Source organism: Emys orbicularis, chromosome 3, assembly GCF_028017835.1.
Source record: "Emys orbicularis isolate rEmyOrb1 chromosome 3, rEmyOrb1.hap1, whole genome shotgun sequence".
In the NCBI taxonomy this organism is placed as follows: domain Eukaryota; kingdom Metazoa; phylum Chordata; order Testudines; family Emydidae; genus Emys; species Emys orbicularis.
The window spans coordinates 156,563,900-156,626,950 of NC_088685.1; the positions used below are offsets into that span (position 1 = coordinate 156,563,900).

At 43.5% G+C, this 63,051-nt stretch overlaps 2 protein-coding genes across 2 annotated transcripts; one reads left to right on the forward strand and one right to left on the reverse strand.

The window, feature by feature from the left end:
* Positions 1–7,524: 7,524 nt before the first annotated feature.
* Positions 7,525–26,376, reverse strand: SUPT7L (SPT7 like, STAGA complex subunit gamma). The gene is made up of 6 exons (XM_065400710.1): positions 26,301–26,376; positions 25,573–25,612; positions 24,981–25,417; positions 16,405–16,729; positions 13,654–13,891; positions 7,525–8,738 (listed from the first exon to the last, which is right to left on the reverse strand). Exons 3-6 carry the CDS (start codon positions 25,391–25,393, stop codon positions 8,476–8,478), a joined length of 1,239 nt encoding a protein of 412 aa, XP_065256782.1. The 5' UTR covers positions 25,394–25,417; positions 25,573–25,612; positions 26,301–26,376; the 3' UTR covers positions 7,525–8,475.
* A 245-nt stretch (positions 26,377–26,621) lies between these two features.
* Positions 26,622–59,980, forward strand: SLC4A1AP (solute carrier family 4 member 1 adaptor protein). The gene is made up of 14 exons (XM_065400980.1): positions 26,622–27,182; positions 31,964–32,156; positions 32,943–33,065; positions 34,440–34,500; positions 35,410–35,549; positions 35,833–35,993; positions 37,193–37,262; positions 50,886–51,075; positions 51,511–51,622; positions 52,043–52,265; positions 53,149–53,238; positions 54,507–54,577; positions 57,683–57,755; positions 58,938–59,980. Exons 1-14 carry the CDS (start codon positions 26,622–26,624, stop codon positions 58,985–58,987), a joined length of 2,118 nt encoding a protein of 705 aa, XP_065257052.1. The 3' UTR covers positions 58,988–59,980.
* Positions 59,981–63,051: the final 3,071 nt, after the last annotated feature.

The following is a 63,051-nucleotide window of genomic DNA, read 5'->3' on the forward strand; positions in this document are numbered from 1 at the left end:
GAACACCCCTAAGGCATTTGAGGGGATACTAATGGAGCTGTTTGCAAATTAAGATACTTCCTTGAATGGCATTTGGAAAGAAAATGGGGTGGAAACAGGACTCTCAGACCTTGTCTTCACTGCTAAAATTGTATGGTTTTTTTACCTCAGGCAAACACACACGAGCTATCCTGAGGTAAAAGCAAGACACTTCCATTTGATCATGAGGCAAACTCACTGAGGTCAGCCCTATACACCTGCCTGGGGCTGACTTCATGGTAAAACTCAAGTGTCTTGTCTTCATGGCATTTTACCTCAGGAGAGCTCATGCACATTAGTTTCCAGGAGGTAAAACACGCAACTTTTTTAGAAGTGAAAACAAGGACTCGCTCATTAAGTCCACAGTAACATAGCCAAGTTGTTTGGCAAACTTTAACCCTTCCTTCCCAAACCCTCAGGACCAGACAACAGAGGGCGGGCCAGTGGTGCCGTAAGATCACTGGCTCCTTGCACTCCTTCTCTTTGATGGCAGTCTGAATGCCAGCTCAAGGCTGAATGGTGCTTGTATGCAGGGCTTGCAAAAGGAAGAATTTTCCCATGCCTGCTCCTGATTAAAACAGCAGTAGGCAGAGGAGACCAGGAAGGATTTGTTTTGCTGCATTTCCTCCACAAGAGGATGTGCCTTCACTCAGAGTAGTAAAGTTGACTATCCCCAGACCCTGCTCCCTCTGGGATTCCAGCAGTCGTCCAGTTTCACACTGCATGGTATCCTGCGCATCTAACTAAGAGGAGAATTGTTTATTTTCATTCATTACAGCAAAACCACAGTCCTTAGGCCCAGCCCAAGGGCTACAGTGGTGACCGCCATCTTCCTCACAAGTCTAGCAACAGGCTCCATGCTCTACTCGCACAAAGGCACAGAATCCTGCCTGGTGTTCAATCTCTGATGAGCGAGATCTGCACCAGGCCCTTTTTCAGCTCTGTCCTCCTCTGGGGGCTGCACTACAGATGAATAAGCCTCATGTATAAGCCAGGATTTCATGGTCTATTTCTCCTGGGACATGAGCCTGCCCAGCTGTATGCCTGATGGGATGCAATCTGCAGAACAGATCAGGAGGGAAGTTGGCAGATGAATGGTAGAAGTTCAAAACTCACCTGAGATGCAATCTCCACACGCCCCTCAGCTGAACATAAGTCATCAGCATTTGATCTACACAGACCAGTGAATTATAGGGAACAGCTAGAGCATCCCCTGGGTGGAAAAACCCCACACTGGGAACTGAAAACTCCATGAGTTCCCCCCACCAGCCAGTGTGCCACCCAAAGCCCTCTTATACCGTGTAAAGAAGGGACAAATTGACCCAATGGCACTGATCAAATTCCCCTAAATGAAGTGGGGCAGCACTACCATCATCATAAACCTCAGCCCTTCTATATGGCATCTTTCATTCAAGGGTTTCACAGCACCTCCAAGTTTCAGTTTGATATTTAAGAAAAGTTTTTTAAAAATGACATTTTAAAAAAAATTGTCAGAAAAAAAATTGCTTCCCAGCCAGGTCTATTTTATTTATCTGAGAGAGAAAAAAGGCAGCAGGGTTTAGTGAGAAGCTGGATATGGCGGAAAGAGAAGAGTCAAATAGGACCCCAAAGCTGAGGTGAGGAGAGAATGGACTTCTCAACCGTGACGAAAAGAAGAAGAAGCAGAGGAGGACTACAGGAAAGGATGGGTAGTTCAGGGTTGGAGATGTTGAGCTCAAGGGGGTCAGACATTCAGAAGGAGCGGTCAGAAAGAGCTGGGGATATAAGAGAGGTCAAGGGTGGAAAGATAGATTGGAGAATCATTGGCATGGAGGTCGTAGCAAAGGAAGAAAAAGTTGAGGGAGAAATGGACAGGCTGGAAACCTAAAGGACATCAACAAAAGGGGAAGACCCTTGAGAACATCGAATCCTCCTCCTCGCTTCCCCTCCCCCCCCACTGGGCAGGTTCTAGCCCCAGATACCAGGCATCTTGCTTATTTCACCAACACTGCAACTCTGCAAAAACAATCAATCATCAGCCTTGGCATAGAAGTGACTCAAAGCCAGGCTGCTTCCGCAGATGATCTTGCATCAGAAGGGTGGCTCTGTGAACAGAGGCTGTCTGCGGTCCAGTGAATCTGTGTCCTCCAAAAAGGAGAGGACTGAGACAAACGAGAACAAAGCGCTTGCACCAAGGGATCCTATTGCACTTCATACCGCACACATCGCTGGGCCCAGAGACGATCAACACTCAAAGGGGTGACTTTCCAGCAGAGAGTCATCCCCTCCACCCCTGCCCCACCAACAGCAGCAACAGGAACACAGCACCGAGCAGACCCCAGAGGAGATTTCATCAGTGTGAATAATAATAAGGTAGTTTTCTTTCTTTCGGGTGTTTCCATAGCAACAAATGGAGGCGATTCTAATCTCCAGTTTAAAACCCCCACTGAAAATGACAGAGTTTTGGTTTTTTTAAACAAATTCCTGCACTGAAATTTGCCTCCTGTCTATAGGCTTGTCCTAATTCACACATGTGCAGCCAGTGCCACCGTGTGACCAAAGGGGAAAATTTCACCCAGCCCCAAAAATGTAAAACTCAAGTGCCTCTAACATCAGGTTTTAGGATCATGTAAAGAGATGGAGAAGACTTAGGGGAGCATTGAGTCCACACTCCTGCATGGCAGAGCATAGCCCCACCACAGAGTTCTCATCAGATATTAAATGCTCTCATTTCTAGCAGGTTGAATAGTTGAGGCCATCACATATTCTAAAAGGCAGCAGAATCCTGTATTGCAAGGATCCCAGCCACAGATCCGATGCCAGTATTAGGATTAAAGCACTTGCCTCTAGGATTCTGACTTAGAGTTGCATGTAAAGGCCACTATCTTGATGTTAGCCGGGAACTTCATTTACCTTTGGCTCCCTATTACAACCCAAGGCCGGCCCCAGTTCAGCCACTGGTATCCCCGAGGGCAGCGTGGGGGAAACGTTCAGGAAGGGGAAACGGAGATCTCAGCATGTACATAATGGGAATGTCTCTTTGCTCCCACTCCACCATTCCCAGTCAAGCATCCCACAGACATGATGCTCAAAGTCAAAAGCAAAACTCCTATTGACTTCAAAGGGAGCACAACTGGGCTCATTGTTTTCATCCATTTTTCCCCATTAAGTGAGAGGGTATTAGGTTTAACCTGAGGGTAAATTGCTAGAAATAGCCCAGCTACTGGAGTAGAAGGGCGTTAAATCAGGACATGAGTTAGCTCCTGCTTCGGTGCCACTGCTCAAGCTGGGGCCTTGATCTGGTCTGGTGATTATTTTCTTCTTCCTAGGACAGAGTGAGGAGATTGCGAGGCTGGCCCATGAGTTGCTGAGTCACTACAGTGCTACAGTCCCAAGTTTAGGCTTGTGCTGACTGCAGGTTTAGCATGATTGACTTGTTTTGTGTCTGAGCAATGTTGCCCCCCTTGTGGTTGGTCCAAAGAGCAGATATGGGACTTATTACTACTGTTGGCTAAAGGAGATCTTCTTTAGGCCAAGTGACAGAGCCCTTCACTTTTGTAACCTCCCTGCTTTACTCCACATTCTATTTTTAACTGTCTGATGAGGTCACCTAGTCTGAGCAATAACTCTTCCATTCCTCAATTACTGGGGGATCATCCTCCCCATCAGTCACTGCAATCCAAGCACTACTTACTCCACGATGGGACAGGAACGTGCTCTCTTCTCTCTCTCAACCGGCAGCACTAGCAGGCTAGCATGTGAGACAGGTGGCAGCCATGCCTGACTAAGGCTCCTTAGTGCTAATACAATAAAGAATAATAATGCTTCTGAGGCACTGAATTGCTTATGCTGCAGAAGCAACAGAGACCCAGTACATCATCTTAGGCTCACAGGGGCTAATTCTTCTGGCACTAATGTAAATTGGGTGGTACCCCATGGAAATGGCACTGGAGTCATATTCCCAGCCCTCACTCCCTTTTTCTATGGTGTTTCTAATGCCCACATGCCTTCTCAGCTCTCAAACAGACAAGTGCTACAAACCACTGGGGCGCTCTCTGTGCTACAGCAATATTATTACAGCTTACCCAAGTTCAAAAGCCAGAGGGATGTTTACAGGGAAGCTTTCATTTTAACCCAATCCCCATTTCACGCCTCCTCCCCCCCCCTCCCCCCCCCCCACACACACCAGACTGAAAATTCCAGAGATGGAATTTTTATTTTCTTGGGAACTCCCTTCAATAAAGTAAAAAGAAAAGGATTTGCATTTCAAGCCACCTTTTGCTCCCCTGTAACACAGCCCAAATTGCATATTTCACTTTTATACATTTTAAAAAAATAACATTTTAACTAAAATACCCTTCATCACCCACTAGACACATGCCTTAGCCTCAGCAGTGAGCCTCTAATCAGATTTGTCCCTCCTCCCTCTCAGTTTTATTACCCATTCTCTTTGCAACTTTTAAGTTCTTCCAGGTGGGGAAATCTCGATCTTTCTGTAAAGCATCAGGCACATCTAAGGCAGCAAGGCTGGTCTTGAAGTTACGGTTCAAGCTACAGCGGGATTCTGAGCTACATACAAAGGCTCCTGTGTAGGTGTTTGCAGGGAACCTTATATTGCCTCAGGCAAACCCCCTTCTGACATTGGTATCCAGATGGGAGGATAGGGAGAGCTTTCAAGAGAGAAAAGATTTGAGACCTCAGCATGCATATATATATATATATATATATATATATATAAAGGGACCTTATCTGAACTGCCCTTCCTCCATCCCTAATCAAAACACCCTACAAATATAGTATGGAGCAGGCTCGCCCAGTCAATAGCAATATTCACTATTGACTTGGACAGCAGGGCAGATCCCTGCCGAGACCAGAGCTTTGTCAATATTCTGCACTTTGACTGGCCATCCACACTATCACTCGCAGCCAAAAACAGAGGCGAGGAAGAACAGGCAGCCAGTGAAACTGGAGGATTCTGAAAAGGTTAATTCAGCACAGCCCCTTCCCAAGAATCAACAAAAATAAACAGTGGGAGAGCTCCTTTTCATGATCAAGTTATTAATGCACCAATTCTAACTCCTACCATAATCTCGCTATACCCATGGGTCTATGGTCTCCTCAGACACAGCACTAGCTGCTATGAGCCCCAGCATGCATTAATGCATAGTGAAATCTTGTTTGATTCCTCAAAAGAGCACATTGTCCATATTATGATTTGCCAAGTGAGGCTTGAAATGTCACTATTTTGTGCATGATAAATGTCTTTGTAAATCTATGGACTGTTCTAGGGGAATTACTTGCCCAGAATTTAAAGCTTCCATCTGTAAAAGAGAAAGAAGCACCAAGCAGACAAATGTCAGAAGCGACACTTAGTATAAGGGGGGGGGGGGGGGGAGACGGGGACGGGGAGAGGGAGAAGATAAAGATTTTAATAGCTCAGTGGTTTGAGCACTGGCCTGCTAAACCCAGGGTTGAGAGTTTAATCCTTGAGAGGGCCATTTAGGGATCTGGGGCAAAAATCTGGGGATTGGTCCTGCTTTGAGCAGGGGGTTAGACTAGATGACCTCCTGAGGTCCCTTCCAACCCTGATATTCTATGAATATACTTTGCCATCATTTTAAAATATACAAACTACGCTGGTGCATTTCTAATCTCTGCCTAAACAACCCTCAAAAAAGAGAATCAATAGCACATCTCTGCCACTGCAGAATCAATACAGGGTGAATTTCCACTGTATTTAAATATACATTTGAAGCATGCAGGCCTGACTTGTTACAAAGTGTGTATTATGGGGGAAATGGGTGTGGAAGGGAAGCAAAATACAAAAACATGATTAAAAATGAGAGAAGTACGTGTACTTGGGCAATCTAAAAAAAGCACTTATGACTGAGGTTTAAGAGATTCTTCTAAAGCTCCAGAGAGTGGCAGATACACTATTCTTTCATCCTTAGCCAGTTAAAAGTCCTGAAAACATTCAGTGGCTGGGGCTCTCCTTCCCCATTCCATCCAGCAACAATCGCACCCAGTTATAACAGTTCCCATAATACGTTTCACCAGAGTATCTCGATGTGCTCTATGGATATTAATTAAGCCTCACACCACCACTGGAAGGCAGGTATTACTTGTGATTACTTGTGCACTCCATATTGTTTATGGAAATATGCTTATGAATGATGTAACTGGGATATGCTTTATGCAAAAGGTCTCTTGTAAGGTATCATAACAAAGGTTATAACCTACTGAATACATTCCTCCTATTTGTATGCATGTATCATTCTTGTATCTGAAGCTAGAAAGATGAAGTATAACTCTGAGGTCCTATTGTAATTATGCAAAGTGTGGGCCATTAATGGTGGTTTAGAATCTTGATGGCTCCCACTGACTAGGACAATTGGTTGTAAATGGTTTATTTACCTGCAAGCCTTCCTGTGTACCTGTGGGCCAACCCAAGAAAAATTGAGACTAGGGGTCTTACAGTGACATGTGACCATGTCACCTATTCTGGAATCCATCTTAAAACTGGTACTTTTCCATTTAGAAGGAGGGGTGGGGACCCAGAGAGACAAAAGATTCCTGCCTTGTACCAAAGCTATAAAAGGGGGTGGAACAGGACTAAGAGGGCTGCCAGTCATGAGAAAGACCCTGCTTACCAACTGAGATGTCTGCTCGAACTAACAAGAACTGTACCAGGGGAAAGGATTGGGCCCAGAATAGGAAGGAGTCTAGTCTGTGAAAGAAGCTTATTGGAACATCTCTGAGGGTGAGATGTTACCTGTAATCAGTTTCTTAATGTATTAGGCTTAGACTTGCACGTTTTGTTTTATTTTGCTTTATGACTTACTTTGTTCTGTTATTACTTGAAACCACTTAAATCCTACTTTTTATACTTAATAAAATCACTTTTGTTTATTAATAAACACAGAGTAAGTGATTAATACCTGGGGGAGCAAACAGCTGTGCATCTCTCTCTATCAGTGTTATAAAAGGCAGACAATTCATGAGTTTACTCTGCATAAGCTTTATACAGAGTAAAGCGTATTTATTTGGGGTTTGGATCCCATTGGGAGCTGGGTGCTGGAGACAGGTAACTTGCTGAGATGTTTTCAGTTAAGTCTGCAGCTTTGGGAGCATGGACCAGACCCTGGGTCTGTGTTGCAGCAGGTTAGTGTGTCTGGCTCAACAAGGCAGGGTTCTGGAAGTCCCAAGCTGGCAGGGGAAACGAGCTCAGAGGTAATTTCAGCACATCAGGTGACAGTCCCAAGGGGGTCTCTGTGACCAAACCCATCACATTACTTTTCCCTTTTTACAAGTGGGGAAACAAAATCAGGGGGGTTGCATCTTCCCTAGGTTACAGGAGTCACTGACAGAGCTGGGAACAGAACAAAGATTTCCCAAATCCTCTGTTTAACCAACCATGCTTTAAATATCTGGATAGTTCTTTAACCACTAGACAGTACCTTTAACATTGAGACAACAGTTTTTAACACTGATGTCCATGAAACCCTATGGCCACTGAGTCTTATTAGACACACAGGAGAGTTTTATTTGTTTGGCTTCTATTTCTGTACAATGAACATGAAATACAATCAAGAAAGAGAATTAGGGCCATGAATGTTATATGAACAAACAAAAACACTCTGCCTAGAGCTTGTTCTTTCAGAAGATTAATGTGCAATTGTAAGGACAAATATGAGGCTCAGTAAACCTCCCTTTAACCTTCCAATGGGTTATAGGTATAGAGCCGGTTTAAGCCAGTGTTCCTACTTGACTCATGATCATTCCAGCTTTTGTTAAGAGAGACACTCAATGAATCAAATTAAAAGCTCTGAGCTGAACATTAGCTGTGGATCCACAGAACAAAAATAATTATTGCTATCAATCAGCTGCACCATTAAAAGAAAACAGGAACCAAAACAGAAGCTATTTCAAATGTCAAGATAGCAGCTTCAAACAGGGCAACTCAGTTGGGTTGAAATTGCCACATACAATCCAACAAAATAAAGGAAACCATTTATTACCAGGGCCAGCGCTAGGTAAGGCTAATTGCTTCTGGTTCCACTTTGAGAAGCTCACTGTCAAGATGCAGCCTTGACTCCCCTGGCTCAGTGAGTATAAACAGCCACTGTCAACAAGACTACTAGCCTGCTTTCTCTCCCGCACTCCAACCCCACCAGAGATCTGGTGACACTGCCATGTTTGTAGGATGGGGACGGGTCCCATTTTGAATTCTCCTGCAATCTCGTGGATGGGGATGCAAAGCAGAGCCCAATGGGAAGAGGAGTCATGGGCAGAATGAAGATGGGTGGGTTGATGTGCACTGCAGATCGAACCTCACATGATAATTTCACAGACTGTTCCCCAAAACCCAGGGCCAGCACTGGTTATTATAGTCCCCGAGGTACCAAGGGCCCTATTGGCTCATTTCAAGTCACTGTCACACATTAGCAGGATTCGAAAGAAAAAAAGCCCTCTTCCCTTTCACATCTTCTTCAGCTTCTTCTTGCAGCGTTGGTTGAAGACAGGCGAGGAGCCCATCAGGCTGTCAGGAGAATGAGAACCATAACTGCTCTCAGAGCCATTGGGGCTCTGCGGCATCCCAGCTTCGCTCATGCCCGACATGGGCTCTTCGAAGACATCGCTGCCTAGGACCCCGTGCCCATGAACATTGCCCTCCTCACTTTCCTGAGGCTCCATTTTCACCTGAGCCAAGTTCCAGAGAGGGGAAGCATTGACCTCGGCACCTGGAGAGAGACAGAGTACTCATTAAGCACCAAGTAAAGAGTGCTTGGGAACAGATGTACAGGTGCAAAGAACAGCAGGATCAGTGGAGAAAGAGCAAGAGCAGGCTACCCCCTAAGGCTGGGCTCACGAGGTTGGAGACAGAACAGCTGTGAAACAAAAAGACAAAGCATATAAAAGCAGTATTTCCTTTGATCACCTCCCTCCTAGGGCAGGGGCTGACTAAGCCCGCACTGCCCCTCGCCTCTTTTCACTGCAGCCCTCTGCGGAATTTCCCAAGAGAATGAGTCAGTTTTAGAAGGGCCAGGCATCCTCCAAGAACTCAATAGCATCAGCTAGTGCCAAGAGCACAGGGGTCAGGCCAAGATGCCCAGGCCCTGCATGGAGTCAGGACTTGGAGGACACTGCAGTATCACCATGGGGTGATGCCTTTATGGCCTCTGTAGGCCCTATAGTGTTCTGGTCCAAGCTGTTCTGTGAAGAGATGGGAAATGGGGGAATCCTCTCCTCAGTGACTCCCTGAGGCCGTAAAGGCAGCACCCTATGGAGATACTGCTGTGCCCCCCAAGTCCTAGCTCCATGCAGGACCAGGACATCTTGGCTAAACCCGTGCTGCTCTTGGCACTAGCTGGTGCTGCTGAGTTCTTACTTCCCAGTGAAGATGCTTTTTTCCCAGATAGTACCTTCACAGTCTCAGAACGCAGGGACATCAGAGCTCCACAAGTGATCACTGGACTTCCTGCCCTCCAGTACTTGACACCTGCAGGGACCCATCCCTTCTCTCCACAGGGCGCAGAGAAATCCTCATCACCACAGTGGCTTCCCAGCAGATGCTCTATGGTGGGAGGCACTGTTTGAGGGAGCTGTGGGTATAGTTTGTATTTATTTTAAAGGAACTGATAATTCTAGGTAGGTGCCAACTGGGGATAGTCTGTATAGAAAGAAAAAACAAACAAACTAGGCAGCAATACCTAGGTCATGTTTTCAGGGAGGAGGAAGGGCAGTTGTTAAGGAGCCCAGAAGTTCATAAGGAATTTTAAAAGTGATTGGATAAAAAAAGTTATAAACCTTCTTCATTATTATTGGTTATGCACATTGTTCACCCATGCCACTGTGTGATGTTCTTAAAGTCACCTTCATCTTCTCTCCCACCCTTCCCTCTTATTGTTTGTTACACTCATTTCTTGCATCTTCTCTTCAGTTACACTGAGTGCTTCAGGTTAGGGACTGTAATGTCCTAAGTGTTTGTATAGCACCTAGCACAATGGGGTCCAGAGTCTATTTGGGATTCTTGGGTGCTATCACAGTGCTAAAAAAAAAAAAAAAAAAAAAAAAAAAGGTAATTTCTTCCCAAAACTTAAACCAAGAACTCCTTTAGGAGGTCAATGAAAGCTGGGTTAGTGGACCACCAAACCTTTGCCCATTTTTCATTTTTATGCCAACTCTCCTGGTCCTGTCTGAAATCAAGTAGAAGAGGACCATTCACACCACATCCCTGGCTTGACCAGAAGCAAAAAAGCATCAGATTACAAGCAAGTCTCTTCTCAGAGGCTCAGAAGATTGGCCATGAGATATGGCACCTTTCACTTCTTGGTCACTTGGTTCAAACCCTATTCAGGTAAATAGTGATTAAGCCATCAGTCATCTGATATCTGTTCAGTGGCCCATATGAAAGGAACTGGGTGGTTCTTAGTTCAGTTCATAGTGGCTAAATGTCCACATCACAAAGCCCAACACTATCAAGAAGTTAGTTATTTTATTTCTATCCTTGGATCGATGTGCCTTTTGTGTAAGATTATATCCAAGTTGTTGTTGTTGTTGTTTTTCCCCAAACACAGTGATGGGTGGATTTTGTTTTGTTTTAATTTTGTCCTTAAGAGGGATAATTATAGATTTTTGTTATTTCTGCAAATTTATTTTGAAAGAAAAAAAGAAAAAACCCACTACCACAACTGATACTAATTGGGCCCCTTGTTGAGAGTCTTAGCATAACAACCAAGGACTGAAGGGAGACTGAAATCTTCTCTCGCACCTGAAATTTGATCCCTGGAGGTCAGGGTTAAATTCACATGAAAAATAAAATGCAGATACAAACTAAGAAGCCAGCCTGGGAGATTTCCAAACCTAGTCTGCAGACTCAAGAGGCTTACCTCAAGTTTGAATAAGCATCTAAGCTTCTGGGTGCCGAGCCAAACATTTTGTACTTCCCCTGTTACTAGTAATTATACAAAGAGAATCTTTCCATTAACATCACAACGGTGTTTGCATTGTAAACCTTCCACAACTGCTTAGCCCAAACCAGGGCTTAGGGAGACCCTATGTGGTGGGCAGCAGGCAGCACAGGCTGTGTTGGTCTAGGAGCTAGACAGCCAGGAAGAACTACAGAGCCTATTGGTGTCCAGAAGCCTCACTAAAAATCCCCATTATGTTCATTACAAGTGAATCTATCCTCTTCTCAACCATGAGGATACATCATTAACATGCTATCAGGCTTAAGGCTACAGTCCCAGTCTAAACAATAATTGGAGGGTTTCCTTCTTTCACCAATTTCTCTTCACCATTAAGGCCTATTCCCTTTAGCTCCCTTTGTCATTGAGTGTTGTCACCAATGAGTCAAACTACTTAACGTTTACACAGGACATTTCATCTTCAGAGCACTTTAACATCAAAGCACATAACAAATTAACGTATTAATCTTCACAACACTATCATGACATGACAACGAAATAGTATCCCAATGTTTGTCTAAGTTCCCCCATCTGCAAAGAGATGAAGTGATTTGCCCATGACCATAACAAAGGACATACTCAGAAGCAGGATTAGAACTCAGGAGCCCCTGGCTCCTAGTTTTGTGCTCAAACCACTGGACTGTCTCCCTAATTGCTGTCTCCCTAATAGGCTAATTCCCATTTTGAAGATGCCCATATTCTAATTCCAGTAGCTTCCTCTCCCTTCATCTGATGTTATGCACTCAACATTGCCCAGCTCCACAGTGGGACTCCTTTAGAGAGAGATGTGGTTTCCAGCACACACAGGCCCTTGTGCAGTGAACAGGGATCTTCAGAGAGGAACAGAACACGTCTATTCATAATTAGAAAACATCAGTCTGATATCAGAGGAGCACAGGGCATTTAATATACAGCTAGTATGTTATCCTCTGGGTCTTTCAAGTGGTAGATGCTAATAGCAAGCTTTTCAGATGAATCAGTCATAATCCCTTATGGCCCAGGAGTAGTTCACCATTCCCTCCCACACAAAATAAGAGCACTTCAAATTTCAGAGGCACTGCAGAAAACAATACAAGCTCCCAGCAAAACATCTGAGCGATTTGTGTTTTTTAAAACTCAACAGTGTGTTATTCTTTAAACAACTAGTAGACTCTGACATCTAGTCTCCCCTCAGTGCACATGTAACTTGGATTAAGGTTAATAGAAGAGGCCTCATCACTTTTAACTGGGTTTCTGAGTGAAACACTTATTTCTGCGGGGAATGGCTGAGTTCAGGTGGTTGTATATACGAATCAAAACACACATTCTTTGAATGTGGGAGTTCTTCATAATTTTCCAGAGAACTCAGAGTCGGTGCATGGTGCTGACTTGATAGCCATAGAGACTGAAACTTGTATGTAGATACAGACGGTAGTGGTACAAGATTCTCCCACACCGTCAACCAACATGCCTCAATTCTGACCTGGAGTGATGACTTCTAGGAGCAAGAGGGGAGTTCAGTCTCCATGGCCCAATCAGTCCTTGCTGAAGCTGCTAATTTAGTGGTCGTTTTGTGATGTGAACACTCATCTACTAGAATGGGACAGAGAGCTGCCAGCCCATTTCACATAACTGATCAAATAGCAATCAGAAGGTGATGACAATCAATCACTACCAGCTTGGGCCAAATTCAATCCTGGAGGTGAGCTCTAAGTCCCATCAACCAGTTCCCCCTTCCCTCGTTATTTGGTTCTTGCTCTTATACCCAGGTCAAAGAATGTGGACCACAATTTTTCCATTACATGAAAGTTCTGGCCTTGAGTCATGGGCTACCTGGCTAGTGCGTTCAGCACTGTAAAACTTCACAGAAAACTAACAAACTAGACACTCCCCCAGCAGCCAGCTGGCAGAACTAAACAAGCCCAAACTAATCCAGCAACAGGCATCCTCAGACAAGCTCCTCATTGCAAGTGAAACTATTTCTGTGCTGATTGTTTCAGGAAGTGGTAAACTCCTGGCACCACCTCAAAAACAGAAAATCAACTGGATTCTTTTTGTAACTGTTTATTCATTAGGAATCAGAATAAAGAGCAGCTTTTTTGTGTGTTGTTGCTTCATATGCAAAAGGAAAGTCTGTTGGCCCTCCTCTTATACACATTTTACAAGTGTTCAAAAGTCTTTTCCCTTTGTTATACTGGATTGGCAGAAGGTTACCCTTATTCAAACATATACTACCATAATTCTATGCTAGCAGCAGCAAACACTTGAGTAATATTATTGTAAGCTGCAGTGCTTGAACCATTATTGTAGAATGGAACACCATAAGGGCTTAATGCTTCCAGTGACTGCAGCCATTGCTGTAGAATATTTTCTACTGTATACTTTTTATGCTAACACAATGGCTGCTATCATTAGAGTAACATTAGTGCAAACTCTGCATCTTGCAGTATTACTGCCGAATACTCCAATCTATTTGTATGGGGTAAATCTCTAGCACTTCATTAACTACATTACATTTTGCTCCCTGTTTTGTATCTTGTATTTGTGCAAGGTTTTAAATAAACTTCACTGCTGCTTTTTAATTTAAAACAGAACCCTCCTCCCACATGACCAAAAACAACCCCCATCAGCTGTAGCTTTGCTAAAGTAAAATACATGAGGCCATTTGGAAAAGCTGAGGGAGTGTTTACAACAGAAGGCTGCCCCTTACCTGTAGCCTGTGGGGACGCCTCTACTTCCAGATTGGCAGAAAAACGCTCACTCTGAGCTCCAAGGACTCCCACAGGCAAAGACTGGTCACCAGATGCAAGATCTCCCTCCAGCTCCTCACTTATGGGAAAGGTGATATCACTGACCGGCTCCTCCTTAATCTTCACAGGTTTTGTGTCTTCTGCTGCCTTTTCAGGGTTGACAATCTTCTCGTACTCTTCGGAGAGCTGCTTGCTAACCTGCCAGTGATCATTGGAGACAAAAAGGATGGAATTTTCAGACAAAGCAGTGAAAGCAACTGCGTTGCAGTGTTCCCTCTCCCCAACAGATCACTGGTTTCTAATCAAAGGAAACAGGTACTCAGGCAGATATAAATTATACACATTAATAATAATGATGATGATTTGTCCTTTCACAACTTCTGATGACTTCAAAGGACTTCAACAGGGTTAATTCATTAAGGCTTCAAAAAGCCTAACGCACCCCTGTCTGGTGAATAAGTATCAGCAGCCCTATTTCATAGATGGGGAAACGGGGGCCCAGAAATTAACAAACTCACCCACCCAAGATCACATAGCAAGTCTGGGGCACAACAAGAAATAGAACCCATGTGTGTCCTGAGTCCCACTCCTAAACTTTAACTACTTAACTTCTGAGCTATCTGTCACCATTTTTAATCACAACCTACAGAACCTGGCTATCTTCTGTTCAATCAACAACAGAAATACAGTGAACATTTTCTCCAGCCATTTGAGTGAAATGAATATAGGGATGAAATTCAGCAGCAACCCTTCACCTCTAGAAACTTAGGTTCTTATCAACCATACATCATCAATGAAGTGAATTTTGCAGTCTAAGTCTAGCTACTACTAGTGCTTGTCTGTATTGCACATTTCTGTAATGTTCAGTAGCCTTTTGCTCTGGATAGGCCCAGGTTAGAATTACAGTGACTGTTACAGGTCTAGACTGAGGTGCAGTGGCACAGCTGTTTTAAAACAAAACCTACTTCCTCATCTAGACACACCCCAAAATAGCAGAGGTTACTGCAAGTCAAGAGTGAGCTGTAGTGGTACAGCTATGCGGGAAACCCAGACCTCAAAACAGCAACGGGTGCTGTAGGTGGGGACTGAGATTACTAGCTAGAATCTGTCTGTTTTCTAAACATTCAAATTGAACAAAAAGTATTCATAATGCAAAAAGAGTCTATTTTAACCAATACAATCTTCATTTTTGAACAAAAAAATCTTTTAGTGAAGAGGAATCCAGATGATGTAGCTTTTTTTTTTTTAAAAAGATCAGAACCACTCACAATTTATACGCCACTGACATTTGCAGGTCTCTGATTTATGCAAACTCTGTGCAAGTCCTGCCATGCAGGAAGTGTGTGGAAGTGCAACTGAGCTGCCCCAAAAGTCTCTCAAATACCAAGGTAGGGAGCACAGAATAAATCCCTAGGAAGATCAGATGAGGCAGATTTTGCCTCAGGTCATGGACTCTACAGGGGGTACAATTCTCTTCTCAATGAGCATCAATATTATTCTCCTTCACATTCATAGCATTTACATGAGTCCATGAAGGGGAGAATATCTTTATGTCTATGTCACTAAAACAATATGCCAGCGTTTAACTCTGTGGAAAAACTAGTTCAAAAGAAACCAGTTCCCTGCAGTGATAACAGAAATTTATATTGCATTTTTCACTCCAAAGAGCTTTATCAAATCCAGAGTTGTTTCACCCTGAACCAGGAGTTGTTTCAGCATTCACTGAAAAATGCAGCCACTTCTGGGAACAGGAGGCAGCAGCTGTTTAACAGCTCACAGAAAGACTACACGGCAGTGTATTCTCAGACTGAACTTTCTGTACAGTTTCAACAAACCACCTCATTTCACGAGCTATATGTTACAATTAGGTTGGTTTGTGTGCTCACTGCTTTACTTTACTAAAATACATCTAAACATCCCAATGACCCACAGAAATAGAAATCAAGTTGATAAATCAGTACTGACTTTTTCCTTCTTCTGAATTTTGTTTCCCTTACATGGAAATTGTTTCACTTGTATGTCAAGCTGAACACTGTTTAACTCACTCAGTCATTCTGACAAATACCAAGGGCTTTCTAGTACTATGCATATCTCCTCACTCACTGCATGATTACCATTCTATTCAACTAGACTCTAGAGAACATCAGGAAATCAAAGTATCCTGTTTCTGTTGTTGGGTGGTTTACACAAATCTATGGAAGATCAGATAAATTATGGATCCAGTATTTGATGTAATTTAATCACAAATTCTCTGGTTGAATAGGCGCTCTCTGTAGAAGAATTTACTTGTTTGATCATCTATTTTCAAACAATAGAACTCTTCAATATTAAACAAGTTGTGGAAGCTTCTGGTGGAGAAAAGAAGATGGGGAAGGTCCAAACAATTTTCCTTTCTTACCTCCTTTATTGGGCTGACCCACTTTTCTGGACAGAAACACAGCTTCCTCCCGGGCCAACCACCCACATATTTCTAGATCGGCAAAGGGGCAGACAGCTAAGGGGCTTCCTCCCTTAGAGGCCAGGCATGCTACTACCACAACACTCCTAGCCTCGCCTTCTGGTCATTTTTACTAAAACCCTCCCTGACCCCCCAAAATAAGAGATCTAGTTGGACATTAACTCGCTGATCCAGACAGTTCTCTATATAGCAACAAGAGATTGCACTGGGAGTGTCTTTCATTAACCAGCATTTTTTACATCTCTATCCTTACCTGCAGCATGTAGCTGTGATAATCCTTAATGCGGTGCTGCCAGAACTTCTGCAGAGAGAGCACGCTGCCAATGCCCACTTCGTGGAACACCTGTTCCATTACGTCTGGGAAAGGCGTCTGCCCAAGCCGAGCTTCTCGATCCACAGTGAAGCGCAGCAGCTTGGTGAACTTCAAGCAGTACTCATGAGCAATGTCTGTCAGGGTCTCCAGGACGCTCTCATTGGCACACTCGAACCCCGCGTGGGCCAGGATGGTGGCCATGGACTGGTAGAGAAGCTGCCGGCAGGAGGTCCAACTCAGCTCAGTTACTGGTTCCCCTTTCCCTCTAAAAGCAGAGAGGACAACATGAGCAGGCCTTCGCCCACCTCAGGAAAATAGGGAAGAGGAAAAAACTGTTGACTGTTAAAAGATCTGTGCCATTAATTTAGCAGAGGTGACCTGTAAAGGAAAAGCAGTTGGGTTTGGGTCCTTTATGGCATCTCTGTTATGTATGGAGGAGGCCTAGAAGGTTTATTGGCTGCTTATTTTTTTTCCTGACAAATATCATCTTTCTTTTTTATGCTGGAAGACTCCTTGAGTGACTCAAATGTGGACTGAGCTTTCTCAGCCCTTAATTAAACCAAGAGCTTTTCTCCCAGAGGTCTGAATTAAACAGGTGCTAAACACACACACAAAAAATGAGTTTTAACAACCTGAATGCAAACCTCTTCCCCTCTCAGTTAATCAGGTTTCACTTCCTTGTTATCTCTAATGTCACAGGCCTATTATCTCTCCAGTCATCCACAGAGGCTTCCAAGACAGACAAGATGTAAATTTGTAATGTTAAAAAAAACAAGCAGAGCACACACACTTTGTTAAATCATAAAGTATACACAAAAAGGTACAAGCCCATTTTTTCCAGGTCACCTCTAAGCAATGCACTTGGTGCTATAGAAGAAGCAGGAAGGGAGAGACAGTACAATTTGCAATGTAACACAAAGCATGCTGGGAGATCCAGAGAAAGGCGCTGTCTTAGAACAGGGATTCTAGGCTTAGGGGTTGTGACCACACTGCCCTTCCTCATATTGAGGGTGAGGGGGTCCTGGCTACATCCCAGCTGGATTGGAAGCAGAGGGTAGGAGAGGTATGGGAGAGGCTGAGAACCACTGGCTTACAACATTTACAATATTCTTGTAATGAGTGGGTGATAATTTTTTACTGAGGTGGGTTAGTATTTGAGAGTTTCACAGGGGAAAGAAAAGTTTTGAGGAATTTGAAAGACAAAAGAGCATATGCCTGGCCCAACAGACTTTAAAATTCATAGTTTCTGTTCACTTGGTATGGTTTTTGTTTGCTTTTTAATACTTCACTCAGTTCCAGCACTTAAACTAGACCAGTTAATTTCACCTTCAGTTTCTGATCAGTTTCCTTTTCTGATCTCCTTACAAACCCAACTTCCTAATTCCTCACCTCCTCCACAAACACTTGCACCACCAAATGTTTCCAATAACTTGCCACCACTTGATACCTTACAGATATCATCTGCTAACTGCTTAGTGGCTTGCTTAAGATGAGAGGTTGGTCTCACTGCAATGCCTAGAATGCAGATGTCTACACCATAGAACATACCATCACAACTGGCACCTTTCAGTCTCAGAAAAAATGCATGGACCTCACAGCTTCAACTCCCCTCTGATCCTTAGAGGGCTCCCGCAAAACAGGGCTGAGCCATGGTATGTGTGTGTCACGTAGTAAGAGGGAAGCATGCACTATTGCTATCAGTACCAAAACCCTTCTGTGGATACCTAGTAGACGGCTTCATTTGCCAGGCTCTCAACTCCACATTTTTCACTAGTATGAAATTCTTTTAAATAATAAAGTTAAAGTAAACAATTAATAGTACAGGAAAAGCCTCAGATCAGGGTATTACCTGGGGGAATAAGAGTAGCTGTGTGGACCCCAGGTCATTAACTCCTCCTAGTTATTAATCTCTATGAAGTGACTCATCTGGATTTTTATTTAATTATGCCATCTGCCTTAGAATGGAGAAAGCAGGTGCTCTGATACGCCAATTGAAAGATCATCTAGTTTCTCTGTAGCCCAAGCATCATCCATGCTGTTTTGTACCCTTTTTGTATTGCCATACTCTTCAGTAGCTCACGGAGAGCCCTATGCCTCTTACACCATCAGCACAGGGGGACTCGTTCTCCACTTTCTTCCACAGCGGAAGAGAACCACTGTCAAAGCCAGGGACTGGTCCTTTCTTTTTAGGTGGGTAGAGAGGCATGGTTAAATATAGTTAATAGCTGTCAAATGAGGCACTTTGCAAGCTTAAACACTAGAGACATAATTCAGTTAGCCCATTTGGGATACACCACCACCTCCAGCTACTGATTAACAATGCACAGCAACATTTAGCAGCAAAGAAGAATGCTGGAAAAGAACCTAATTACCATGTGACCAGGACACTGAGGTCAAAGGAATATAGTCAATATAAAATCTAATCCATTTAGAGAGAGAGAGAAAGAGAAAGAGACAGAAACAGACAGTTTCCCAGGTACTGTGCCTCTCTCTGTGTCTCCATCCCAATTTTTGTAGTTTCGTGAACACAGTTTCCTGGTTGGGTTTTTTGTTTGTTTTTGTTTTGGTGTTTTTTCCTCACAGGAACAACAGGAGAAGGTGATTAATGAATTAGTTATACAGGGGAAACAGTGAAACTTCCTATACACAAAGTGCTGTCAAACGCCCTGTGTAAACAGACTTGGGGAGGGGGGGGGAAGAGAGAGAGAACATTCCCCCACTCAACTCCTTTGAGCTAGCCTCATATTTGCCAGTGCTTTTATCAACAGGAAAACATTTTCAGACAGAAGAGCGAATTTTACATTGAAGGTGTTCTTGTAGCAACAAACCTTTGCAAAAAAGGCCATAAGATTTTTTTTTTTTTTTTTTAAATGACCATAATTAGTAAGAACCTTGGCTTTACACCTCATTCATAGTTTGGCATCTCCAGAAACACAGCACTCCTAAACACTTATCCCTACTGACTTTGACTGCAGAATGCCACTTCCTACAGCTTCTAATGCTTTCCAAGAAGTCTCCCATCCAGCTACCAACCAAACCTGAGCCTGCTTAACACTTAATCAGTGTCATGTAGCTATGAATAAACAGAAGAATCTTTACCCCTAAGATTTAGTCACCATGGGTTGGCAAGTCCCAGACTTGCAAGTGTGTAATTTGGTGGCTTAGATTTCGATCATCTCTGCAGAAGAGTATCTAGGCTATTTTCAGTTACCATAAATACTATGAGATACTGGCCCATTTGACAATAATAGATCCTCATTTACATCATAGATCTACATAAAGATCTATGAACACCTCTACATTTTTATGGACCACCACTGCGGTAGACGATATGGAGGAAAAACCATCTACCCAACCTAAGAATGTATAAACTGAAATGCTGGTTTTTCCCCATCCCCGTCAATGGGCCCGTAATGTACAGAATATCACTTTAGAGCAAACTGACAAATCTGCCAACTCAGATCAATCAAACTTAGCCTTCAGAGTAAATGAGGTTGCCAGCCTCATAAAATGGCACATTTTATGTGGCAGTCTCTTAACATGACAGCATGCCATCTATCTACTGCCCCCATATGAAGCAATCAGAAGCATTCTTGTGTCCAAGCCGCTCTCTAGCAAGGCCATTTCCTTTAAAGGAAGGAAAATCTGGTGGGCCATTTCCTGTTTAACTAGCATGTTAAAGTGAAGGTAATTGGGCCAATTCAATACGTGGAGCAACAACTGAGGTTCGCTCATGTAAAATAATGGAAGGAAGTCATAGGCAGCCAAAGGTGAGCACTGAACTAGCAGCAGGTCTAGGGAAAGAAAAGATTACTTTCTCATGAGCACTTCAATTTTATGAAACATTACACCGCTGAGCTGATTTTTACCAAATGAGGTGCAAAAATTCCCATCACTTGAGAACCATTTTCCCCCCATGCAAAAGAGCAAAGGATGATGCTGGAAAAACAAGGTTAAATTAGTTACAAAGTGTGCTGGAGCAGTGGTTCACAACCAGAGGTTTTCCAGGGGGGTGTATCAACTCCTCTAGATATTTGCCTAATTTTACAACAGGCTACATAAAAAGCACTAGCGAAGTCAGTATAAACTAAAATTTCATACAATGACTTGTTTATACTGCTCTATATACTATACACTGAAATGTAAGTACAATATTTATATTCCAATTGATTTATTTTATAATTTTATGGTAAAAATGAAAAAGTAAGCAATTTTCAGTAATAGTGTGCTGCGACACTTTTGTATTTTTTATGTCTGATTTTGTAAGCAAGTAGTTTTTAAATGAGGTGAAACTTGGGGGTACACAAAACAAATCAGACACCTGAAAAGGGTATAGTAGTCTGGAAAGGTTGAGAGCCACAGAGCTGGAGAACACAATGATTACAATAAGGAGAGCTTTGCTGGGCAAGGGGACTCTTAAGAACATAAGAACGGCCATACTGGGTCAGACCAAAGGTCCATCAAGCCCAGTATCCTGTCCTCTGACAGTGGCCAATGGCAGGTGCCCCAAGGGGAATGAACAGACAGGTTATCATCAAGTGATCCATTCCCTGTCACCCAATCCCAGCTTCTGGCAAACAGAGGTTAGAGACACCATTCCTGCCCATCCTGGCTAATAGCCATTGATGGACCTATCTTCCATGAATCTATCTAGCTTCCTTTTGAACCCCGTTATAGTATTGGCCTTCACAACACTCTTTGCCAGAGGGTGTTGTGAAGGCCAATACTCTTTTTCCTTTCTGAATACACCTCTTTTTAAGTGTCTCCATTGTCTTTCATCTGCCTGCGCCCGGTTGTCCAGGGACAGCCAGGAACTGGTATAATTAGTGCTGATTTCACCCTTGGAAAAAGTTCCCAGGTGGATTATACCTAAACTGGCTGGGATTTGAGGATAAGATGCTACTGTACTAGTCCAGAGAAAGAGGGCTGATCTGCTCTGCATCCCCCAGTCTCTACTATCAGAAATCCTGATCCTCAGCACATTCTCCCCATGCAAGTTGCAACCCCATTGGAAAAAAATCAATCCCTAACCATTAGTGGGTACTTCCTGCCTGCTGCCACTCCCCAACCTGGGAGGGGTGTGGCGCCTGCACCTGAACCAGAAGGTCAGGGAGGCAACTAACAGAATCAGAGAGAACAGCAATGGAGGCCAGCTAAGAAACCTCTATTGGCAAGTGAGAAAAAGCATTTGAGATGCTTTGGGAGGGAAAAGAGTGAGGGAGTAGGTTGTCTCTCTTTTGAAGATGATTCCATGGCCGTTGGAGGCAGACAGAGAGAAAACTAGCAGTCATGTTATGGTAGAAGTCTCCAGCTCAGATGGTAATTATAAATCTGCTGTACATTAAACTTTCAATGCTGAGAACTTAACCCTCTGTTTTCAGTTCCTACACCAATGAAAACCTGCTAGTCTTTCTTTTTGTAAGTATATACACACTCTGTTTCCTCTAGAATGGGAGTTATTACAGTGAATAAAGGAACTGGAATAGTTCAGTCATCCAATTAGTCTGATACTAGGTCTCTGGCAGTGGAACACAATGGATGCTTCAGAGGAAAATATAAAAGCCAACCGTATCATAAAGAGGAAATGTCTTCCCGATCTCTGTTTATGATCTTACACACTGAAGAACGAGGGCTGACAATCTTTGTACTTTTATTCTAGCTAGTGTAACTGCAGCTGCTATTTTTATTCACATAAAATGTCAATTCAACACAGAGATTTTCTCTATTCTATCCTAGAACTGAATAAAAGCATACACTACATGGACCTTCAAGTTCCTGTCCTGCAAGAGTTTAAAACAGTTTAATCTGTGAGGCACACAATTAAACCATGTTTTGCATTAAACTCCAAATTCACCACAGCCCATTAAAAACTCCCTCTTTGTAACCCACAAAACATGTCACTCCCAAGTTGCACTGCACCAATTTTTCACATTTCTGACCTTAAGCTTTCCTAGGTGGCTAACTGTTATAAATATTGTTTCCCTAGACCAGTGGTTCTCAAACTTTTGTACTGGGGACCCCTTTCACATAGCAAGCCTCTAAGTGTGATCCCTCTTAAAAATATATTAAAAAGTGTTTTTAATTTAACACAATTATAAATGCTGGAGGCAAAGCAGGGTTTGGGGTGGAGGCTGACAGTTCACGACCCACACATTCGCCCCCCCCCCCCCCGGTAATAGCCTTGCAACCCCGAGGGGTCCCGACCCCAGTTTGAGAACTCCTGCCCTAGACCATCTTCAATGACTGTAGTAGACAAGGAGAGGGTTGGGGTTCTGGTTTTATCAAGAACTATCTTAATTACTCATTCCCTCTAAACATGAAAGGGATTTACAACATTTGTCTAAACCAAAGTGAAATCTGATCAAAAACATTTTGAACCTTTACAATGAAAGCTCAACTTAAAAAAAAAAAAAGCTTAACACATCCGTGAAATGAAACAAGTTAGAATGAGTTAGCTATGCAAACTGCATGCAAAGTTAAACAAGATCCAAGTAAGCCTCACTTGACTTCTCATCTTAGGTACCTGAGGAGGTCTGAAAAAGGAAGTCAGTAGGGCAAATGCATTAATTGCATCTAATGGTTAAATTACATGACTACAAGTCATGATCTAGGCCAGGGATCGGCAACCTTTGGCACACAGTAAGCCAGGCCAGTTTGTTTACCTGCTGCATCCACAGGTTCGGCCGATCGCGGAACCCACAGACCGCAGTTCGCCACTCCAGGCCAATGGGGGCTACGGGAAGCAGCGGCCAGCACATCCCTCAGCCCAAGCCGCTTCCCACAGCCCCCATTGGCCTGGAGCGGCAAACCGCGGCCAGAGGGAGCCGCGATCGGCCGAACCTGCGGACGCAGCAGGTAAACAAACCAGCCAGCCCGCCAGGGGACTTACTCTGGCGGGCCGCATGCCAAAGGTTGCCAATCCCTGATCTAGGCTCTATGACATAGCAGGGAACATGAGTTTTTGAGTGACCTTGGAAAAGCTACTTCACCCATATGCCTCTGTTCCCTATTTGTAAAACATAGATGATGCCTGTTTTTGCAAGAGTACTACAAGACTTGATTCACTGATATTTACAAAACACTATGAGGTCCTGAGGTATAAGGCAACATACTGAAGTACACATTACTATTATTATTTTAACTTGATGATATAAACAACTATTTTCTGACGTAGTTGGCATTCCCAATCTTATCTTTATACTGCTGACCTTTTCTTCTTTACAAGATGATGTTGTTCTTTCAAAGTGATTATTGAAACAGTGCCCCAACATGGTTCACTGGCAATTTAAAAAAAATTGTTTTGGGTTGAACCAAAAAAAAAAAAAATTATTATTTTTAATTTTCAGCAAATCCAAACACCAAAAAAAAATTTCAAATTGTTTGGTTTCAACAAAATCAAAATATTTTGTTTTAATTTAGACCATTTTAAACATTGGACTTAGTTTTAATTGTTTCAAATAACACAATATTGTTCTGAAGGTGCCAAAACATTTTGATTTTTTCTCATTTTTGTATGTGTTTTGTTGTTGTTTTTAAACCAAACAATTTGGCAAAATTGATACAAATTAGCAAAACATTTTGGTGTTGCCAAATCTGCATTTCTCACTGAAAAAGGTTTTGGCTGAAAAATGTCGCCCTGCTCTACTTTCAAGTGAGACAGAAAGTAGAATTCCTAGCCATTTGTGGTCATTAAAGATCCCACAGCAGGAGTAGAAAGGGTGTTAACCCTAAGGTCCTATCCAAACTCAATTGGTTAATCACTTTATGTTGACCTAAATTCCCCCTATTTCAATAGAAGTTATTCTTCTCTCCTACAACACGTATGGAGTGGCTACCTTATTCCATCTAAGAGCATACTGTATTATAATGGTGAGAGAGTGATCTCTGTAAATAAAACGATACAGTCGGTAAAGCACCTCGGCATCCTGTAGAAAACGCACTCTCTCTTGTTAATGTAGTGCTGGCAAAATAAAGATTGCTGTTTGAAAACCCCAGAGATTGGACCCCTATTATTTACCCAAAGAACAGGTGGAGCAGAGGCAGAAGCAATGCAAGTTTCCTACAAACTGTCCCACTAGCCCTCAGCTGGAAAAGCCAGTTTTAGGGAGAAGGGAATTCAGTGTCCATAACCATACAATTCTCTAAACTGGATTTGAATCAGCAACTGGATTTAAATGAGGAATCTAAAGATCAAAAACTATCATTGAACTTCTACAGCTCCTTCCAGCAGATGTCAAAACACATTTACAAACACTAAGCCTCACCCTGCTGAGAGACAAATCAGAATTGCTAACCACATTTTTACAGATAGCCAATGAATACACAGGCAAGAGTAGAATTCAAGATTTCCGACTTTAGTCTCCTTCTCTAATCACTATACCTTAGTCTCCCTCCCTCCTTAATGATCCTCTGAGACAGCCACTCCCCCGAAAAGGATCCATCTGACTGCCTCTGTACATATAAAGTTGCCCGACTTCATTGCAGCAGAGACTTAATCCAAAGTGACATCAACACACCTATAAAAGTCGCTCTCTGGATCACTGTGCCTTAGCTGAAATGGCATTTTGGGGGTTTTGCTATCCAGAGGAAGCAGGTCATCAGGGAGGGGTGGGGAGGCAGGACAGGATGGCAGAGGCTCGCTCTCGTCTGTCTTTATGCCCTCCACTTGCTGCTGGTTCTGGGCCTGAGCCATGGCAATGAGGCTGCGCAGCCGTCTGTTGTGCTGGATGAGCTGAATGGTGTGAATGGTGAGGCTACAGGGCTCCGAGGGGATGTCCAGCATGGTGGGTGGCCTGGGCTTGTTTGCAGAGGGCTGATGTAATGGAGGATCTTGGACTTCCACAGTGCGAAACTCACGCTGAAGCAAATCAAAGGAGCTACGGTTGGCCTGACTGGTCGACACTGGAATCTCACCCCAATATCGCAGCATTTTGACACAAATAAGGTATAGCACCTAAAGTAACAGAGAAAGGCTTTTGAGAAGACGGTGGGCTTTTGATAGAAGAAACAAAGGGGTTAGGAAACTCCAAGCACCCTTCCAGTTATCAACAGCAAAAAATTCTCATTCAAGGACATGCTGAGAAGAAGTATGATCTTCAGAACACTTACAAGAGGGTGCTGTTCTTAAGAGATTACATGGCTGCTGCCCCTAGAGAAAAAGAAAGACAGCCGTAAGGTTGTTTCACATTTATAATGCAGACTTTAGTTCTTCTGTGATTTCTTTCTTTAGGTGAGGGAGAACTGACAACCCAATTTGCCTTGTCTAGGAGAAATTTCAGAAGTTTACAAGTCCAATGGGTCCACTGTGTGTATGGAATTAGCTCCTGGGGGTGTTCAGTGATCAGTCATCTGAGCACTCCACATAGATCTTTCTTCAGTAAATCAGAGCAGTAAGAACTCAGAACAAACCATATGACTTACTGCTTTAGTTTACTCCCCCACTCAGCCGCCGGAACTGGTCTATAACACTCCCAGGAGATGGAACCCCAGCCTGGGTGCAGAAGCACAAAGTATTATTCCCAGCAGCGCCTTGCACTTGTGCAGCGCTTTCCCCCGTAGGCTTTCCAGACCTTAGGGAAGTCTGGGCCCCTCCTGCGGCTGCACCGTGCTGGGGACAGCAGCCCCCAATTGCCGAGAGGGGACGGACCAGGACCACGCAAGGAGTCAGTGGCGAAGCCGGGAGCAGACCCCGGAGCTGTGAGCGCTGCGGCCCGGCTGGAGGGGAGTCAGGGAGCGGAGCCGCCACCGGCTCGGGGGGAAGCGCCCGTAGGTCACGCTGAGCCCTGCGGGGAGCACAGGGGGAGGGACCGGAGCAGAGGATCCCGCCCCGCCCTTACCGAGCCCCGGCCCGCAACAGACGCCGGCAGCCTCGCGCTGTTGACACCTCGCAACCGACGGACTCCGATCGTCCCTGAGCCGCTGACCTCTGACCCGGATGTAAACGATGTTCCGTTGGCGGAAATGGTCCCCCGGAGTCCCGTGCTGCCTGGAGGGTGGGGGTGTTCGCCGCGCTCTTCCTCTCCCTCGCTGTTTGGTTCCGGGGCTCGGAGCCCTTGCGGCGCTGAGACGTGGGCGGAACCCGAGCTGCCGTGGAGCAGGTTTCGGGGGGGGGTTGGTTTCGGGGACCCGCTAGGCTGGTAGCGGCCGAGCCCAGAGGGATGGAGCCGGTGGCCGAGGGACCCGAGTTCGGGGCCTTCAAGAGACCGGCGCTGCCGCCGGCGGTCCCGCTCCGCGGCAAGGAGGTGGGCGCCGCTCCCCGGGACCCCGAGGGGGAAGCAGCGGGTGGGGAGCCGCCGGCGGAGAGCCCGCCCCAGCCCCGGGCCCCGAGCTCGGCCCCTGGCCCCCTCCCCGCCGCAGCCCCGCAGCCCCGCTACCAGGAGCCGCCGTGGGGCAGCGCTCCCCCAGCCGAGGCCGGCTACGGCCTGGAGACCCTGAAGGGCGGCGTCATCGTGGGCACCCTGCGCTTGGAGGGCAGGAGCTGGTTCCTGGTGGGGCGGCTGCCGGGCTGCGCCCTGGCGCTGGAGCACCCGTCCGTGTCGCGGCACCACGCCGTGCTGCAGTACCGCGGCCAGGCCCAGCCCGGCTTCTACGTCTACGACCTGGACAGCACCCACGGCACCTTCCTCAACAAGGCCCGGCTCCCGCCCCGCACCTACTGCCGGGTGCGCGTGGGGCACGCGCTGCGTTTCGGGGGCAGCTCCCGCCTCTTCCTGCTGCAGGTGGGTGCGGAGCGGGGGCGCTCAGAGCCATTGACCCAAACTGTCAACCCTGTATATGGTGAAAACCACTTCAAGCCAGCGGGTGCGGTGCACCCCTAGTTCCAGCCCCTGTGGTACGGGAGGCGGGGTTCTGGGGGGCGCCCTGCCTGCAGGTGGGGGCAGCCTGTCTCCGAACGGAGAAATGTGACTGTAAACCCCCAAAACTGTCCAGGGGCAGCACCTGAAAATGCCTCTGAAAGTGGGGCTGCACTTGCAGTGATGTGCAGAGTACAGACTCTGTGTGTCCAGTTATCACAGGTATAAACAGCAGTGTAGGCACTGCTTAAGGGAGTAGAGCAAAGTGCCCTATGTACCTGAACCTAGGTAAGTTGCCTGCAGGGCTCTACCCCCACCCAAACCATGCCTCTCAGGTCTATGCTGCTATTATTGCTGTGTAGCATCCTAATGCCACCCTTGTAGCTACACACCATCTGACAAACATGGATGCAGCAGGGTCCGTGCACCTAGTCAGGAAGACTCGATTTAATCATGGATTTCTACAGAAAAGTGCATTCTTGTTGGTTGTCATAATCTTAATACATATTCTTCACAATTCAGAGAGAGATGTAGGTTTCATTTTTAGAAGGTACACACTATACATTTTTAAAGTGAGTTATTTTGAAAACTTTTCAGATTAGTTTTACACCTATATCAGAAAATGAATGATTGTTTGGTTATTTAATTTACCAAAGGTAATTGAAGCAGATATTTATGAAGTTGTTGGGAGGTGAACTATCTCCAATTCAACAGGTTAATCATTAATATTTTGAGGATTTTCTTGCCATGCTGTATTAGGAGGAGAACATCATCAGACAGACATTTAAATTGTTTTATTTAACTAAAACAACAATGTTATGTATTCTGGATTTTTTCTTCAACAGCAAACATATAATATTTTAACAAAACAAGCATATGAATTTTTGAATTTAGTTTAACATTCAAGTTTTTTAAAATCAGGTTTGTTTTTGTTAAAATTGTTTTTAACTAAAATAGTTAAATGAAATATTTAAAAAAACAAAGCAAAAATTAAATCGACTACATCAGCCAGGTCAACATGAGAAACTTAAAATATTGGCTTCTGCAGCTAACTCAGTCGTCTTCATTTTCCTGTTTGTTCATAATCTGGAAAAGAAAAACAAGCTTTCCTGCTTTTTTGGTGCCAAACGATTTCTCAATTTGGAATGAATTAGTCCAAAGGAAGAAAATATTCTTTCTACACGGGCAGAAGAAGCTACTGCTGTTAAAAGTGAGATTATCAATTCAACAGTCTCTGAATCCAAGTGCTTAAGTGACTTCCACCAGTTCACTGGTGTGACTTTTTTTAAAACATCATCAGCAAACATATATTTCTTGAGTGGTTCACCTTTAGCTCTGAAGTTTATTACAGTTGGCATTATGGAGGGATGATTGCTGGATGTCCATGTCATAGCCAACTCCTCTTCTTCAGCAGTTAAGGTTTGACCCTAATACCGAGTATTGAGAATATTTGCAAGAAAATGAGCTGGAAATAGTGCTTGTTCCATTTGTGGTTTTTTTTGCTTGTAATTTAACTCTGTCATTGCATATTTCTCTTTTAAGATCTCACTCAGTTCCTTCCAAATTTCAACAGCGTAAGCAATAAAACAGCTATTTCCCTGCATTTTGTTCAAGGCTACAGAAATAGGCTTCAGGGTATTTAGCATGTGTTCAAGATTTCTCTTAAGCCGGTGTTGAGCACTCACGTTTATCTCCAGACTTCTTCTTGTCCAGATCTATTCTGCCCTAACAATCTTCTATTCGTTGAACTTTTTGAAACTTTGCATTTTTAGAGAGAGGTAAGGGATTGATTCTGTGTACACAAATTTGTGAGGGACAATAGGGTTGAGGTCTGTTATTTTTCATCTCTCTCTCTCTCTTATTTATATTTATATTTATATTTATATATATATATATAACATTTTTGCTGTTAACAAGCATGTTATCTCTGGAGACACAAATCCACAGGTATTTTCTAGACTGAGCACTGAGTCCCATTGAATAGATAGAAAGATTAACCTAAATAAATCTATATAGAAGCCCCTGGAACCCCATAAAATTGGATCCCTAATCCATGAACTATTGGAACTCATTTACAAAACTTTTCTTAAACATTACATGAATATATTGTTTCATACTATAGAGTTTGAATTTATAATCCCTGTTCCATGATGAGATATCTTTGAGCTATAATGTATTTTAATTAAAAACTATCTTTAGATAGGTTTTTTTCCTCAAAAAGCATTTTATCAAAAAAATCTGATTTTTTTTTTTTAAATCATTGATTTTTATCCACCCTGGGATGCAGCCTGCCTTTCACTGTAGTGGGTAGTTATTCATATGGTTCCTGTGCTCTACATGCTTCCGTAAGTGTACACAGAGTCTGACTCTGTCTTTGCAGTCACAGCTGTGTCAAACCCATGTGTTCAAAAATCATAAGTTAAGCCCTTGAAATTCATGACTTGGCAAAAATATTTGGGAGTCTCTTCGTCTTCTGGCTTCTCGTCCTTTGTGCGTGCACTTGGGTCACATTTTCAGGCATTGCTTTGCAATCGTGATGGCAAGAAACTCACTTTTAAAAAGAGCTGAGAGTCTCACACAGTCACGTGATTCCAGGAGCTGGAGCATTAAAAATGCACTAGACATTGTAAGAACATAAGAACAGCCATACTGGGTCAAACCAAAGGTCCATCTAGCTAAGTGTCCTGTCTTCCAACAGTGGGCAATGCCAGGTGCTTCAGAGGGAATGAACAGAACAGGTAATCATCAAGTGATCCATCCCCTGTCGCCCATTCCCAGCTTCTGGCAACAGAGGCTAGGGACACCATCCTTGCCCATCCTGGCTAATAGCCATTGATGGAACCTATCCTCCATGAACTTAACTAGTTCTTATTATTGGAACCTTGTTATAGTCTTGGCCTTCACAACATCCTCTGGCAAAGAGTTCCACAGGTTGACTGCGTTATGTGAAGAAATACTTCCTTTTGTTTGTTTTAAATCTGCTGCCTATTATTTCATTTGGTGACTCCTTGTTCTTGTGTTATGAGAAGGAGTAAATAACACTTCTTTAATTACTTTCTCCACACAAGTCATGATTTTATAGGCCTCTATCATATTCCCCCTTAGTTGTCTCTTTTCCAAGCTGAAAAATCCCAGTCTTATTAATCGCACCTCATGTGGTAACTGGTCTGTACCCCTGTTCATTTTTGTTGCCCTTTTCTGAACCTTTTCCAATTCTAATACATCTTTTTTGAGATGGGGTGACCACATATGCACGCAGTATTCAAGATGTGGGTGTACCATGGATTTATATACAGGCAATATGATATTTTCTGCTTATTATCTGTCCCTTTCTTAATGATTCCCAACATTCTGTTCGTTTTTTTGACTGCCGCTGCACATTGAATGGATGTTTTCAGAGAACTATCCACAATGACTCCAAGATCTCTTTCTTGACTGGTAACAGCTAATTTAGACCCCATCATTTTATATGTATAGTTGGGATTATGTTTTCCAATGTACATTACTTTGCATTTATCAACATTCAATTTCATCTGCCATTTTGTTGCCCAGCCACCCAGTTTTGTGAGATCCTTTTGTAGCTCTTCACAGTCTGCTTGGGACTTAACTATCTTGAGTAGTTTTGTATCATCTGCAAATTTTGCCACCTCACTGTTTACCCTTGTAAAAGCTATGATAAAGTTGTAAGAGTTAGCAACCCTGAAATTGACCAGCTTTCAAACTGACAGCATCCTTTTAAGGACACTATTTCATGTAGCTTAACTTACTTATTCAGCAGCTTAAGAAACTAAGTTCATGAGTTGTGGGAAATGGGCAGGAATTTGATTTACCACCCGAAAAAATGCTCTATAATTGGCTTGGTTGATTATTAACTGGGAAAAAAAATCACTCTTTGAAGCGTGATGTACCTCTCACTGCTGGGAAACAGCATCAAACTAGATGGAACATTTTTGTTGTTGTTTTAGTATTTGTTTTTTCCAAAGTGACAAGTTAGCTATATGGTCCTGTAGTGTAAATTACATGAGGAATGCCTTTCTTGTCTTCATTGTATGTTTAGTTCTTGCAACATAATTTGCAGTGGAAGAATTGGATGCATATCATTTTTGCAGAAAAGCTTGCATGTGCTGCTTTGGCAAATGCAGAGTTTATGAAAGTAATCTAAATTAAAGAATCAAATTTAAGAGTTCAAATCTGTTTTTGTTGGGGCGGGAGGTTGTGCTCTTTGTTTTAAAGGAAAAAAGAGCAAACACAATCAGTTTCATTTTGAATTCTGGTTTAGCAATATCATATTTCTAGGAGTTAAAATACTAATGCCTAACAGCCCAGGAAAATTTTTATTAAAAGTTGTGATAACAGGCTCTTTCGAGGCCCTCAAAGCACTTAATGAGCATTAGTTACTCATACATCGCCACACCCTTGTGAATTAAAGGATATATAGGGGTCACCTGTCCTACCATTAAAATACAGCCACATCTGGGATTGAACGCTGCATCTGTATGTTGCTCTTCTGTAGACAGGAAGTGCAAATTACTGTGTCCAGTAGCAGGGGATTTAGGGATGTGGAATACAATAGGTAAAGTGAACTTTTTATTAAAAAAACTATAAAGAGAGATTGACGGTATCATATAATAATTTGCTTTTCTGTTACAAAATGGTATCTTTTCGAGATGCACTTTTAAAGGTATTATCTGTGTCTTGTGCTGCAGGGACCTGAGGAGGATCAGGAGTCTGAGTCGGAACTAACTGTGACTCAGCTGAAGGCTCTGCGCAAGCAGCAACAGGAAAAGTTAGAGAAGACAATGTTAGGCGAGGACTCAGATGAAGATGAAGAAGAAGAAAAGGAAGAGAAAAGAAATGAGAGCAATCAGAGTAACGATATGAGTTGCTCGTGGGGAATGGGTAAGAGATATTGTACCTCTGAATGAAGTTGGTAAAATAAGAGCTTAAAGTCTTTTGAGCGAAAACTAGATAGATGAAAACTAAGCATTCAATTCCAGCTGCGGTGGTGTATTATGAGTGAGAGATTTTTTTGAAGACAATAATCATTTTCTTTTTATAAAAAGGTTGCTGGTGTAAGTAAGTTTGTGTGTGGAAAAGACAAAGGGAGATCTATGCCCCAAAAAGACCCCAAAATCACACAACTTTAAGGGTCTGACTTCAAACCAAAAAGGCAAGAAACTAAGAATTGAAGTTTACACTCTGTCCTTAACTTTTGCTATGTTGTGCGTATTATTTCAACAAATAGTTGTAATGTGTACAATTGCTTGAGCCCCCTACACAGTGGAGTTAGTCCTAACTGAATTTCTTTGCATCTGTGTGTTTGGCCATAGGGTTGGGTTTTCTAATTTTTGTGGTTTAATTCTCGAGAAAACCGAACCCCTCAAGTCAGCATATCAGAGCTGACAAAGTGGGCCATAGTTTTAAATAGCTAAAGTTCCAATACTTTAAAGTATGTCTTTAAAATGATAAACTACTATTATATACTTACCTGTCTTTTGTTAGTAAGGTTGAATCTGTGAGGGTAACTTATCAAAAGAATATAAAAGTTAAGCAAAACTTGTTATACAGGGATTTTTCTAAATTGTGGCTCATATCTTTCACACTAATGAATGCTGAATTTTCCTTGCATCTCTTCCCAACCTCCTTTCCTATTTCATCTGCACTTCTGTGTATGCTTTCCTCCAGGGGAAGATGCCGAGGAAGATGAGGTTGAAGAAAATCCTATTGCCATCGAGTTTCAGGAGGAGCAAGAAGCCTTTTATTTGAAGGACCCTAGGAAGGCGCTGCAGGGTTTCTTTGACAGGGAAGGTATGTGTATTGTGTCTATCCTTTATCAGCTGAGGATTTCCCCATAGTGGTGCATGCGGTGATGCCATACTTGTCACACTCTGCCTTGTATTTGGAATGTAGGAACTGAACTTTTCTGTTCTCTTTTAGTGTATTGTATCCATATGAGGAGAGATTAATAAGACTGGAACTTTTCAGCTTGGAAAAGAGACAATGTAGGGGGCATATGATAGAGGTCTATTAAAATCACGACTGGGGTGGAGAAAGTAAATAAGGAAGTGTTATTTACTCCTTCTCATAACACAAGAACTAGGGGTCACCAAATGAAATTAATAGGCAGCAGATTTAAAACAAACAAAAGGAAGTATTTCTTCACACAATGCACAGTCAACCTGTGGAACTCTTTGCCAGAGGATGTTGTGAAGGCCAAGACTATAACAAGGTTCTAATAAGAACTAGATAAGTTCATGGAGGATAGGTCCATGAATGGCTATTAGCCAGGATGGGCAAGGATGGTGTCCCTAGCCTCTGTTTGCCAGAAGCTGGTAATGGGCGACAGGGGTTGGATCACTTGATGATTACCTGTTCTGTTCATTTCCTCTGAAGCACCTGGCATTGCCCACTGTTGGAAGACAGGACACTTAGCTAGATGGACCTTTGGTTTGACCCAGTATGGCTTTTCTTACGTTATTATTGAAACTCTTGTCTCTGGATCCAGGGCCTTAGTTCAGAGTTCAAACTTTGTTTCTGGCTCCCAGGCTAGGAATTGTGTAAGCACCTTGCATCATTCTTGAGTGACACCCCTTCTACAACCAACTCTCAAAAGTAAAGTTTAAGGGATCCAGAGGCATCATAGTTCAGACCCATCTGGTTAGGGGATGGTGGTTGTGATATGAGGTTTTATGGGAAAGTATTATAGAGCAGCAGTGACAAGTTGACATAAATTTAAAATCATTGCTGGTAAAGTTTGCAGATGACTCAAATATTGGTGGAGTGTTAAATAATGACAGCTTGGCTCTAAAGAGAGATCTGGATCTCATTGTAAGCTTGGCTTACTTTAACAGCGTATGTTTTAATACAAGTAAATGCAAGGTCACAAACGATGAACCAAGAATACAGGTTGCTCTTAAGATGGGGTCGAGGGGAAGGGGGGACTGTGTTTGGGAAAGTCATGACTCAGAAAAGAACTTAAGGTCACAGTGGATAACCAACTGCCCAGGATGATGTGGTGGCTAAGAGCAAATCCAATCTGTTGATGTATAAGCAGGGGAGTATCAATCAGAAAAGGGGTTATTTTCCTTTTAACCCTCGCTGTCGTCCCCTACCACAAGTAGTGGTTGCTGGTTATTACAACGTGGGCAGCTGCATCAACTTTTTTCTCTATTTCCTGTGCAGGAGAAGAACTAGAGTATGAATACGATGACCATGGACACAATACCTGGCTCTGCAGGGTTAAGTAGGTATATTGTGCATTGACTTTCTGAAATTAGAGGCGTTCCTTTCAGTTTCACAAGCAAAAGCAGAGAAAGTCATTTGCTTGATTGGTACATCTGCAGCTGAGACCAAAATGAGATTAGGCTTAAGCACTGAAATTGAAATAGAAGGATGATGGATGGATCACTTCCCAGTTTAGTGTCTGTACTCTTTTCCCCCAGTCTTTCTTGCTTTGCTATTTTCCATCCTCCAGGAACATCAAATTGTGACAATGCTTTCAGTTGTCCCTGCTGTGAGAAACACAACAATTTGAAATATTATCTGAGGAAGAATTTAGCTAGCAGTATCTCACAAACCAATGGAGATAGAAATTCATGCTTTATACTATTTGAAATCTGATTCCTGCCTTTCAGTTGGTATAAAACAGTGGTTTCTAGCTTCAAGGGTTCTTCAGAGAGGCCACTAATATCATGTTGGTGTTGGGGAGGGGAAAGCAAGATAGTAATTGGAATAACGTGACATTTAAGGTCTGATATCTTATGACCAAATAGAACAGCTTGGAATGGCTTATACCATTTTGAGAATCTCTACTCCAGTATGGCATAATGTTAATTTCTAGCATTGGTAATTCGCAAGATACACGTGCTTAAAAGTACTTTGGAGCCTAAATTAGTTCCTTTTGGCTTGTCAGTGCTGTTTTGCCGTTACCTGGGATTGGATGTAGGAAGTCCTGTTCCTCAGGCTAGTTAAAGATTTGCCTGAATGTTTTGTGGAAACTAACTGGTTTGACTAATGTTGTAAAAAAAAAATGTAATATGAAAATATTTACCGGAAAAGAGAATAGGGTGGGATGGAAAGAGTGATGTCCAACGTAAAGAACATAGGAGCCTAGTAGTGCCTCAGAGCTGTTGTGTAACTCGGAATTGAACAGGTTGCCTGTGGATGATGCATCAGGGAAGCAGCTGGTGGCAGAGGCTATCCATTCAGGAAAGAAAAAGGAAGCAATGATACAGTGCGCGTTGGAAGCTTGCCGAATACTGGATGCTAGAGGTGTGCTGCGGCAAGAGGCAGGTTAGTAACTGGTCACATTCTTTTGTAGCTATTTAGAAGATGCTCTCTGAGGGAGGGCTTCTAGTTGCTGAGAAAGCTTGAGCCTGCTGCATAAGCCTAGAGTTAATTTAAACAATCTTGCATTCTCCAGTGTGTGTGTGTTACATATTTGGTCAACTGTGTGATACTAACTAGACTAGGTAGGCTTAAATCAATGATGTAAATGACTAGCTTCAAACCATTCTCTTTTTCAAGAGCTTTAACTCTTTTTTGCTTCCTCGCCTTTCCCTCTCACCCTTCTCAGTATCCCGGAAAAGGAAAGCAAAGAACTGGGAAGAGGAGGACTTTTATGACAGTGATGATGACACCTTCCTTGACCGAACTGGGGTTGTTGAAAAGAAACGACTGAACAGAATGAAAAAAGCTGGGAAAATAGAAGAGAAGCCGGAGACTTTTGATTCACTGGTAAGAACCACCTCGGGTTAACAGCCAGACAGGGCATTGTTGGCTTCAGGCTATAATCAGTCTTGCATACACAGTTGCTGGAAAGAAAGATCAAAGGGATTTTAAATGTCTCTGTATTAGACAGTGCTCTGATACCATCTCAGGCCTGTAATTACCAATTGATCAGCCTAGAGTGGAGTCAGTAGGGCTCAGTGTCCATAGAACAAGAGACTTGGAGGGTTGAAGATTGGTGTTGGTGTATGCATGGAACCTTTTGACTCCAGCACAGGGTGGAAGCGTCAGAAAGCTGCTGCTACCAGCACTTCAGTAGCATGTGTGCACTTAGTTGGTGGTCCCAGTCTAACTGAGTGAACACAGAAACTGCCACCACTTTTGGTTTAACTTAACTTCTACTAGCAGCCTCAGCAAAAAGGAGCAGGATTGATTGTGCATGGAGAACAAGCCTTCTCATCCTAGAACTGTTCCTGCTTAAGGTTGAGGCATATAGGGAAGGCAGTACTGCGGAAGTTTGCTCTGCTGTGCCTGCTCTGTGGATAGAGGACTTCAGTCCCCAGGCCAGTCAGTCATCCAGCATGAGCCCTAAATTCACACATGCAAACTAGGAGAGGCAAGAGGAGTTTGCAGCTTCATTGATCAGAGCTGTGAAAATAATTTTCATCTAATGAGTTACCAGAATGTAGTGCGCACACTCTATTCTAGGGAAATGTACTATATTGTGCTTGCCTGTGCAGTTTTATTATGCTTGACAAGACAGGGCAGAGAGGTGGGTGAATTGAGTATCAGAACAAAGACACAGAAACAGCTTCAGGCCATCACAAAATAATTTCCAAGTGTCAAAAGTGCACGTGGTACCTCCCAAAACAAGATGATCTGATCCCTGTTTCAAAGACCATACAAACTGGATTGAACGTGATTTGACAAGTTAGGGTCATACTCAGACAAGGAGGGTGAGAAGGAAAGACAAGGGTGACAATAATATAACATGGTTACCCAGGCATGTGCACATCTTGATGCTTCAGGAGGAAAATGAGATGAGAAATTGTTTAGGAGCAGAGTCAGTCCTTTGAGCCAGTAACCTCCTGGCCAAAGATCAGCAGTGTAAAGACAGGATAATGTGGTAGAATATTGGTTTTAAAAATAACTTATTTTAAAAACATCTTTAAAATGAAAATGTTTTTTAATTATGTGGCTCTTTGTAGGTTGCAAAGTTAAATGCAGCTGAAAAAGAACTTTCTGAGATAACAGAGAAGCTGAAGGTTTCAGGGAAAGGTAAGGCACCAAGTATCCCTGATTGAAGAGCTTTAGAGAGCGCTGTGCGGCAGAGGGCAGAGTTGATATACATGTCTTAACATATAGCTGCTAAATGAAAATGGAGGAGTGGAGCCTAGAAGCAGACAGACCTGCAGGTCATTTTGCTGGCTATTGTTTCACACCAGTCCCAAAGAGAGTACCTAATCCAGTACACAGGATCCAACAGTATACAATATTGGTGTAGTTTCCCTGCATTTGTTATTAATGAGTATCTTAACAGTACATAACATCTAAGGTAAGGGGTGGAGGGTGTACTAGCTAGGTGAGTTTAACAAGGTAAACTAGTGCTCATCGATGTTAACCACGTTTGTGAGACCAACCCTGTCTGAAGATAATTCTTCCACAACCTCCAAATCCTTTTGCAGGAAACAAAAGACCAAAGGCTTCTGCAATTGTAGATGATCTCTATTCAGGTCATCTTTGTCACTGCAGATGTAAAAGTTTAAAGGAAAGAAAAACTGAAAAGTACACAGTGAAAATACTTGAAGTTTAGGACCCTATGTCTGTCTGGTGAATTTGCAACTTGCTGCCACCTGAGGTCAGAGTTTGGGTTCCAGACTTGCTCTTCTGGAGTGGGTGGGGAGCCTCTTCTGGGTTGGGTGTGTATTGTATAGGGGAACGCTACTGTCAGGTGAGATGGTCATATTCCATAACTTGAGTCAGATCTAACCTTCCTCGAAGAGAGGAGCACTATCAGGTAAAGCTTTTGAGACTCTGTGGGGAATAGGTTAGGGGATCCTAGAGAGCTTTCACCAATCCCGTCATCCCCTGCAAACATATTTGGAAACAAAAGGTTCTGTCTTCAGGGTTCCTTGTGGAATGACCCCTGAATATAGGTGTATGTAAATACGTTAAATTTGTCTGCCAATAATGTGCTCTTGCATTTCAGAGAGGTAGTTAAAAGGATGCTGTCACTCAAAAATCCTACTTCCATCTGCAAATTTTATACCTCCCTTTGTTATAGTAACTGCTATGGTTACTAGAATGAAAGATCAGAGGGGAAAGCATATTTTTGTCTTTTTTTCAGATTTACTTTATGCATTTGACAGCACTTGTTGAGTAGTCAGTCACATTGCTTTCTAATGGTCAGTTGCATCACTCTCATGAGATGTTGTAGCTGGGAGGGAGAAGATTATACTCTTCCACAGGCTCTGCAAGCAGGTATTTATTGTTAGCAACAACTTAAAGTGAAGAGACAGCAGGCAGGTGCATTCCCAAGGACATTTGGTGGCATTGCTCTTGGGCCCACTCAAAGACCCTGATAATGCAGCAAGGAAATGCAAACTCTCCTCCCCTCTTTTTTATCAAAAAGGAATTTAAAAATAAATATCTTTAGTGAACAGCCTTTAAATTGTAAGCTGAATTTCAAAAAATTCAAATTGACTGTCTCTTTAAACAAAACAAATATTGGGCACGTAAAAAGTCCACCAGAAAAAGTTGAGACAAAATGTACTTGTAGGCTGTGTTGTGTGGCCAGGTGGTATCTGGGGGGAAAAAATGTACTTAGGTGTGTGTTTATACATTTTCTACCAGAAATAGTTTGCATAAACAAAGAATGTGTGAGTAAGATTTCTCTGAAAATTGTAGCGTCTTCCAGGTGGTAATATATTTCAACTTATGGTAGCTGTACTTCTATGTCTGCGTGATATTGTTTAGCTATTTCCTTTCGGTAAACCAACCCAATACCAGTGCTAGTTTGGATCAACAATTTTGTTTCTGGTCATTTGTCCAGGACCATTGCTTGGAAAATCTGTCTGAACCTGAAAGCATTTAGTACTGTTAATTCTGGCATGTCATGACTCACTGAGGTGGATGTGAATCCTTTATAGCCCTGGAAAACTGGGAATGCCAGCATTTATTGCTAGACCTGTCAGACTGCCAGGTATCGGACCTTACTTTGAAACAGTAGTGGGGCTACTTTGGTACTTCAGTTTAACAATGCCTTCCCCACATTGGGCCAGGATAGACTTTAATCCTTATATTGGCTGCTTGTTTTTTTTCTTTGTAATTTAAATTGGTAGCTCACATTAACCATAGGTGCTGGCCTACAGCTTCTTAGAGCATGTACACTAATGATAGGTGATTTTTTTTATCATTGTATTGGTAGTCTGTCAATACTATTACAGCACGTAAGGTTGTGAAACCTTATCAAGCTTTGGCTTTCTCTAAGTGATTACATGCCTGGCCTCTAAGAGCAGCACTCCAGAAGGATGGACGAGTGAGTGACAGGCTGAATTACTGCATCTCTTACCCAGCACTTGTAGAGATTAAGTGGTTGTCAGAGAGACATCAATAAAGATTTACAGATTGCTTCCTAAACTCATTTTGAACTAACTACTGATGAGGAAGCTTGATAACTCTCTCATACTTCGGTGCAGCTGAATGAAAATCAAATACACAGAGATTTTCAGTTTTATGTTTTGTTAGCAATAATGTTCTTCATGGACAAGCTAATAGTGAAGTAAATGGCCTTAGAGCTTTTGTCCCTATAACATAAAATACAATATCCATGATTAATCCTGCTCCTAGTGATGACTAATTTTAGTCTCCCCAGCAATTTTCTGTGCTATTGCAGATATCACATCCTAAGAAAAAGACTGTGAACTGCATTCAGTAGCCTGAGCTTGGAAAATCTAGTCCCTCAAGCAGCAGTGGGGTAGAGATTCTCTTTGTGATGCTGAGGTAATAGATCCTACTGTGGATCTGCTCACCAGAGGAGAGACTGGTTTGTCCAAAGCTGTATTTACCTGGGACACGGCTGCCCTCTGTAATTGCCACCCAATGCTGAAACTGCCAAATCCACTTACACATTACTGAGGCCTGGTCTACACTAGGCGTTTATGTCGAATTTAGCGCCGTTACATCGAATTAACCCTGCACCCGTCCACACCACTAGGCTATTTAGTTCGACATAGAGGTCTCTTAAATTCGACTTCTGTACTCCTCCCCAACGAGGGGAGTAGCGCTAAATTCGACATGGCCATATCGAATTAGGCTTGGTGTGGATGGAAATCGACGGTAATAGCTCTGGGAGCTATCCCACAGTGCACCACTCTGTTGACGCTCTGGACAGCAGTCCGAGCTCGGATGCTCTGACCAGCCACACAGGAAAAGCCCCGGGAAAATTTGAATTCCTTTTCCTGTCTGGGCAGTTTGAATCTCATTTCCTGTTTGGACATCGTGGCGAGCTCAGCAGCACTGGCAACGATGCAGAGCTCTCCAGCAGAGATGGCCGTGCAATCCCAGAATAGAAAGAGGGCCCCAGCATGGACTGATCGGGAAGTCTTGGATCTGATCTCTGTGTGGGGCGATGAGTCCGTGCTTTCCGAGCTGCGCTCCAAAAGACGGAACGCAAAGATCTATGAGAAGATCTCTAAAGCCATGGCAGAGAGAGGATACAGCCGGGATGCAACGCAGTGCCGCGTGAAAATCAAGGAGCTGAGACAAGGCTACCAGAAGACCAAAGAGGCAAACGGACGATCCGGATCCCAGCCCCACACATCCCGTTTCTACGAGGCACTGCATTCCATCCTAGGTGCGGCCGCCACCACTACCCCACCACTGACCGTGGACTCTGAGGATGGGATATTGTCCACGGCCGGTTCCTCGGACATGGTAGCAGACGGGGAAGATGAGGAAGGAGATGAGGAGGACGAGGCAGTCGACAGCGCTTACCAAGCTGATTTCCCCGACAGCCAGGAGCTCTTCATCACCCTTACAGAGATCCCCTACCAACCCTCCCCAGCATGCAACCCGGACACAGATTCAGGGGAAGGATCAAGCAGTAAGTGTTTTAAACATCTAAACATTTATTTTTAACAAAACTGGAATATTAAGAATAAGAACAATGTGTTCTTCATGATTTCTTTACCCTGGGCGCTTAAGTATTCAGTTCCAACTATTTAAAAAAAATCTAACAGTGTCCGGTTGTGCATGATTCTGCTGCCCAAGCTGCTCCACTCTTTAGTCCCTGCCACTGCAGCTATATTAAAATCCGGTCTATATGTCCGGGGATAGAGCTGAAATCCTCCACGGACATCTCGACGAAGCTCTCCTGGAGGTAATGGGAAAGCCTGTTCATCAGGTTCCTGGGGAGAGCGGCCTTAGTGGGTCCTCCGAAGTAGGAGACGTTCCCGCGCCAGGAGATCCTCAAGTACTCCGGGATCATTGCCTTGCACAGCATGGCGGCATAGGGCCCTGGTCTTTGCAGGCTTTCCCGAAGCATCCTTTCCTTATCGCTGTCCGAGATCCTCATGATAGTTATGTCGCTCATGATGACCTGCTTTGAATTAGGTAGGGGACTGTTAGTATTGGGACTGCTTGCAAGTTCCTTTACAGAACTGTAACCGCTGGTTTACAGCCACGCGGTGGAGGCGGGAGAGGGGCAGCATACAGGGATCTTTCCCTGGGACATCCGCGAGGGGGTGGGACAGGGCCAGAGTTCATGCTTGGCCGATTGGTGGCAGCAGAGACTGGCATTGCTTTCAATGTGAAAGGAGGCCAGTGGTACTACTAAAGTTTTAAGCAGCCACAAGTCTACGGCTTACCATGTTTGCCTGCTACAGAGATTCCGGTGTCCTGCCCCGCTTCCCAGATCGGCAGTGCAAGACCCCAGGCACTGAAGGCGAGGTCCGAAAATTCGACCTTGTCCTGAGTGCGCATGTGATAGGTGCGGTGCATGGTCTTGTTCACAGAGAAAGACTATGTTCTTTGTTCACAACTACGTTTATGTTTCGGAGGAATTCACTACCTTTTTCTCATTCCCACAGCCACATCTGCGACTGTCTCCCAACCCAGCCTGGCATCACACTCCCAGAGGCTAGCGCACATTAGGCGGAGGAAGAAGAAGACGCGAGAGGACATGTTCTCAGAACTAATGGGCTGCTCCCGAGCCCAGGCAGCACAGCAGAACCATTGGAGGGAGAATTTGTCCCAAATGCACCGGACACACATGGAACGTGAGGAGAGGTGGCGGCAGGAAGACCAGCAGGCGACTCAAACGCTGCTTGGACTTCTGAGGGAGCAAACGGACACGCTCCGGCGCCTTGTTGATGTTCTGCAGGAACGGAGGCAGGAGGACAGAGCCCCGCTGCAGTCTATCAGTAACCGCACTCCCCCGCCACCAAGTCCCATACCCCCCTCGCCCAAAGTCCAAAGAAGGACTCATAGACTCATAGACTTTAAGGTCAGAAGGGACCAATATGGTCATCTAGTCTGACCTCCCGCATGATGCAGGCCACAAAAGCTGACCCACCCACAACAGAATCTTCCAGCCTGCGACCCCTGCCCTATGCTGCGGAGGAAGGCGAAAAACCTCCAGGGCCTTTGCCAATCTACCCTGGAGGAAAATTCCTTCCCGACCCCAAATATGGCGATCAGCAGAACCCCGAGCATACAGGCAAGATTCTACAGCCGGACCCTCATTTTACCCGACATGGCACGTTAATGCCTAATTGACTAAAATCACGTTATCCCATCAAACCATTCCCTCCATAAACTTATCAAGCCTAATCTTGAAGCCAGAGAGGTCTTTCGCCCCCACCGTTTCCCTCGGAAGGCTGTTCCAAAATTTCACCCCTCTGACGGTCAGAAACCTTCGTCTAATTTCAAGCCTAAACTTCCCCACGGCCAGTTTATATCCATTCGTTCTCGTGTCCACATTACTACTGAGCTGAAATAATTCCTCTCCCTCCTTGGTATTAATCCCTTTGATATATTTAAAGAGAGCAATCATATCCCCCCTCAGCCTTCTTTTGGTTAGGCTAAACAAACCGAGCTCCTCAAATCTCCTTTCATAGGAAAGGTTTTCCATTCCTCGGATCATCCTAGTGGCCCTTCTCTGTACCCGTTCCAGTTTGAGTTCATCCTTTTTAAACATAGGAGACCAGAACTGCACACAGTACTCCAAATGAGGTCTCACCAGCGCCTTGTATAACGGAAGCAGCACCTCCCTGTCCCTACTAGAAATACCTCGCCTAACGCATCCCAAGATCGCATTAGCTTTTTTCACAGCCACGTCACATTGCCGACTCATAGTCATCCTGCGATCAACCAGGACTCAGAGGTCCTTCTCCTCCTCCGTCACTTCCAAACTATGCGTCCCTAACTTATAACTAAAATTCTTATTAGTCATCCCTAAATGCATCACCTTACACTTCTCACTATTAAATCTCATCCTATTATTGTTACTCCATTTACAAGGTCATCCAAGTCTCCCTGCAGAATATCCCGATCCTTCTCCGAATTGGCAATACCTCCCAACTTTGTGTCATCTGCAAACTTTATCAGCCCACTCCTACATTCGGTTCCGAGGTCAGTAACGAATAGATTAAATAAAATCGGACCCAAAACCGAACCTTGAGGAACCCCACTGGTGACCTCCCTCCAACCCGACAGTTCACCTTTCAGTACTACCCGCTGCAGTCTCCCCTTTAACCAGTTCTTTATCCACCTCTGGATTTTCATATCGATCCCCATCTTTTCTAATTTAACCAATAATTCCACGTGCGGCACAGTATCAAACGCTTTACTAAAATCTAGGTAAATTAGATCCACCGCATTTCCTTTATCTAGAAGGTCTGTTACTTTCTCAAAGAAGGAGATCAAGTTGGTTTGGCACGATCTTCCTTTCGTAAACCCATGTTGTAATTTGTCCCAATTGCCATTCACCTCAAGGTCCTTAACTACTTTTTCCTTCAAAATTTTTTCCAAGACCTTGCATACTACAGAAGTTAAACTAACAGGCCTGTAGTTACCCGGGTCACTTTTTTTCCCCTTCTTGAAAATAGGAACCACATTAGCTATTTTCCAGTCCATAGGTACCACCCCCGAGTTTACAGATTTATTAAAAATTATCGCCAAAGGGCTTGCAATTTCTCGCGCCAGCTCCTTCAATATTCTAGGATGAAGATCATCCGGTCCGCCCGATTTAGTCCCATTTAGCTGGTCAAGTTTGGCTTCCACCTCTGATACTGTAATGTCAATCGCCCCTCCTTTATTCCCCTCTGTCCCGCTCCCTCTATTCCTAAGCCCCTCATTAGCCTTATTAAAGACCGACGCAAAATAATCATTTAGATATTGTGCCATGCCTAGATTATCCTTAATCTCCACTCCATCTGCATGCTTCAGCGGCCCCACTTCCTCTTTCTTTGTTTTCTTCCTATTTATATGGCTATAAAACCTCTTACTATTGGATTTAATTCCCCTCGCGAGGTCCAACTCTACACGGCTTTTGGCCTTTCTCACCGCATCCCTACATGCTCTGACCTCAATAAGGTAGGTTTCCTTGCCGATCCCTCCCCTCTTCCATTCTTTGTACGCTTTCTGTTTTTTCTTAATCGCCCCTTTGAGACGCCCGCTCATCCAGCTAGGTCTAATTCTCCTGCCCACTAACCGTTTCCCCTTTCTTGGGATACAGGCCTCGGACAGCTCGTGCAACTTCAGCTTGAAATAATCCCAGGCCTCATCTGCCTTTAGCTCTCTAAGTATGCTAGCCCAATCCACTTCCCTAAGTAGTTGCCTTAATTTATTAAAGTTGGCCTTTTTGAAATCGTAAACCTTAGTCACAGTTTTATTTCTGTTAATCCTTCCATTTAGTTTAAACTGAATTAGCTCATGGTCACTCGAGCCAAGGTTGTCCCCTACAACCATTTCCTCAATGAGGTCCTCACTACTCACCAGCACCAAATCTAAAATGGCATCCCCCCTCGTCGGTTCAGCTACTACTTGATGAAGGAATTCATCTGCTAGCACGTCTAGGAACATCTGAGCCCTATTATTGTTACTAGCATTTGTTCCCCAATCTATGTCCGGGAAGTTAAAGTCCCCCATGATCACACAGCTCTTATTAGTTTTTACTTCCTTAAAAACATTAAATAGTTCTCTGTCCGCATCCAGGCTAGATCCCGGCGGTCTATAGCACACCCCAAGCAGTATCTCAGGGGAGGCTCTAGTAGTTCTTTTACCCAGTGTAATTATTGCCCAGACAGACTCCGTCTTATCCATTCCATCACTTATTATTTCTTTACATTTTAGCTCATTATTGACATACAATGCCACACCCCCACCTTTACATTTTTTCCGGTCATTCCTAAACAGCACATACCCTTCCATACCTGTACTCCAGTCATGACTACCATTCCACCATGTTTCGGTTATTCCTACAATATCAGGTTTCATTTCTTGGACCAGGAGCTCCAATTCCTCCATTTTGTTACCTAGGCTTCTCGCATTTGTGTATAAACATCTTACCGTATGCTGTCTATCCTTTCTCCTATTAGTTATGCACTTTGGAACGGACCCCGTAGTGTCTATCCGCCCCCTCCTTCTCATGTCCAATTCCCTACCCCTACCTATATCTGTGCTTATCTCTTCGCCCTCTTTTTCAGTGTTGGAATCTGGCGTGGAGATTAACTGGACATCTCCCAACCGTCTCCCCCAAGTTCCTAGTTTAAAGCCCTTTTGATGAGATGAGCCAGCCTCCCTCCCAGAAGTCTATTTCCTTCCCTACTCAGGTGAAGTCCATCCCGCGAGAACAGCTGTCTGTCCCCGAAAGCCTCCCAGTGGCTATACATCCCAAAGCCCTCCTTATAGCACCACTCCCTTAGCCAGCTATTTATCCTCACAATTCTGTCTGCCCTTTGCTGTCCTTCTCTAGGAACAGGCAGAATCCCACTGAAGATAATCTGAGCCTCGACTTCCTTAAGCGTCTTCCCCAGCCTGGCATAATCCCCCTTGATTCTCTCTAGCGAGAACCTAGCCGTGTCATTCGTTCCTACGTGAAGGACGATCAAGGGGTTCTTACCTGCTCCTTTTAGGATCCTTTTCAACCGCAGGTCCACATCCCGTATCTTAGCGCCCGGCAGACAGCACACCCTTCTGTTTTCCGGGTCCGCCCTGGTCACAGGCCTGTCTAACCTCCTCAGTAAGGAGTCCCCAATCACATAAACCTGCCTTTGCCTGGGGGCAGCGCAATCTACCAATCTATCCCCTGTTCCCTGCGGCCGTAACTCCTGTCTGTCTCTATTTTCCCTTATAGTCCCCCTATTGCCATCCTGTATCCTCCTGGGGCTGAGTATTGATGCTGCTTCCATCAACTCCTCCCCCCTGTCTATTGGACTAGCCGCCCTTCTTTTCTTCCTCTGCCTCCCACCATCAGTTACCACCTGCTGCGTCCCCTCCTCGTTAGCCAAACACCCAAACCTGTTCCTGAGTTCTATTTCCCCCTCACTAGCTCTCCTTTTCCTTGGCCTGCTTCTCACGGTTACATGCTTCCACTGCTCTTGTTCTCCCCCCGACATTCCCCCCTCACAGACCATAGCCCCCGCTTCCATCTGCACCCCCGAGCATTCCCCTTCAGCCACCCCTTGCCTTTGCTCCATTAGCTGCTCTGCTCCATTAGCTGCTCAGAGTCCGTGAAAACTCTCATTCGACCCCTGCAGACTGCTCAAGCACCAGAAGGCTGTCATTCCCCAAAATTTGAAAAGTCCTTTCCTGGCCGCCTCACCCAAGCCCCCGTCCAAGTTTCACCCCCCAGTTTCATGTGTGGTTGTTAATAAAAAATACGTTTCTGTTCATTACTGTTTCAATCATGTTCTTTTGAGGGAGAGTCTGTCTGAAGGGGGGGAAGGGCCCTGGTAATTGGACAGGACAGTCACCTTTAGCAGGGTACAGAGGCGGGGGCAGGTCCAGCAGCAGGGCACATACACAGTGCAGTGACTAGTTACCCTGGTCAGTCTGGGAGGTGGTTTTCATGTTCTGTGCGTGGGGGGGGGGGTGTTGCTCTGTGACTTTGTGGCGGGGGAGGGCAGTTACAGATCTTATGCAGCGGTCCTTGTCCTGGATCACAGAGCCACGCAGGAGGGGATCTGTAACCCTCTTCCCCCTGCCATAAAGTCACATAGCCCCCACATACACGCAGTCCCGCTCAGGAGGGCTGGCAGGCTCCGTTGAAACAACCAGTCCGCCACTGCGAATCCTGTCATTCCTGGAGTTTAGAAGGATCATTTGCATCAGTACACTACACCCGCTCCCCACCACAGTCTGCGTCCCAGGTTTAAAACATTCCCGCAAAAACAGTAATAAAGACAACGGTGTTCATTAACAAAATAAAACTGATTTTATTTTTTTGGAAGTGGGTGGAGGGGGTCTGTAACTGGAGAGGATAGTCAACATTAACTGGGTAAAGAAACGGTGGCAGGTTCAGCTTCTCTGTACAGAAACTTAAAAGTCACTGGTTACCCTGCTCACTGTGGAACCTAGCTTTCAAAGCCTCCCGGATGCACAGCGCGTCCCGCTGGGCTCTTCTAATTGCCCGGCTGTCTGGCTGGGCGTAATCAGATGCCAGGCTATTTGCCTCAACCTCCCACCCCGCCATAAAGGTCTCCCCCTTGCTCTCACACAGATTGTGGAGCACACAGCAAGCTGCTATAACAATGGGGATATTGGTTTCGCTGAGATCACAGCGAGTCAGTAAGCTTCTCCATCTCCCCTTGAGACGGCCAAAAGCACACTCCACCACCATTCTGCACTTGCTCAGCCGGTAGTTGAAGAGTTCTTTTTCAGTGTCCAGGGCGCCAGTATAGGGCTTCATGAGCCAGGGCATTAGCGGGTAGGCTGGGTCCCCAAGGATCACTGTAGGCATCTCCACATCCCCAAGACTTATTTTGTGGTCCGGGAAGTAAATACCTTCCTGCAGCCGTCTAAACAGACCAGAGTTCCTGAAGACGCGAGCGTCATGAACCTTGCCCGGCCATCCGACGTTGATGTTTGTAAAACGTCCCCGATGGTCCACCAGTGCTTGCAGCACCATTGAAAAGTAGCCCTTTCTGTTAATGTACTGGCTGGCCTGGTGGTCCGGTCCCAGGATAGGGATGTGAGTTCCATCTATAGCCCCACCGCAGTTTGGGAATCCCATTGCGGCGAAGCCATCTATGATGACCTCCACGTTTCCCAGGGTCACTACCTTTGAGAGCAGTACCTTGACGATTGCCTTGGCTACTTGCATCACAACAACCCCCACGGTAGATTTGCCCACGCCAAAGTGGTTCGCGACAGACCGGTAGCTGTCCGGCGTTGCAAGCTTCCAGAGGGCTATGATCACTCGCTTCTGGACAGTCAGGGCTGCTCGCATCCGGGTGTCATTGCGCTTCAGGGCAGGGGACAGCAACTCACAAAGTTCAAGGAAAGTCCCCTTCCGCATGCGAAAGTTTCGCAGCCACTGGGATTCGTCCCAGACCTGCAGCACTATGCGGTCCCACCAGTCCGTGCTTGTTTCCCGTGCCCAGAATCGCCGTTCCACAACATCCACATGACCCATTGTCACCGTGATGTCCTCGGCGCTGGGTCCCGTGCTTTGTGACAGGTCTGTGCCACTCTCAGACTTCAGGCCCTCACCGTGGTGCCGTAGCCTCCTCGCCTGGTTTATCTGCATCTGCCTCTGGTAAAGGTGGATGATAACCTGCGAGGCGTTGACAACGGCCACAACTGCAGCGATGGTCGCAGCGGGCTCCATGCTCGCAGTGCTGTGGCGTCCGCGCTGGCACTGACCGGAAAATTGCGCGAACTGATTTCCCGCCGGCGCTTTCAGGGAGGGAGGGAGGGCGGTAGTGACGGACGGATGACGACAATTACCCAAAAGCACCCTCGACCCTTTTTTTTTTACCCAGAAGGCATTGGCGGCTCGACCCAGAATTCCAATGGGCAGCGGGGACTGCGGGAACTGTGGGGTAGCTGCCCACAGTGCACCGCTTCCAATGTCGACGCTTTCCCCGTTAGTGTGGACTCACAAAGTCGAATTACTGTCCTTAGTGTGGACACACACGTTCGACTTTGCAATATCGATTCTACATTTTCGATTTAAGAGAAATCGAACTAGCCTCGTAGTGTAGACATACCCTGAGTCTCTATGTTGAAATGTTGGCAGCACTTTAGGCAGAGACAACTAATCCATTCTACTTTGGGGCAGCGTTATATGTATCCATTTTCTGGGCTGGTCCATTGTGCCCAACTTCAGGCCCAATCCTGTGAGGTGCTGAGCACCTAATTCCCATGGACTTCTTCAAGGTTTTTCCCAGGTCAGGATCTTTTTGAGTCTAGAGCATGCCTATTCGCTGGCTAACTTTAAAGTTCAGATACTTAATCTGGTGGTATGCTAAACATCTCTCTAAGAATGGATAATCCATCATATACTGCAGAATGTGTGTAAGTCTAGTAGTTAAAGTGCTTTCTCTGTGTGTGTATCTATATACACACCTTTAATTCAAGGTTATTTTGTAGGCATAGTGATCATAAGGGAGAATATTGACATACGGTATCTCTATCTTTTAAAAGGTTCAAACAGTCAGTTTGTGGGTAGCTTTTGTCCTGATTCACACTCAGTGTAAAGTTATTAATTATATATGAGAGGAATAGACTTAATGAGAGCTCCTTTGGCTGGACTACTTACAATAAAATTTTATTAATACTGATATATCATCTTCCTAAGGGACATTAGGGCACATAGCATACCAAGTAATAATAATTCCTTGCATCCTATTAACTAAGTGATCTTTGAGTAATTACTGTTACATGCTGCTACAGCTTTTGTGTGTTTGTTAAACGTGAAACTGTATTTTGTTCTATATCAGAAATATCCAGTTTATAAACGGAGGCCTTTTATAAATGTTTGCATAACTAGAAAAAATGCTTAATAGTTCCTTACAATCACTTTCAAAAATATACTCATCACAAAAAAATTAAACAAAGCCAAAAAAAGAAATCATCTTTAATTACATTCAACCAATTCTGATTTATAATTAAGGCTGAGTTAATTAGGGCTGGAATTTAAAATACTTAGGGCTGGCTTATAATTAGGGTTGGGATTTAAAAATTTGCAAATTACATAATTGTGTACAGACACACGTACATCTCTACATGCACACTTAATCATACAGTTACAAAGATTTAAATTTGCGTGAATTTTAGCATAGCGTATAATCGTTTAAAAAAAAAAAGGCAGAAGTTCTTACTGGACAACAAAGGGCTCAGAAATTCTGACAACACAGAATTAGTTCTCTTCATTGTCTGCCTCTGACATAACTCAGAGGATGCAAATTCTATAGCATTGTCAAAATCCAAGGAAAAAACCCCATATCTTTATTTTCCCAAATATAAATCAGCCTTCCCAATTAGAAAACATTGGCAAAGTAACAGTAGTATGTAAGGTTGTCTGAACAGGAGTCACAGATGAAGTAATTTTTAGGTAAGATAGGAAATACTTACAGACTTCAAGGGGGTGATTACTTGAGTTAACATTCACAAATTCAGAAATGGGTTTACACAGACTAAAATGTATTAAATCAAATTAATCCTTTAGGGAACTCCATTGAATTCTTCCCCAGGGATGAATTTGGCCCATTATTTAGCTGAATAGTGAGGGTTTTGCACAGAGGGTGGTGTATTAGCTAGTTATCTGTCTTGGGTACTTATATGGCCCCATCACACACTTCGCAATCTTTTAAGGTTAAATTTGGTGGGTATGAGACTCATCATTTTCCTTTTTTCCCCCTTCTACCATGTGCATTTTGCAATCATCTTGCCCAGCCCAACCCCAGCCGGCTTCTCAGGATTCCTTGGATGAATTCATGACTGAAATAAAATCAGGCTGCTCCTTAGACAGCGTAATGAGGAAGAAGCTTCATTTGCGGACCTTTGAATTGAGGAAAGAACAGCAGAGACTGAAAGGGTTAATAAAGATTGTTAAACCTGCGGAACTGCCAGAGCTGAAGCCCCAGTGAGTCAACATCAATAATCACTGTATATTGTCCATATGAAATTGTCCTGGTGAGTGGAATGCTACCAAAATGTAGAAAGAGCAAAATATACAGTGGGTACCATCTCTTATGCTATGTCTGAGATGTCACTTTGGCATGTCAGTGTGCCATTGACCCATTGCCATGTTAGAGGAATGCTACAGAGAGATGCAGCAACAATGGAGTTAAAGCAGTAAGATCAACACCTGCTTTGTGTATGTGTGCGCGCGCACAGTGGTGTTTCTTAATAACCTTTCATGTAGAAGGATCACACAGCAAAGGTTTGAGTTCTTGTTCCATAACATCACCTATGTTCCGCAAATGTTTCTGTTCTTAAATAGAAGAGATTGATGCCTAGGTATTTACTGTAGGCTTTGTATGTGCTAATCGCTTTTCTTTGTATCTAATTTTGTTAGGACTGGGAGTCATGGTCTGGAACTAGAGAGCAAGCCTAAAAAGCTAACGTTGCCTCTCTTTGGTGCAATGAAGGGAGGAAGAAAATTCAAACTGAAAACTGGAAACCTAGGGGTAAGTATGATAAAGAGAACAGTTTTAAGGTATTCCTTGCTTTTGTTTCCTTAGGTCATTGGCTTCCCCTTCACTTTCTTTTCTATTCTTCTTGGCTTTTTAGTTAAATTCAAATGCATTATTGGTTTAATTCCCAATATGACTATCAAAAAACTATGACCTGCTCTCCTGGGGACAATGACTGTATCTCTTTTCACTCTTAATTTTCACTTGCACCTTTCCTTAGGACAAAATAGCTCGTCCTCCGTTTGGTGGTACTTTCCTAGTTCTTCCTTTGAGTGGAACATGCATGTTGCTTTGTCCTGTCTTGTCTGTCTGTGGCCATTCTGTATCAACCTGTCTGTATATCTTAGGGTTTTTTATAGCACTCATCACCAGATTACCTAAGCACTGCTACATCAGTTTGCTTTTACGCCACAGAAGTTGCCTGTCAGGCGTCCAGATATCCCTGAAAGCTTGTTAAAAATGAAAGATGATGGGCCTGAAGTAGAGGAGGAAGAAGAGGAGGAAGATGAGGAGCAGGAAATGAAAGCAGCAAACATCGGGACACAAAAAACAGAGACGAAAATGGCAGGAGAAGAAGTAGAACAAGAGACGAGTCTTCCTGCCAGTTCTCCTAGTAAGAATCTGGAACCTACCCATGGTAAACAGTGACCGCTTTTTTCCCTTTTCCCTGCATTAGCTTATGTGAGTATAAACTACTGGATTTTTCAGAGTTGCACAAAACTATGGAGACTTGCTTCACAGATGTTCATGTGACACTTTGCAGATTTCCTTTTCACAGCTTTGTGCCTATGAGTTCAGCATTCTGGGCACAAACAGATCCAAGACACAACTGAGTTTCACCTGGTTTTGTATTAAAGCTCTGCACAACAGCAAATTTCCCATCGTTTTGGGATTAAAAAAGAGACAAGAAAAGAAATCTTTCTGTATTGTGACAGGCCATATTGTTAACCAGGGTGTGCAGCACTTGAGTGTCTTACAGTAACAAACTAGTACATGGCATTGTTGTAAGGGAACATAATTAAAAAGAAAACAGATTTCAGAGTAAGAATACCTTTGAAGGTTTATAAACTGAGGAGGTAAAATATTTTAAAAGCCATAATGGCAAGATCTTGACTGTCTCTATGGAGCTTATATCCAAATTCAAAGCCTTTTGCATTCACCAACTCTGTGCATGTGACAACTCAGCCATGACATTGCAGTAAGTTATTTTGTTCCCTCGTATCTGCAACTCTGCCTCCTTGCCTTAATGTATAGTATCATGTGCAATATGGCCAAGTTGTTAGTTTAAACTGGCTCTATGGGTTAATTAAACTCCTTTCCCAATGTTGCATTGAAATAGTCTTTCTACGTTTTAATCTCTTTGGGTGTTTATAGAGAATTGTCCCTTTATTTGAATGTCAGTGCTGAAATGAATGCAGCTAAGTTTTCTCTAGTGTCTTGTGTTTCAGTGATACTAGTGCTCTACTTCTTAGGATGCCTGATAAGTGTATTCTGTAGACCTTTTTGGCTGTTTTTCACAGGGATTGGTTTTCAGTCTCAGCCCATCAGCAAGCAGTTAAAGACACCAGAGAATGAATATCAGGTGGACCTATCACAAGAGAAGTCTCAAGGTGAGCAATGCAATGTGGGGCTCAGCAATTGTGCAGGAGATTATGGACTTAAAAATGTATCCAAAGGAGCTATTGTCTATGCAGATTAGCAAAAGGAAACCGCATTGTCTAGTTTCTGAAGCAGGGAACTAGGAATCCAGGGGGGTGTAAGGGCTATTCTCAACTCTGCCACAGCCTAAATATGTGACTTCTGGGCAAGTCACTTCACCTCTGTTTCAATTCTCCTCGCCCCTCCAAATCTGTAAGGCGCTTTGAGTTCCTTGGATGAAAGACCCTGTGTAAATACAAAATTATTTTAATGCAATAGAGTGACAGCAGGATCTTGTGCGGAAGAACCAAGTGTAAAAAATGATGCCCCCTTTTTCTCCTCCTTGTCTTAAGAATTGGTCAGAGGGGAAGTGCGTGTGAAGACTTGTACCCATACAAATCTCAAGTAACATATGGCTGGCAGTAGCATGCACTCTGAGCTGCTCAAATGTCGCCATGCGTTTTACAAAAATCCATCTGATCCTCAAGATCAAGGCCTGACTTGGCAAGCAAAACATTTGGAAGAGATCTGTATGAATTCTTTTGCTCTGCTCTCCCACCTGACAGTCTATGGCAGCCTAAGATTCCTCAGGGAGACTGTCCTCTTATTGTCTCATGGGGTGAATTTCGATGTTGCATGAGATTGAGATCTTGAGTCACTTAGGTTAAATGGTAGGAAAGTCGAGGCTATTCATCTCACATGCTCCCTCACTGTTCTCTTTCACTAACTGATATTCCTGTACCCTGTGAAGTGGCATTTTTGTATGTTGGTTCCATGTATTTCCTAAAGTAGCTTTCGGTCTTCGTGGCCCAATGTATAGACCTTTGATGGCCAAAGTCCAAGATTTCCATGCTCCAGCTTCAGTATTATATCCTCTTGTAATCTGCAGGGAGATGATTGCTTGACTACTAGAATTTATCATTATAGTAACTGTAGATGGAAAAGACCTATTAGATCCTAACCCCTTACAAGTGTGGATATATGGAGTGCCAGCTAGAGGACTGAATACATTAAACTACAGTTGTCACTTAAATGTATTTAATCTCAATAAATTAATAACCATAGGATCCTATTCAACAGATAAAATAACTGAATTTTGGTACAACAAGGTTAATGAATCAATTCCTTTGACAGGTCTATTTTTAAGTGGGCCTTTTGTAAACTTATTTCTGATAGAGCTGCTGGTTCGTGATGTAGGAGCAATACGGTGTGCTATAAAACAGATCTTGTTTCTTCCCAGCGTCGGAGAGAACATGCAGAACATTTGAAGAGAGCCCCAAGAAAAAGACGAAAGTTAATGGCCCAGGCAGGGTAAGTAATGATACCTGAAGCTCTCTCACGCAGAGGAAGACAGTCCCTGCCCCAAGAAGTCAACAATCTAATTTAAAAGATTCCCTCTGAGTGAAATGGGCTGGTGACTTGGTTGGAGTACTGCTTTGTGACAGTGATGTCTCTTCCATGGTGTGTGAGACTAGTCTTCTAATGCAGTGGTCTCCAAAGAGGGGTGCGCAGCAGGAGGAGCGCCGCCAGAGCAGCGCCGCTTTGGCAGTTCGGGCGGCCTTTTTTTTTTTTTTTTTTTGCGTGGGGCGGCGTGGCAGGGGGTGCATGCTCCAAAATTTTTTACTGATAGGGGTGCGCGATCAAAAAAGTTTGGAGACCACTGTTCGAATGCACTACTGCTGCAATAGGCATAGAGAGCTATTGCAAGTCACCAAGGAGTGTGCCTGCTGAGAAGCTATGAGCTAGCATTTCAGGAATGACAGAGATTTGTAAAAGCTACAAGCAAACTAGACCACCAGTCTATTCATCAAAGCTTCCTTTCCAACTGTATTGATAACACTTTGTGCTGGGTCACAGTGATGTGGTCTCTCATTCGCTTGTATGTGCTCCAACTTGCCTTAAAAATTGGCATGCTTCAAGGCCCAGACCTGTGATTGTAGAGCTTTCTTGTTGATTAGCATGGGATGTTGCACGCACTGGCTTACACAGCAAAGGTCTTAATCTGGAAAACTTGGGGACCACCTCTCTAGTCCACATGTCTTGCCTTTAATATAACTTCATCCTTTTGGGAAAGGGGCCATTGTTAATGTTGTGGAATTTACTGTAACTGGGAGCCAAGGTGTAAGTGTCCTTCAGTGCATTCACAAGGAGGACAGAGTTGTTTCTAGAATAAAAATCTGTAAAGGATATAAACCCTCCATGTTTTGGGGCATAAAGATAACCACTTCTGCCTGGGGTTGGAAAGAACCTTTTCCTGGGGGCATATTACTGCATAGTTTAGCATCATGGGGGCTTGTACCTTTCTCTAAACCATCTGGTACTGACCATTGTTGGAGACAGGGTACTGGACTAGATGGACTACAAGTGTGGCAATTTCTACGCAGCACATTCTGGTTGTAGGTTTTGTAATTGATGGAATGCTATGCAAATACACTGCATCACATAGCAAAGAGGCATAATGCCCATCAGCCACTAGCAGGATCTGCTAATCCAAAAAAATACTTCCGTTGGCATTAATTGATTCCATTGTTAGCAATCTCAGCAGAGGGGCCAAGAACTGAATGGGAACATCCTTCAGAGGTTGTCCCTCCGTAGCTAGGTTGAAGCATATTAGTGAGGGAAGTGTCAATAAATTTGCACTGCTACAATCTATGCTGTACCCCTTCTGTGGATAACTAGAAAGTATCAGTCTCCAGGGCTGTCAAACCCAGCACTCCTAACCAGCACTAATTTATTCCAAGCATTCTAATATTATAGCATTCTCATAATATTAAATACCTTAGATTATCTTCACATTCCCATTACAAATCACTTGTTGCACATGCTATCTTTTTAAAAGTCTCCTTTTGGTTGATATTTTCCATAGTGGGTTTCAGCCCAAAGGCAGCATTTTTTTTAAAAGTTGGAGGAAAAAATCTTCTTATACACTTTTGAGTCATGCAAAACTGGAAAAAGTCTTTTCTCCTTCTGAAAAGATTTTGACTTTTTTGTGCACAAGAATAAAAATAGCTGAATTTTACATGCTGACACTTTCCAGGAGCCTAGATCATCTAGAGGTCTCTAATCCAGGTTAATTTTAGAAAATTAAACAGATTTGAGGGACTGAAAAATTGCTTTGATCATGCTGGTATATCTGTATTAAGATTTTATGTTATAACCAGTACATAAATTCAGTGTTTAGTAAATAAAATATAGACTCATAGACTTTAAGGCCAGAAGGGACCATCATGATCATCTAGTCTGACCTGCACACTGCAGGCCATAGACCCTCACCCACCACTCCTGTAATAGACCCCTAACCTCTGGTTGAGTTACTGAAGTCCTCAGATCATGATTTAAAGACTTAAATATAGGTGGGGAGGTTTTTAACTGTTTTCAGTATTTCACTATGGAGTTGTTAGATTTTGACTACATAATTGTGGAAGTAAAAGATGAAAGCAGTTAAAAGATTACTGCTTCAGCCCTAAATTTTCAACCTGACCTTAACTTGCTATCTCCATATTTAGACCTCGATGAAAATAGCCTGATTTTTGAAGAGCACTTAGCAGTCACAAATTCCACTGAAGTTAATGGGAGCTGGAAGCATATATCTCCTTGGAAAACCAGACCACTCTCATTTAACAGCATAACTTCAGGCATTCAAGTTTGAAACTGTTGGCCTTAATATTTTTTTTTCCAGTGTGAATTGTGCTCCTAAATCACTTAAGTCTCACCTTCATCTTTTGCCTTAAACAGGGACATTCATTGTAAAATTGACATCAATGTAACATTAAGCTTACAAATTTAAACCCTCAAGAATCAGCAAATACAAAAATTAACATTCTCAATGTAACCTTTATTTGCACACACCGTGGACACAATCGGGGGAGGGATAGCTCAGTGGTTTGAGCATTGGCCTGCTAAACCCAGGGTTGTGAGTTCACTCCTTGAGGGGGCCACTTGGGGATCTGGGGCAAAATCAGTACTTGGTCCTGCTAGTGAAGGCAGGGGGCTGGACTCAATGACCTTTCAAGGTCCCTTCCAGTTCTAGGAGATGGGATATCTCCATTAATAATTATTATTATTATTATCCTGTGTTTTGTATGATCTGTAATGCTGTTAAGTGCAACAAACAGTTCTGCCCTCATTAGTGCACTCAGCTCCTACTGACTTCATTGGAGATTTCATGGCTGTATCGGAGGGTGTCGTCCTCCTTCGATCTATGCTCTGAGACCTGCTACGTTACCCGCCCACTGCACTCCTGTTGTGTTTCCTCGTTGACTCTTCACAGTAGGAAAACTGCTCCCACCTCTCAGTAGCTTTTTTTCTTCCACACCACTTCTGTGAGCTTAAAACTGACTGTTTGAAACACTTGGAAACTTTATGCTAGGAATGCTGTATTTTTAAAAATAGCTGCTCAATTTTTATTTTTTGCAGCTCCAGCAAGCGCTTTCCTCCTCGCAGTACCCAGAAGATGACCCAGACTACTGTGTGTGGATGCCTCCTGCAGGTACCAAGCAATTTCCTCTGACTTCTTACGCCAGTAAATCAGGAATCCATTTGCAAAATAGTCCTGAGGTCACTGAAGTGTGGCCAAAAAAAAAAAAAAATCAACCAGTATGGATATTTCACACATACGTGGTATTTGGGATGGGTGTAACACAAACATGTACTTTTCACGCTGTTATATGTGCTACTATTAGTTCTTGCAGTTCTATATCGGCTTCATTACACCAAGTATGGTGGTGGTTTTATTATTTGAAAGGGAGATCAAAGCCTGTGAGGTTTTGAGCAGCCTCAACTTTCACTGAAGTCATTGGGACATTCAGCAACAAATGGGTTGGTTCTCTAAAACTTCTTGAAGACTCTTTGACCAAAACTTTGAAACACAAACCTTCCTACAATTCATATCACATGTTTTGGAGAGACAAGCCTTATTAACTTCTTGTGGCAGAGATATGGAATGACTTTTAATAGGGGCACAAATCCAATTTGTGTGGCGGGTGAAAGGTAAAGATTAACTTTTTTTCTAATTAACCTTCAAATCGTTTTGATTTAACCTTCTCTGGTTATTTTTAATGATGCAATGAATTTTCAATTATACTTTTTTAATAAGAGCATGGCTTATGCATATAGCTTTTCATATTAAGTGCGTAGATTAGATTTCATATGGTTTCATGATACTCTTTCTCAAAATTACAGATAATTAGAGGTTTAAAACATTGCTGAGCCTCACAGGGAGGGAGGAGAGCTCTAACCCAGAGCTAAGTGAACAAAAGGACTGCACTCCATTAGCACTAGTAAAAACTAGAGCAAAATTCCTGGCTCAGCTGACCAGAAGACGGGCTGACCCGGGTGTGTCTAGCCAGCTTCCTTTTTTTTGAGGGCGCTCTCTTTTCCTGTCTCCAGTTGCTAATGGGAGGATTTGTCTCCTGTCTGAGCTGGCATAATGGGGACACTGGAGGAACCAAATAAACAGGAAAGATATTATGTAGTCTTGTAAAGGCTTATGACTCCCAGCTGTCAGGAATTACGTATCAAAAGGAGACTAGTATTTTAGTATCCATTGTGTGGGTTGGTATACTTTTTCTGTCTGTTGAACGTATGCTCTGTGTTGTAGACAGTTTCATTCTTTGCTCTGAGTCGATCTTGGAAGAGCAAATATATATATTTTTTGTCTCTTGTCAATCAGGTCAAAGCGGTGATGGCAAGACTCATCTGAATGAAAAATATGGCTATTAAGCTTCACAGGCCCCAGGCAGTGGCTCTGAGCTATAAGGGAGCGTGCTACTTTGGACAGAGTTGCGTGAAGGTTGAAAGAGTTGGCTTCTCGGATGTTGTTCCAGATTGAATGGCATCAGCGCCAATTCGGACGGTTATCTCAAGCATTGCATTTGTTCTTTGTTTTTAAAACACTTCTAAGGATTCCTGAGCCTTGCATACAAATTTTTCCACCTCTTCCTTCTGCAGTTGGCCTGGTCGTTGTATTCAGTGTGAGAATGTTAGACTTGTAAGGGCTTTATGTTTATAAGCTTGATGAGGTGAGACCAAGCTGGTTTTATCCAATAAAAATGAGAACACTAGTGTCTTTTGCCTCCAAATTATACTTAAAATGGCATTGTCAGGGCAAATGTGACCCAAAGTTCAAGTTTTATAAAAACATTTTATTTCAAAGGAAATATATTTTAACCCCCCCCAAAAAAAAAAATCCTTCGCAACCGTTGGAACTCCAGCGTTCCGGCCTGAATAGTGCAAGAAAACCAGAGAATGAAATTGACTGGAAACCCTGAGGAAAAATGCAATAATTAGAGGCATGGAAAAAGTCTCATATGAAGACAAATTGAAAATATTTGGATTGCTTATCTTTCAAAAGAGACAAATTTGAGGGGACATGATAAAAATCCCCTAAATAATGAATGTTCTAGAAAAGGGAGATAGGAGTTTCTGTTCTCCTTGTGTCATAAGACAAGAACATTGGGACATTTGATGAATTTGAAAAATGATACATTCAGAATTGATAAAAGATAATACTTCTCTCAGTGCATAATTACACAGTGGAACTCATTGCTACAGAATGTTGTTGGAGCCAAGAATTTAGTGAGGACTAAAGAGGGATTCGACCTTTCTATAGATAACAAGAATATCCAGAATTATAAAAATTAATGCTGAAAAAGAGTATTGGAAGGATCTAATACCTAATTTATATATAATACGAAACCTGCTGCTTAAAATAATTCCAAATTATAAGAGATTAGGAAGAGGCCTTGAAGGGAGCAGATTACCCTACATCTGCCAACTGTGTAGTTTCTTCTAAAGCAGTGGTGGACAACCTGCGGCCCGGGATCTGGCGCCCGGGAACCTGGCGAACCGCGGCCACCGGGAGCTGCGGGGGGCCGTGCCTGCAGACAGTCAACGTCAGCAAAATGCCTCACGGCCCGCTATCAGATTACCCTGATGGGCCGCAGGTTGCCCACCACTGTTCTAGAGCATTGATGCTGGCCACTGTCAAGAGACAAGATACTGGATTAAATCAACCATAGGTCTGAGCCAGTCCAACATTTCCTATGTAAAATAGCTCTATAAAATGCTACAGTGGTGCTTGTATTATGCATAAGGAAATTCTTCTTTAAAAATATGGATTTTATCCTGACCATGTCTCTTCACCTTCCTCTTTCATCAGACATATTTCTAGGATGTCCTAGAATAGTTCCGGCTTTTCTGTCTTTTCAGCATCGTGTGTTTGGGCAGATGCCTTTCATATTCCCCTATTCAAGCCACCACTTAGTTGAGAGTATTTCTCCCTGGTAACCAAAGTCCACTCACATCAGTGTCCTCTTACCAGTTCTTTCAAAATCATAATTAAGGAGAAAATACCTGCAGATGGAGCTAGCGAAGCACAGACAAATGCTATGTCATAGGCCTCTTCCATCTATGAGCTGTATTATGTCGAATTCCTTTCCTCTGGACCTCTGAAGTGTTCCCTTCCTAATTAACCCCCCTCCCTTCCCTTAATAAAGCTGAAAATTCACCCACACTTATGCCAGTGGCTTTAAAATCAAACCCTGGTGTGGAAGATTGATTTCATACCCACCCATTCAGCCACCCAGCTGTTGAGAGGGGTCTTTGCTTCTGCAGTAAGCTACAGTATCCACACACTTGTTCTCGCTGCTTGTGCCAACATTTGGCCAGGATACAGTGCTTTCTCCAGCATTCAAGGATCAATTGTCCAAAGCTGCCATTTCCTGTGTAGAGCACATGATTATTGTATTCTCTGCCACATGTTTACCTGATTATCATAATTACTTTCCCTTGCTACAAAACTTCCTGTTATGTATTCACCTGTTAAATATATTTTAATTTATAGGGCATACCCAAAGCCCTCTAAGCACGTAATATCTGGCCAGCTGACTTCAAGATCTTTTGGTTTGGAGCTCTGTGCGTGAAGCAGTTCGTTTGATAATTTGCATAACACATTCTGCTGTTTCAAGTCAAACAATTATACATTTAATATAGTTATATAAATGCCCTAGGTTTTTACAAGCTTTTACATTCTAATTTAAAAGTGTGACATTTAGCTTTAGATGCTCTCAGCATTGTGATGAGAGAAATTGAGTGCAATGAAATGTCAAAAGTTCTCTTTTTCTGATATCCCAGTGTGTGTGTGCCTATATGTATATACATGTGTATGTATACTCTCCACCATGAATATATTGCATTGTTTCTGGGTTCTGATGACTTGTTAAACCTAGGTTCAGTCTCATGTTTTCACTAGACATACTCAATAAAAATGCAGCCTAATTGTAGTTCAGCGGACTAGTCTTTCACTTGGAGCCTGTCTTCAACTCTAGTCTTTGATCGCAAGTGAAAATAAGATTGTTCTCCCAAACTATCATACACTTTGACCCACTCTGGCACAACTTCTCAAGAATGTCCTAGACTAGAATAGTGGAACTGCAGGTCACACCTGATCTGCACTGGCAGAACTGTATGGAGGGAGCCCAGGACTTCAGCAGTTGTGAAATTCCAGATCAGGAGAAACTTGCGTAGTGCTTATCTGCACTAATCTGACTAGCCCCTCACTTTCATAGGTACCAGGTTCACACTCCTAGAGACAGGTGTAATTGACACATCTCCACCCTTAACACCCCCTATACAGTTATCAATATTATTGTGTAAATATAGTACAGATGGTTTCTGAAGAGAGAACATTGCCTGTGTGAACTGTCTTTATTACATCTTTATTAGAGGGAAGATATTCTTGCCTTTACCCTGCAGTATAGAAGTGGGTACCCTCTAGGCCCTCTAATTGAAAATAGCTTCTCCTGATTTCCTTAGACTCTGCATCCTATGCTCCCTGCCAACTCCAGAGCACAGCTACTAGCTTCCTTTCCCTGATCTGCCCTGTCACACCACCACCCCCTTGTCTTTAGATCAAGTTCAAGCTTTTCATCCTCCCCTCTGAGGCACAGCACAATTTTACCTTACCAATATCTTTGTGTTTACTTGGTCTTGCAGTCGAAACTCCTGAGGTTTCCTCCTTTCATACCCTTCTCCTGCTCCCCCTTTGCATATTCGTTTTATATCTTTTTATATCACCCCTTTTCTTTTAGTATATCCTCCCCTTCACTCCCCAAATTATCCTCGGGATACACTTTTCACAAAGCCTTTCATCAGTGATCCTTCAAAGATGCCCACCCTGCTTTGTGATGGTAACCTATCAGCCGATCTGTAGTGTCTCTGTCTGGTTTAGGGCCTGGGCCTGGAGCTAACTGTGTGGGCAGAGCCCTGCAGCTGCCTGGAGTCAGTTGCAGGACTGGAGTCTCAGTGCAAGCTCCTTATAGGAGGGGCCATGTCTGTCTTTGTACAGAGCTGTGCACACTGCTCTATAAATAAAATTGTAGTAATGTGAAGTGAAACAATACAAGAAGCTATGGTGATCTAGCGAAATATTTCCCTTTTAGAACGGCCGTGCATCTGTTCTGTTTTGGAAGCAGCAGCATATTGTCCGTGGGAATTTCCTCAGAAAGTAGTTGGCAGTGCTATAAGACCATGATAGGAAGTGAGTGATGTTTCTCTGATGTCAGAACAAAACGGTACTATGAATCTGTAAGTCTTGTAACTTGCTTGTCAACCTTTTGACCCCCCTACCATAAATAACCTTCCTAACAGTCTTTAAGAAACATCAACCAAGGCAGATTCATAACAGCAAGCCAATAACACCCTAGCAGCTCTTACAGGCTATTGTATGTAATTATGCTGGGGTCTGTGTTGAAATGCTGATTTATTTTCCAGTGTTGAAAGCACAG

Coding starts and splice junctions, on each gene's coding strand:
- SLC4A1AP (XM_065400980.1), top strand. CDS start 26,622: ATGGAGCCGGTGGCCGAGGGACCCGAGTTCGGGGCCTTCAAGAGACCG. Junction 34,501..35,409: donor ACCTGGCTCTGCAGGGTTAA/GTAGGTATATTG, acceptor GGAATTGAACAG/GTTGCCTGTGGATGATGCAT. Junction 53,239..54,506: donor ATCACAAGAGAAGTCTCAAG/GTGAGCAATGCA, acceptor GTTTCTTCCCAG/CGTCGGAGAGAACATGCAGA.
- SUPT7L (XM_065400710.1), bottom strand. CDS start 25,393: ATGCTGCGATATTGGGGTGAGATTCCAGTGTCGACCAGTCAGGCCAAC. Junction 16,730..24,980: donor CCAGAGAGCGACTTTTATAG/GTGTGTTGATGT, acceptor CTCTGCTTTTAG/AGGGAAAGGGGAACCAGTAA. Junction 8,739..13,653: donor GGCGTCCCCACAGGCTACAG/GTAAGGGGCAGC, acceptor GTCTCTCTCCAG/GTGCCGAGGTCAATGCTTCC.